General features: G+C 35.9%; 4 protein-coding genes and 1 pseudogene across 4 annotated transcripts; all 5 read left to right on the forward strand.

Annotated features, from left to right (window-relative positions):
• Window positions 1–1,680: 1,680 nt before the first annotated feature.
• Window positions 1,681–6,208, forward strand: LOC126080768 (olfactory receptor 10AG1-like). Its single transcript, XM_049891942.1, has 2 exons — window positions 1,681–1,712; window positions 5,264–6,208. The coding sequence occupies exon 2, from the start codon at window positions 5,264–5,266 to the stop codon at window positions 6,206–6,208; it is 945 nt and encodes a 314-aa protein (XP_049747899.1). The 5' UTR covers window positions 1,681–1,712.
• Window positions 6,209–18,471: 12,263 nt separating this feature from the next.
• LOC126080475 (olfactory receptor-like protein OLF1) lies at window positions 18,472–19,575 on the forward strand. The gene has a single exon (XM_049891688.1). It carries the CDS (start codon window positions 18,472–18,474, stop codon window positions 19,573–19,575), a length of 1,104 nt encoding a protein of 367 aa, XP_049747645.1.
• A 13,144-nt stretch (window positions 19,576–32,719) lies between these two features.
• LOC126080786 (olfactory receptor 10AG1-like) lies at window positions 32,720–33,670 on the forward strand. The gene has a single exon (XM_049891955.1). The coding sequence runs from the start codon at window positions 32,726–32,728 to the stop codon at window positions 33,668–33,670; it is 945 nt and encodes a 314-aa protein (XP_049747912.1). The 5' UTR covers window positions 32,720–32,725.
• Window positions 33,671–45,423: 11,753 nt separating this feature from the next.
• LOC126080476 (olfactory receptor 10AG1-like) lies at window positions 45,424–46,455 on the forward strand. Its single transcript, XM_049891689.1, has one exon. The coding sequence runs from the start codon at window positions 45,430–45,432 to the stop codon at window positions 46,453–46,455; it is 1,026 nt and encodes a 341-aa protein (XP_049747646.1). The 5' UTR covers window positions 45,424–45,429.
• Window positions 46,456–62,685: 16,230 nt separating this feature from the next.
• On the forward strand, window positions 62,686–63,622 carry LOC126080477 (olfactory receptor-like protein OLF1; annotated as a pseudogene).
• Window positions 63,623–72,089: the final 8,467 nt, after the last annotated feature.

Below are 72,089 nucleotides of genomic sequence, written 5' to 3' on the forward strand. Positions count from 1 at the left end.
CCCTTATCACACATGGCTGGGAAACATGACATATATGTTCACATAGGAGAGAAGTGATGTTTTCTTCCTCTTGTAATACAATCAGTAGCAGTAGAAGAATAAATAAAATGATGAGAAAAAGTGGCACATATACTAAGACTCAAACTATTGAGATGGCCAAGTAGAGCATTCAGATGCTTAGAAAATATGGGAAGTAAGATCATAGGACATTTTTTCTTTTATGGTAAGAAATTAGGATTATATTCATATAAAACTGATATGTGTTAAAATGCTTTTTGGATTTTAAAACATAATTTATACAAAGACATATCTTAAAATGAAGCAATAGACATTGTGCAAAGAAATATTGAGAACAGTATTAGAATTTAATTGGAAGCAGAAGATATAAATCTAAATACTAAACTAGAATCAGAAAATACACTAAATCAAAATCACGGAGATAATTGAACAAATTAATTAATTATTAACTAAATATTTCAGTCTATAATCAAGTTTGGGCCAGACAAAATAGGAAGAGAGAAAGTTTTACATTAGCATTATACCACTTTTCCCAATGCTTTTGATGCTTATGGGAGTCAACCTATAAAACATTACTGGGAACAAAGGAAAGTTATTAAAACTGTATTTTCCCATTTGTTGCTAAAAAGTTATAATTGCTACACTATAATTATCAGTGCTCTCATAGAGTGGTGGAAGAAAGTTTTCGTTATGTAGTATTTTTTTTTTTTAACTTTCTACCTTTCCAAAAAAAAAAAAAAATACTTGGAATACTAGTAAGTTGTAGGGGTTATTTTCAGATATATGGCTCCCAATAATTTTCTCCCAATCTATAGGTTGCCTCTTCACTTTGTTGGTAAAATCCTTACACAAAAATCACTTGGGTTTTTGTACATCAGCAACGAGCAATCTAAAAAGAAAATTAAGGAAACATTTATATTTGCAATGGTATTTAAAAGAATAAAATACCTCAGGATAAATTCAACCAAGGGAATAAAAGACGTGTATAGACTTGGATATCCATTAAAGAAGACCTAAAAAAAACGGAAGGATATCCTGTGCTCATGGATCGAAGACCTAATGTTGTTAAGATGTTAATACTACCCAATCTGTCCATTCAATAGAATTCTCAACAAAATTTCAACGCATAAGTTTTTGATTCATGTAGCAAACTCCTTGAGTGGCAGGCAAAATGGCTTAGTTCAATTAGAAAGTAACCTGGGAAAGGAGTTGTTCCCCAGGGCAGAGACAATTTCCTATTTAAAGAGGACTAGTTGTTCTGAAAGTAGAATATGTTTTAGAAGGTGGTCAACCTGTTCTAATAAAAGTGAATTATTCAACTGTTACAAAAACCTTATTTGTCGTTTTCTGACTTTGAACTCAATCACTAAAGGTAAGCATGAAATTTTCCTTAATCAAACAGGTAAGCATAAACTATTTCTGTCCAATATCAAATTTATTTTTATGTGTATCTTTGCCTTTTAAGCATCAGCAGAAAGCATTCAAGGTTATAAAACTGAAAAAAAAAATTTTTTTTCTTTTCTTTGACTTCAGACACTGCTCAGATAGTCATTTTACTTTTCTTATTTTCATGATTATAGGATGAAATGAGAATAAAATGAGAAGAGTTTGGTGATACAATGGGCCAGTCTATCAAAACTTACAGTCTTCATCATTATCCTAAGCACTAACATTTACTGATTGATTACTCTGTGGTAAGCATGGGTTTAAATATTTTACAAGTATTAAATCTACAGATCATATCTCAAATATATATATGTATAAAGAAAAAGATAGTGAATGGATATAATTGAAATGTGTTTGTGTCCTGCTATCTAAGGAATTATGTGTTTACTGAGAGTTAAGTTCTATGATAAATCTGAAAATACTAAAGGTATATTGTTTTCTTTTTATCATTAGAGACTTCTGCTAGAGGAAAAATTCCTCAAAATTGCATTCACCAATTTCTAACATTTATTTCCTATCTTCTATTTTTTAAATCCTGGTGACATACTGGTTAAGAACTATGGCTACAAAAGAAAAGATCAGCAGTTGGAATCCACCAGGCACTCCTTGGAAACCCTACGGAGCAGTATTGTCTGTCCTATAGGGTCACTATGAGTCAGAATTGACTCGATGGCAATGGGTTTGGTTTGTTTTTTATTTAATTTTAAACTTGTTCTTAATTTAACCTCTATGCAGGTATGTGTGTGTATATATATATATATATAGTACTCTGGTGAATATGTATATCTGGTGAATACGTATATATACCATGATGAAGTTTGCAAATCCCAGTGGTTAGGAGCTCCAGCTGCTATCCAAAAGTTAGGCAGTTTGAATTCACCAGACACTCCTTGGACACTGTATGGGGCAGTTCTATTCTGTTCAGTACGGTCACTTTGGGTCAGAATCGGCTCAATGGCAATGGGTTTAGGTTTGGTGATGATATTTCAGTTGATAACAAAATCTCTACCCCAAACAAAGTATGGAGATCACAAAAATAAAGTGTTTGAATAAAAGTAGAAATGCCAACATGTGTATCTAGTTATTTTCTTTCTGAGTTGTATAAATAATAGCTTCTAAAGATTTGCAAAAGCCAGATAGAATGTGAATGATTATATTTCTCACTTTGAAAGTGGCTTTACATTGAGAATCATTTTCGGTGTTCATAATACTTTTCTCCTTTTTGTAGAATAAAGATTTCAGTGGCTGTAGGAGATGTAGAACACTAGATTCCTGTTTCCAAGCTTAGCCGTTCTTTTCTTGTTATTTGTTTCTTCACGCCTTAATTCCAGGTTTCTTTTCAGGTGTACTGCGTGCTTGATCAGTGGCAATAATGCAGAGTGAGAACCTAAGATTGAGGAACAGTTTACGAAAAAATCAGACAAAATAATGAGGATACAGTTCCTGAGGGCAATGGTCAGATCAAGTGGGGTTGGGGGATGCATGGTGGTGACAAAAATTCAAAAAAATGTTTGATCATTTGGACTCTAGATTTAATAACAAAGGTGACTGAAACATGATTATAGTTTTGTATAACCGTGAAGTGAAAGAAAGTGTGGGCTGTGTAATCTAAAAAATTAAATCATATCATATTAGCATTATGTGTTAGACACTAGTTTCTGACCGTCCGGAAGATTCACAGGATCTTTAACATCCCCTACAATCCGATTTCTATTGGGAGAACTGTGTTAGATAATGATTGTGAAAATACCTTTAATGCTCTACTATTTAGTCTAGAATATTGTAGATGCTAAAATAAGCAGTTATTTGTTTTTCCTTTACTTAGTCACAGAAAATCCATAGAATGTCCAAATTTTCCTACTGTCCCAATTGTGTCTCCTGTAGGACATGATACAGGCCAACTCACAGCAACCCGATGGGACAGAATAGAACCGTCCCAGAGGGTTTCCAAGGGGTCTCAGGTGGATTCGAAATGCCAACCTCTTGTTAGCAGCCGTAGTTCTTATCCACTACGCCACCAGGGTTTTTAAGAACTTTAGTATGTAGACGTAACTGAGTCTCCCTTTTGTAAACGGTTAATCTCTATTGACAGGTCCCAGGGAGGTTCAGACAGTTAAGTGCTAGAATACTAGCAAATGGTTGGCAGTTTGAATTCACCCTGAGGTGCCTTGAAAGATAGGCCTGGAAATTTGCTCCCAAAAGGTCACAGGCTTAAAAATCCTGTGGAACAGTTATACTCTGAACACATGGGGTCGTCGTGAGTTAGAATGGACTCAACGCAACTAACCACTAAAAACAACCATCTGTATTTACTTGCAAATTAATTTATACATAATATGGAAGTTATCTAGCATTACTGAAAACAATGTGGTAATGTGCTGATTTTTTAAAAGTGAATAAAATGAGTATTATTCTTTAACACACACGAAGCAAAAAAAATTACATCCTTTAATCTAGTAATGGTGGGAGTCAGGTCACCTTTAGGTAGGAGGCCAAACTTAAACTTACTACCTAGAAATTATTCTAAAGACTCAATCAAGTTGATTCATTTATATAATCTAGCAAGTAAGTTATTAAATCAAGCTATACGACTGCTAACTGAAAGGTCAGCCGTTCGAACCCACTAACAGTCTGCTTCTGTATAAATTTCAGCCTTAGAAACCCTATGGGGCAGCTCTACTCTGTCCTATAGGGTCTCTAAGAGTTGGAATCAACCTGACGGCAATGAGTTTGGTTTTTTGGTTATACGGATATTAATAAATCATGTTTTGTTGAACAAAATACTAAGCATTGCATAGAAAAAAATATTGAATTCTATAAGAAATAAAGTAGGAATGGGGTAAGAAAAGTATATAATAAAAATTGGCAGTCACAGCTTAACACACTCATGTGTGTGCAACATGCACTGTGTGCAAGAGAGAAGACTGAATGGCACAATTGAGGTCAGCAGGAAGACAGCAAGTAGTAAGGATGGAATGATTTAGGAAAATATTATGGATGAGTTGTGGTTAATGTTTCCCTTATGTAGCAGGTGTATATAAATAAAGTGAGCATTCTAGTTAAAATTGCTTTCTTAAGCATAAATGCTAGGTGAACTTGTTTCTAACTTATGACTGACTACATAATGTGAATAAAAATGATGACTTCTGACTTCACAGACCTTACATTGAAATATAAACAGATATTTAAAGTTTAAATATCAGTTCATAACATTTGGTGTTAACTCATCATCACGTTTTATAATAAAATAGCCTCAATTTACAGTATGTTAAAGCAAAACAAGACTTTTGAGATCCCATAGGAAAATCACCATTTTCTATTAACTACATTTAAATGGTTCAATACTGTGATAGATGACTTACGGAGTATTTCTTTGGGTAATAACAATTAATTGTCAATTGATAACATTGGAAAGCAGAGTTGAGAGGGAAGCATGCCAATAAAAGAATGAAATAATAATTGCTATCCTTGAACATAATTTGAAATTTAGAGATTTTGAATGTTTATGTGAATAACAAAGTTTAAAATCACATATGCCATCAACAGAAACAAGGAAATGTAAGGAAACTCTTAGCAGGGAGAAAAAAAAAAAACACAAAGAAAATGCTTGTTGGGGATTTATTGAGCAATACTTTAAAAATACACTTGACCATCTTTTTAGAGTAACTGTCATTTACAGGATTTGTTCTTATAGGGAACTGGAAAAATTGTAAGACACACTATCCCCGGTTTGCAGGTGAGAGTACAAAAGCCAAGAAAAGCAAAGTAACTTGTATTTCTGATTTAATCTTTCCTACAGATGAAACACAAAGTGAAAAAAGCTGAAGGCAACGTGTCTACAGTGAAGCAATTTGTACTGCTGGGATTTTCTGATCTTTCAAATCTCCAAGAGTTTCTATTTGGAGTGTTCGCCATCATTTACATAATTATTATAATTGGAAATAGCCTCATAATAATACTAACCAGACTTGATCCCACATTACAGAAACCCATGTATTTTTTCCTGGCAAATTTTTCCTTATTGGAAATGTCTTATGTAACTGTCATTCTTCCCAGGATGCTAGTGAATCTTTGGACTCAGGATAGAAGCGTTTCTGTGCTGGGATGTGCCACCCAAATGTGCTTCTTTCTTATGCTGGCAGCCACTGAATGTTTCCTCCTGGCAGTGATGGCTTATGACCGCTATGTGGCCATTTGTAACCCTCTGCACTATCCTCTAGTCATGAACCAAAAGATGTGTGTCCAGCGAGCAGTCAGCTCCTGGATCATTGGCATCCCAGTCCAGATAGGGAAAACAGCTACAGTTTTCTCTCTGCATTTTTGTGATTCTAACAAAATTAACCACTTCTTCTGTGACGTCCCTCCTATTATCAAGTTGGCCTGTGGGGACACTTTAGTTCATGAGATGTCTGTCTATGCTGTAGCTATGTTTTTTGTTGTTCTTCCTTTTATGTTGATACTTGCCTCCTACAGTAAAATCATTTGCACCATTTTAAAGTTGCCAGCAGCCTCAGGACAGGCTAAAGCCTTCTCCACATGTTCTTCCCACCTGCTGGTTGTGGTTTTATTCTTTGGATCTGCTACCATCACCTATTTAAGACCCAAGTCCTATCATTCTGCAGGAGTGGACAAGCTGCTTTCACTTTTCTACACCATAGTGACTCCCATGTTTAATCCCATGATATATAGCCTTAGAAACAAGGACGTTATTGCTGCACTGAGAAAATTCTTTCTTAAAAAGTAGCATGATGAGTTAGCCAAAACAAAACCGAACCCAGTGCCGTCGAGTCGATTCTGACTCATAGCGACCACATAGGACAGAGTAGAACTGACCCATAGAGTTTCCAAGGAGTGCCTGGTGGATTCAAACTGCCGACCCTTTGGTTAGCAGTCGTAGCTCTTAACCACTACGCCACCAGAGTTTCCATGATGAGGTAGAGACAACCTAAATATCCATCAGTAGATGAATGTGGCGCATACGATATTATTCAGTCAGAAAGAGAAATAAAGTCCTGATACACACAACACGTGGATGAAACTTGAAAACTTTATGCTGAGTGAAATAAGTCAGTCGCCCAAGGACAAAGACTTCATGATCTCACCTATAAAATATGGAAATATATAGCAGCCAAAGGTTAGTAGTAATTAAGGAGGTGAGGAATAGGATAATTTTTGCCTAGGAGGCATTGAATTTATGTTAATGGTGGTGGAATAATTTGTAAAAGGGTAATGATAGCAGCTGCCCAACATGAAGAATGTATTTAATGTCACTGAATTATGAATGTAGAAATTGTTGAATTGACAAATTCTTTTGTGTTTATTTTACTACATTTTAAAGTAGTATGATGAGCTTAATTATTAATGTTTTAAGTGTGTGTCACACAGTTATGAAACATTTCAAGTCTCTACATTTCCCCATTGACAAGTCAATCACTTCAGCTTATGATGTACTTTGAGATACCTAGCTTCAAGTTTACTACGCTTGAGTATATACTTCTAAATTGGTCTAATTTCCCGTTCCATGTCTAAACAATAATCCTGTTGTATAAATAAAAGTGTGATCTGTTCCACACTTTCTTTATAAAAAATAAGAATAGAACTCAAGCTATTAAAATTTTTGGTTTAAATATTCTTGCAAGTATACAAGATTAGTTGCCTTAATGAATTAGTCATCTAAATTTTCATATCTGTATTTACCAACATCCTTTTATGATTCTACATCACAAGTACTGAACAATAAATTAATTAATTAAAAATAAAAACACTGTTGAGTCAATTTCTACTGGACAATAGTAAATCAAAAATGAGTGTTTATTGAGTGAGTGATTCAATGAGAGCATGGATAAATGTATACTATTTTAGAGCATCAATGAACATTGAGAGTATGTTTATTAAACCTACTATGTACCTATGTGGGACTGTTGTTGTTAGCTGCTGTACAGTTAGCCCCACTCATGGTGACCCCATAAAGAAAGGAAGGGAACTCTGCCTCTTCCTGTGCCATCTGCAGGAATGGTTGTGTGGGTCAGTCCATTCTGATCCATAGGGTTTGCATTAGCTGATTTTTCAGAAGTAGAGAGCCAAGCCTTTCTTTCTAGTCCATCTTAGTCTAGAGGCTCCGCTGAAACCTATTCAGCATCATAGTGACATTCAAGTCTACGCTGACAGATGACTGGTGGCTATGCTTGAGGTGCATTGGCCAAGAACTGAACCCAGCTCTCCTGCATGGAAGACAAGAATTCTAACACTGAACCACCAATGACCCCCTTGTAAAAAAAAGAATTAAATCATATTCCCAAAAGAAAGCTTACATACACTTAGTTCTCTCCCTAGTAACTTCCTGCCAGAGCACAGGATGTAAGAGAAAACTCCTACTCACCTCAGTTTAATTTGCAGGTATTTCTATGTCCTTTTTAGCAATTATGGCCTAATGCTCTGGCATATTTCATCTCTTTCACGACTGCACTCCAAACAGCAACTCCTAAACCACTTCAGATTTTAAAAGAAAAAAAAATCTATGAGATAAAAGGGGAAGAAAAAGCTGTAAATTATTTCTTGATTATCCAAAGTCCACACCATTGTGACTATATTAGTTTGGCTAATGTTCACAAGTTTTAGTCCTTTCTAACGTGTTTGAAATGATTAAACCTTTCAGCTGGCTTTATCAAGAAAAGTGACCATCTATCAACAGAGCCATTAATGCCCATCCTGCCAAATCCAGGTACTCAAGCCAACAATTCTCATGAAGGGATTATTTAGTGCATCTGTCCCTAAGAACTTCTACTAGCAGCTCTCTTGACATGGTGACATTCTGTAAATCAGTTATGATTGTACAAATATATACAAGGCAATTTTAGTTAATGTTTTATAGTTATATTTCTACATCATACAGCTGTTTACATCTTCTGTCATCTGACATGATGTCCTACAGTTATGCACTTATTTTTTTCTTTATGAGTAAAATGCAAGTATCAAACACCTTATATGTGTATACGAAACACCTCAGAGGATTTGGTTCCTTAGTTTGGAGGTATAGGCTCATGGTTTTATGGGATATCCTAATTACTTGGCCTAATAACATGTTTACTGTGTCTGTTCTACGTCACAGTTCATTGTGTAGTGCCTTGTGTCTTAAAGCTTGCAAGCAGCCACCCAACACACAGCAATTGGTCTTTATTTACTTGGAACAACAGGGGAAAAAGGAGAGTCGTGAATAGAGGGAGGGTATGGAACGTGTGGCTACTTGCCTCCATAAACAATTGCTTCCTTTGGCTTGAGACCAGAAGAACTACCTGATGCCTGGCTACCATTTCTGAACATTTTGACCAAAGATGCCATAGAGGAGTCCTGAACAAAATGGGGAAAATGTAGAATAGAATTTCAAATCCTCATGGACTCCAGACTATCTGGAGCCATGAAGGTTGGATGAACCCCTGAAACTATTACCCTGAAGATAACCTTTAAACCTTAAACCAATAATGTCCCCTGAAGTCATCTTGAGCCAGAACAATAGTTTAGCTTACTTGCTAAAAAGGTCTGTCTCGAGCATTATGCTCTTTTAAGAACTATCTATGTGGGATCAAATTGACACTAGCAACTCAAAGGTTAGATAAGAACCTTAGGGGGCAGTGAGATTATGTTGACGCGGGAGAAACAATTTAGAAAAGTAGGGTGAGAATGGTTGCACAAGTTGAAGAACGTAATCAATGTTACTAATTGTACATGTAGAAACTTATTGAATTGGTGTATGTTTTGCTGTGTATATTCTCAAAAACAATAAAAAATAAAATTTAGAAAAATGCCTATACCCTTCTCAATTAATATTTTATATGTTACAAGAATTTGATACATAGTCCATGATGATGATGATGATAGTGATGATAGGAATGATGATTATGGTATTGACTGTGGTGGTAACTTTTTTTTTTTTTTAATTGAGTAAAGGAGAATCACAATTTAAATGGGACTATGCTATCTCAGCAGTTCAGATAACTGATCTTTAATCTTTTTATTATTAATATCTCAAACAAGTAATCTTACTAATTTTTTTCATCTTATTCACAATTGGTAAAATGATAATAATAATAAGCTATCCTATTAACTCTGGGTTGTAATAAGTTTTCAAATATCTACTTAAGATGGAAAAGTATTTGGAAAAGTTCAAAGCACCACAAAATCGAGATGTTAGCTGTATTTAGATGAAATTATTGGTGGAATCAGTAGCTTTATTGTACTCAGATCTTATGAAGGTAGTTATTCCAGTGGTATTTTTGAGGAAATGAACACCACACAATTTCTATTACCTGGAAAAGAAAACTTACTTGATTAAACATTGGGATTGTTTTCCTTTCACAAATGTACTATGTTTAGTTTTTCTAAAACTTATGGCTCATATTCTTGTCCAATGAACCAGTACTATGGAAGAGAGTTAAATATTTCTTAATATTCAAAGACTCAATTAACCTTTATAATTTTGTAAACTCAAGGTCAATTAACAAGTGTAAGATTATGGATTCCATTATACTTTTGCAAAATACCTTCAGACCTTTGCAATTTTTCCTTCTATGTCTCTACTTCTTGTCATCCCAACCTACTAATTTTCAGGGAATTAGCCTCTAGTAACTCTCTGGACACAATTATTTATCTGCTATTCATTATCAACTAATATAATTGAGACTGACTGAAAAGAAACTGATGACATAGTTTATGAACCTAGGCATCTGACTAGAGAGTCTAAGTTTTTTGTTTTTTTGGCCACCCAATATGTGAGAAACCTAATATATGATTTGGTGGACCTTTTTCTGGAGATTCAGGTTCTCTCATTATAATAGGGGATTTAATATATCCATCTACTGAAATATGCACTTAATAAAGAAGAAAACATACATATACTCCTGCCTATATCCAATATGGATGATCATTCACACCTGCGTGCACACACACACACATACACTCACACACACATGATTTCTTCTTCTATTGCCTTAATTATTGTTGTTATTGCTCTTCCTTGCTGTCGAGTCAGTTTGAACTCATAGCGACCATATGCACAACAGAACAAAACACTGCCCAATCCTGTGCCACCCTTACAATAGTTGTTAGGCTTGAGCTCACTGATGCAGCCACTGTGTCAATCCACCTCGTTGACTGTCTTCCTCTTTTCCGCTGACCCTGTAGTCTGCCAAGCATGATGTCCTTCTCCAGGGACTGACATCTCCCAAAAACATGTCCAAAGTATGTAAGACCCAGTATCGCCATCCTTGCTTCTTGGGAGCATTCTGGTTGCACTTCTTCCAAGACAGATTTGCTCGTTCTTCTGGCAGCCAATGGTATATTCAATATTCTTTGCCAACATCACAATGCAAAGCTGTCAATTCTTCTTCAGTCTTCTTATTCATTGTCCAGCTTTCACGTGTATATGATGCAATTGAAAATACCATGACTTCGGTCAGACGCACCTTAGTCTTCAAGGTGACATCTTTGCTTTTTAATGCTTTAAAGAGGTCCTTTGCAGCAGATTTACCCAATGAAATGCGTCATTTGATTTTTTCACTACTGCTTCCATAGGCTTTGATTGTGGATCCAAGTAAAAAGAAATCCTTAACAACTTCAATCTTTTCTCCATTTATTATGATGTTGCTCATTGGTCCAGTTGTGAGGATTTTTGTTTTCTTTATGTTGAGGTGTAATCCATACCGAAGGCTGTGGTCTTTGATCTTTATCAGTAAGTGCTTCAAGTCCTCTTCACTTTCAGCAGGCAAGGTTGTGTCATCTGCATAACGCAGGTTGTTAATGAGTCTTCCTCCAATCCTGATGCCCCGTTCTTCTTCATATAGTCCAGCTTCTCGGATTATTTGCTCAGCATACAGATTGAATACATATGGTGAAAGGATACAACACTGATGCACACCTTTTCTGACTTTAAACCAAGCAGTATCCCCTTGCTCTGTCTGAACAGCTGCCTCTTGATCTATGTAAAGATTCCTCATGAGCACAATTAAGTGTTCTGGAATTCCCATTCTTTGCAGTGTTATCCATAGTTTGTTATGATCCACACAGTCAAATGCCTTTGCATAATCAATAAAACACAGGTAAACATCCTTCTGGTATTCTCTGCTTTCAGCCAGGATCCATCTGACATCAGCAATGATATCCCTGGTTCCACGTCCTCTTCCGAAACCAGCCTGAATTTCTGGCAGTTTCCTGTCTGTATACTGCTGCAGCCGTTCTTGAATGATCTTCAGAAATATTTTGCTTGTGTGTGATATTAATGATATTGTTATATAATTTCCACACTCAGTTGGATCACCTTTCTTTGGAATAGGCAGAAATATGGATCTCTTCCAGTCAGTTATCCCGGAAGCTGTCTTCCATATTTCTTGGCATAGATGAGTGAGCTCCTCCAGCACTGCATCCATTTGTTGAAAGATCTCAGTTGGTATTTGGTCAATTCCTGGAGCTTTGTTTTTCACCAATGTCTTCAGAGCAGCTTAGACTTCTTTCTTTTGTACCTTCGGTCCCTGATCATATGCTACCTGTTGAAATGGTTGAACATCGACTAATTCTTTTTGGTATAATGACTGTGTGTTCCTTCCATCTTCTTTTGATGCTTACTGTGTTTTTTAATATTTTCCCCATAGAATCCTTCACTACTGCAACTCAAGGCTTGAAGTTTTTCCTGAATTCTTTTAGCTTGAGAAACGCTGAGCAAATGCTTTCTTTCACCAACATAAAATGGTGGCTATACACATGGACCTCACCAGATGGAACACACAGAAATCAAATTGACTACATCTGTGGAAAAAGATGATGAAAAGCTCAAAATCATCAGTCAGAACAAGGCCAGGGGCCGACTGTGGAACAGACCAACAATTACTTATATGTAAGTTCAAGCTGAAACTGAAGAAAATCAGAGCAAGTCCATGAGAGCCAAAATATGGCCTTGAGTATATCTCACCTGAATTTAGAGATCATCTCAAGAACAGATTTGATGTATTGAACACTAGTGACTGAAGACCAGACGAGTTGTGGAATGACATTAAGGACATCGTGCATGAAGATTGCAAGGGGTCATTGAAAAGACAGGAAAGAAAGAAAAGACCAAGATGGATGTCAGAGGAGACTGTGAAACTTGCTCACGAATGTCAAGCAGCTAAAACAAAAGGAAGAGTTGATGAAGTAAAAGGACTGAACAGAATATTTCAAAGGCAGCTCAAGAAGACAAAGTATTATAATGACATGTGTAAAGACCTGGAGATAGAAAACCAAAAGGGAAGAACACGCTCAGCGTTTCTCAAGCTGAAAGAACTAAGGAAAAAATTCAAGCCTCTAGTTCCAATAGTGAAGGGTTCTTTGGGAAAAATATTAAAAGATGCAGGAAGCATCAAAAGAAGATGGAAGGAATACACAGAGTGAATAAAAAAAATTGCCTTAATAAGGACCATTTATGTATTTATAATTTATTTATTAAAATTATAGTAAATTTGTTCACATTTCTTTACTCTATAATGCCATTACTTTCCTTCCACTACAATCTCATTATCCTTTGCCTTTGAAGTAAGCTTATACAAAATTCATATGGCTAAAATTTATATTTTGGAGTTAATGGGATTTTAATAGCATCCCTGTTTTCTGAGGCACCTCTGAGTGGATTTGAACTGTCTATCTTTTGGCTATTATTCGAGAAGTGAATCTTCTAGAACTTCTATATATACATGTACATGTACAAATAAAATATCATAGATACAGAGCAAAAATAGTATAATTATATGGGTTGTGTTGTTTCATTTTCTTGCTGGCTGTATATGAATCGCCATGTTTCTGAAATGGTAAAAGAGCTAGATATTTTCTGTTAGGGCAGGGTCTCTCACATTCCAAAAAGAGATGCTTCACAGACAAATGTGCCAATTCCGTAGCACTGTTAATAAAGTACCCAGGCAGTACAAACATGTAAGCGTTCAACTACTAGCCAAGAAGTTGGTGGTTTGAGCCCATCCAGCGGTGCCTCAGAAAACTTGTGTGGCAATCTGCTTCTGAAAAATCACAGCTTGAAAACTCTATGTGCAGTTCTATTCTGCACACATGGGGTCACCATGAGTCAGAATCTACTTGATGGCAATGTTTTTTTGTTTTTTGTATGTTCCTTTTTTGTTTTTCTTGAAAGTTCACTTTTATTTTGGTGTTGTACAAGTAAGTATTTTACATATCTCTATTCTCTGAAGAATTTTGCATAATTTGACATTGTTCCTTGCTAAAAATTTTATAATTCACCCGTGAAGTCCTTTGTGCCTGGTGGCTTTTTTTATTACAAAGTTTTGGAGTTTTTTTTTTTTTTTTTTCTGGATACAAGGTAATGTTAGTTGCCATTGAGTCAGTTCCGACTCATAGAGACAATGTGTACAACAATATAACACTGCCTGGTCCTGCACCATCCTCACAATTGTTGTTATATTTGAGCCCATTGCTGTCGCCACTGTGTCAATCCAACTCATTGAAGATCTTCTTTTTCACTGACCCTCTATTTTACCAAGCAAGATTGATGCCCTTTTCAGGGACTGGTCCCTCCTGATAACACGTCCAAAGTATTTGAGTCAAAGTCTCACCCTCCTTGAGCATTCTGGTTGTACTTCCAAGACAGATTTGTGTTGACCTTGGTCTGGGTTTTGTTGCAATGTTAATTAGAGTCATTTTAACTACTGGCTCCAAATATTTGTATTATTTACACATTGTAAAATGATAAGAATATTTTCTTCTATGATTCTTGCTCTAACAGTAACTAAATATCTTGTCAGTTTTTGATGCTTTTGAATAGATTTAAAATACATTTATACATTATTTTATTTGTTTCCCATAAGAGAGTTGGTCTAAATATTTTAACTGGCTATATACTCAAAAAAAGAGCCTCCCCTCTTAACAAATTTTTTGCTAGTTCCTGAAAATGTCATTTTTCTCTTGCTTTTACAGTTTCTCTGATCTTTATTTATCAGGAAATTATCATTAGCCTTTGCCAGTATGATACTTGTCAGAAACGTGATTTCAATATTAATTCAACTTTATTTTAAGTAATTAGCCAGAAAACCAATCCAACCTATTGGGGTATTGACATCAAGGGTAGGGAAATTCAGAAGTCAGGGCATTTTATTTGATGATGGTTTACTTGGATTTGAAGGACAAAGTATCATGTACATAGAGAGGTATGGTATCAGCCTACCAAAGTAATAAAATGTGGCTTACAAGAAAATAAGCAAATTTGAAAAAGGTGTTTACAGAGTGAGAAACAGAACATTGTCTAGCCTAACAAAAGACCTGGGTTGTACCGAAGATCTCTAAAAACACTGAAAGATTAGGGAATTTTTGATGAAGAAACTTGCTTACTAATTTTGTGTTTGGGTAATTTTCCCTGGTACCATCTAGTGTGTGAAAGATGTAAAACTCTACAGGTTCTGTGATAAAAAGAAACCATTTCGAAATCATTCAGCTAAGCAGCTTCATAGTGAAAGAGTAGTGACTGGGAAAGTCTAATTTTTTAAGGCTCAAGATGGATATTCTAGATATTTTGGAAATAGCAGGATATATTTTTTCTGGTGATTTCCTATGTCACATTAGTTGCAAACTCCAAGACAAAACCTTAATATAGACTCTTCTGACACCCCTTTTCAACCCAACCTCCTGATCTCTGATATTCAATCTGATGTTAAAACCCATTCCATAAGTTGCAAAATACAAATATTGTATTTTTCATTTTTAGAATGCTCATTTGATTCTTTTCAATGAATTCCAATTTGAATTCGATGAAAAAAATTATACTCTTTTTATTAATATCTAACATTTTATTATTTTATTTAATACAATGTTAGTTATTTTAAGGCTTTTGCTTCCCAAATTTAAAAGGCTTTCATCACATTTTTAAATATTTCAACTATTTTCAAAGAACCTCTTAAAGTAGGCCTTTCATAGAATTCTAAGTACCATTAAAAGTAATGCCAAAATTAGTAAGAATGAAAATTAGCGATTTAAACCAAGGGTAACAGTGTTTTTCTAAAGATTAATTATTATTATTTTAAAAGTGTTTTTCTAATAATTAATTATGCAACTAATTAAAAAAGAAATTAACACAATGTCAACACTCCTGCAAATTATTCCCTAGGTGTCCCTTTAAAATGAGCATATTTGGAACCCTTCAATTATTAGGTCCCCGATGCCATGAGAATATATTTAAAAGCCCTTGGATCTCTTGACGAAAGTATTCATCTAGGTTCTTTGAAAACAGTTCTTTCCTTGGTAAGTAACTTCTGTGATTATTAGACTGGTTTTTAGTGGTGCATAAATTAACTTTTGTGAATCTAAGAGAGAGAACCATTGATTTATGTCCCAAAAAGTAGGAAAGCACCTTTATCAGTCAGTACTGTACCCACACAGGTAATCCATCCTACATCACCCTTTCTGATATAGCTTCTCTGTAAATGTAAAGTATCATTTGTTTAAGTAAGCTTTTATATATGTATTACAGATAAGAGAACTGAAGCATGACTGGTTAGCTCATATTTTGAATTAATTTAAATTTATTTTCTATCATAAGATTGTGTTGCTATATCTTTGGAACAAAAATAGTGAATCATAGCATTTTGATTGGATCTTTTCATTGATTACTATTTGAAGCAAGGATCTCAGGGCTGCCGTCTTCTCCTACCAAGACACTTATGCCTCTTTACTTCCCTCTCACCTTTGTGTAATGGAATTTTTAGACCATTAGAAGGAATGATCAATGTGAAGTTTCAAGAAGTACATGCCCTGTTCGGTAAATATGTGAGCCATTTATTCCTTCCTTCAGCTTCCCTATGCCCTTCACCCTGTCTCATGGTGGCCACACTATTCAGACTCTAATCCCCTTCAAGGCTACTGTCATAGGCCTTGATTTTGGACACACCTGAATTTTAATTGCAGCTGCCAATGAAATGACCTAATATTATGCTAAGACTTAATCTTCTCATTCAAAATAAAAAATTAATAATGGCGATCTATCAACTAAAGAGTCTATGTATCACAATAAGGCTTTGGATTCAGATTCTTAGATTCCAATACTGTCTCTATTACATCCTAGCTCTCAAATTCCAAGTGCCTTAGTTCCTTATCTGTAAGCGCAAAATGATAATAATAGTATGTAGATCAAACATTTGTTGTTTTTGTTGAGACAATTAAATAAGATATATGTAAAGTGTTTAGAATAACACCTTGAAGGTAACAATCACTATATAAATGCTAGCCATTATTAATAATACCTTGGCATACAGCCCTAGCTATAAAATATGATTCAATGAGAGCAGTGTGGCTATTGAGACAAATTTTTGATATTTTCCTAACTGTGTCAGTCTCTCTAACTTACCTAGACAGGTAGGTAAGTAGGTAGGTAGGTAGGTGAGTAGATAAATGGATTGTTGGATGGTAGGTGGACAAGGAGATCTTTTTTTTGTTTGTTTGATCAATACAGCAACCCTGTGAGATATTTGTTACCATTCTTATATATAAATAAGATAATTTATATTAATTTGTCCAAGATCCCACAGTACTCTTGTAGTCAAGACAGAATTCCAACCATATTTTTTCTAAGTCTAAAGCAAAGATCTTATCTTTTCTAAATAGCCTAATTATGTTGAAAACAGGCAAACTAAGAGTAAGTTAGCTGCTGTCCTGCTGTAGTGCTGTTTCTCACTCACACTCTCAGATAGAACAACATGACCACACATTGAACAAGTAATTAACACTTCCGATTCTCTGTAGATTCTCTGTGCCTGTGCCATAGGGTGGTTTTAAGTACTGAAAGAGATAAAGTTGATAGCACCATCACTGACAGAGTTTTTATACATGTAATGAGCTAGTGACCCAAAAACATTTTTAATTCCCTACTAGGGTTCTCTGTGGCAACACTAACATAGCTCATTGGATGCTTTGCTCGTTTGTTTTTATATATTTTCAAGTCCATCCTTCAAGGTTAGCTTCAAATTTCTTACACTTCCAGGTTAAGTTCAAGTTTTTTCTACTGTTAGAAATATTCTGAAACCCCAGAAACAGTGATTGACAAAGTTCTCAAATATATATATATACCCTGAATTATAAAAGCATAAAAAGTACTAGCAACTAACTATATTTCAGTGAGAAGGCCATATAGAATGATTTTATTTAACTTGAAGTTAACATGTAACTTTTTTTTTTTTTTGGTCTATTTTACTCATTTAGTCAACTAATATTCATTCTGTCCTTGCTGGAAGCCAGGCATTGTGATAAATGGAAAAATACATATTTAAGTAATTTAATCAGCTTGGCCAATATCTTGATGGGATTTATTGAATTACCCTAAGTCCTTTGAAAAATATATTCACAGCTTGTAATTAGTGACATTTATTTTTATTTTACTAATATTACTTTTACTATATATTACTAAAAAATAAGAACAAAAAATTAGCTGGTGTATTTTTTATTATACCGTTCCATCCATTTTGTAGTGAGATATTTGATGCAGTGACTAAAATATATTGAGAGAAAAAGCAAATGGTGCCATAATTCTCCTCATTCCAAGGCATGTTCAACAAGTCACTTTTTGTTTAATAAATATTGATATTTCTTCTTTGCTTTATACCATCCTCAGTCCATTCATTAATCCATCTAATCTTGTATTGCAACTATAGTATTACATTTCAGGTACAAAAAGGTAAGCAAACTCCAACATGCCCTCTGCACCCATGAAGCCAACCGTCCAATGGAAGAAATCATCATTAAATCAAACAGATTAAATAAAACTTGCAATCATGAAATTTAATATCTACTAAATTCTGAAATATATCTGTCAAATTTTATATCTGAAGAAAACTTTGAACTTTGGTTTCTTTATTTGGTTATTTGTTGAAACAATAAAAAACTTATGATAATATCTGATTTTATTTCTTTTTCATTATTATGGTATTTTTGGATATTAGGATTCTCAAAACAAGGAAGAAAAAAAACACATATAATATGGATATGATAGAAGGAAACTACACCTTGGTGACTGAGTTTATTCTATTAGGGTTTCCAACTCACCCTGAGCTTCAGATTGCCCTATTCCTGCTGTTTCTGATGTCGTATGGTGTGATTCTAATGGAGAACATTGGCTTGATCATGTTAATCAGAATAGCTTCCCGTCTTCAAACCCCCACGTATTTTTTTATCAGTAACCTATCCTTTGTAGACCTTTGTTATTCCTCAGCCATTGTTCCAAAAATGCTGGCCAACTTCCTCTCAGAGAACAAATCCATTTCCTATTACGGCTGTGCCCTGCAGTTCTACTTTTTCTGTACTTTTGCAGATACAGAATCCTTTATCTGGGCTGCCATGGCCTATGATCGCTATGTCGCCATCTGTAACCCTTTGCTGTATACAGTTGTTATGTCCCGGGGCATCCGTGTATGGCTGATTGTCTTGTCCTATATTGGTGGCAACATGAGCTCCCTTGTTCATACATCCTTTGCCTTTATTCTGAAATACTGTGACAAAGATGTGATTAATCACTTCTTCTGTGACCTCCCTCCACTGCTTAAGCTCTCCTGCACAGACACCCCAGTTAATGAGTGGCTCCTCTCCACCTATGGCAGCTCCGTGGAAATCATCTGCTTCGTCATCATCGTTATCTCCTACTATTTCATTCTTCTCTCAGTCTTGAAGATCCGCTCTTCCAGTAGGAGGAAGAAAGCCTTCTCCACGTGTGCCTCTCACCTGACTTCTGTGGCCATTTATCAGGGGAGTCTACTGTTTATTTACTCAAGGCCCAGCTCCCTGTATTCTCCCAACACTGATAAAATCATCTTGGTGTTCTACACCACTGTCCTCCCAGTGCTAAATCCACTGATGTACAGTTTGAGAAACAAAGATGTAAAAGATGCAGCTAAGAAAGCTCTAAGATCAAAGGCAGATTCCTCCTCATGGGACATTAAGCTCTGGGACTCATCCAATTCCCCCATTACAAACTCTGATTGGGAAACTGCAATCATTTTACCAGTACACACACAACTCCTCACACAAGGGATTTTACCAAGCAGCCAAATGTGTTTTCTTTTATATGCAGTCAAAAGCATTTCATAACCCCAGTATATAAGACTACATTTAAAAGTGTCACAATTGCCACCAGATAAGTCAGACTAGTGTTTAAACATTTCTAGCTTGGGGTTTATGCTCAAACAGGTTGCATCAGGCTGTCTTAGCACATACAGTAAATACACTGTGTGTATACGTGTGTGGGGGGTGTCTCTATACAATATCCCATATACAAGGGTAGATTACTGGATAACAAAAGGAGCCAGATTGCTTTGGTTTACATGTCAACTGTGTGCCAAATTAATAAATAGCACCTTGAGCAAGCTACTTAATTTTCGTATGCCTGGGTTTCTTGTATGTGAATGGAGAGAATACAGGGACTACATTGTTGACTGTTGAATTACAAAGTGAATTCAGTGCTGTCAATAGTGCTTGAACCATTTTAGGCACTGAATAGATGTTAGCTATTGTGTGTATATTTTTATATAATATGCTTAATTTAATTAATAAAGGCATATCATACAATGAGATAGTGAGAGGCAGGACTGCTAGGAAAGCAGTAATGGAAATATCAAATCCTAGTTTGCTGAATAACAGTTCAGTTCCTTGCAGAGAACCTTCTGTGTCCAATCCACTCCAAAGTGCTTTGGGAATTTTTCTAAGTGGGAGTGGAAGAATATAGGTGGATTACTACATTTGTTTTTCCTTTTTTCCGTTACTCTTTTTCTACACCGAAGTATTACTGAAGGTGTAAACAATCCTCCTACAGCATCTCAGAAACCAAAGAAGCGCTAACACCTCACAGGGTCCTACCTGCATCCTCATGAGGAAGTCAACCCACAGAGCAGAGCAGAACACCCAGGAAAAGGGAGTTTGACAATGGAAATTGAACCACGTGCTCATTGGGAAATGTATTTCAGTAACTGATGTTTTTCTGTATATGAATATTGTTGCATAATAATACATTTTATAATCAGTGTTCTAGTAACATCAGCATTTAAAGGTATTTTTAAATCCATATACTCTTTGCTGTAAAAGCCCTCAAGGTGCAGCCAAAGTCAATTATCAATATTTCCCCAAATTATTAACATATACAAGCATCTTTTCAAGTTATTATTCCTGGCATAGCAGACCATAAAAAAAAAGAATTTTTTTTTTTTTTTTAGACCATACAAACATCCAATTCAAAGGGCCAAAACCAGTTCATTTTGACTCACTAATGCCTAGGATATTGATTTTTCTGATGATTTCCAATTTTCCTAGATTCATACTTCATACCTTCCACATTCCAATTATTAATGGATATTTGCAGCTGTTTCTTGTTATTTTGAATCATGCGACATCAGCAAATGAAGGTTCTAAAAGCTTGACTCCATCCACGTCATTAAGGTGCACTCTACTGTAAGGACGCAGCTCTTCCCCACTCGTCTTTTGAGTGCCTTCCAACCTAAGGAGCTCATCTTCTGACACTGTATTAGACAATATTTAACTGCTGTTTATAATATTTTTACTGGCAAACCCTTTTTCAGAAGAGGCCTGTCAGGTTTTTCTTCCTAGTTTGTCTTAGTCTGGAAGCTCAGCTGAAAACTTCTTGCCATGGATGACCCTGCTGGTATTCGAATACTGGTAGCATAGCTTCCAGCATCACAGCAACATGCAAGACACCACAGTATGACAAACTGACAGACGTGTGCAGGTTTTAGTAACATGGCTTATAGTAATTTGCTTACACCTATTCCATCTCTTTCATGACTGCTCTCGAAACAGAAACTCCTATACCATTTCAGATTTAAAAAGAAAAGATGGATGAGATAAAAAGAGGGGGAAAATGTTGGATGTCATTTCACAATTGCATGAAGTCCACAACATTTTGCATATTAGTATCCCTCTCCTTTTCCACTTTTAGCCCTTTCTAAAGGGCTTGAAATTAACCCTTTGAATTGACATTTTCAAGAAAATGACCATCTGTCAACCCCCCAATTCCAGATTCTCAAGTCAATAACTTACCTAAAGAGATTATTTAGTTCATTTCCCCCTAAAAACTTCTGTTGACAGTTGTTTTGGTAATTATGTCATTGTGCAGTTTTAGTTATGATCATACCCATGTGTTAGAAGCAATTTTAATTCCTCTTGTGTGTTTATATTTCTACATCGTAAAGCCATTTACTTCTTCTGTTGTCTGACATGATGTTCTAAATTCATACATTTACTTTTTTGTTTATGCAAGTAAATAAGTGTATATCTCTTCACAATTAATATTTTGTATGTTACAAGAATTTCATACATGTTTCATAATGATCATGATAGTGTTGATAAAGATGAATATTATGATAGTGATGGTGGTGGTGGTATTTTTCTTTTTGAAATTTAGCAAAGCAGGAATCACAATGTCATGGAACAGTGATGTCACAAAAGTTCAGGTAACTGATTTTTATTCTTCCCTTTACCAAAATCTTGAGCAAGTCAATTCACTACTTCTCCCATCACATTCACAGTTAGTACAAGGTAATAATGATAATATTTTGTAGTAACTCACAGGATTGTTATAGGTCTCAAATATCTACTTTAGATGGAAAAGCATTTAGAAAAATTTAAAACATCACAAAATTGAGATGTTGGCTTTATTTACATAGAGCTCATGATGAAATCACTGGCTTTCTTATATTTCATATTCCACTTCTCAGAGATAATCATTCCAATTTATTTATTTCTTTATTCATTTTTGAGGAGTGGAACATTCCACAATATTAATTATCTAAAGAAGAAAACCTATTGACTTAAAAAACATTGGAATCATTTTTCTTTGAAAAAATGTAATAAATTATTTTTTTTTCTCAAATGTGTTGCTCATACATTAGCCCACTGAACAGGCACTCTAAAAGACAGTTAAACCTGCCTTAATATTCCAAAAAGATAATAAAAAAATTTATATTATTTACTGAGGACCAATCAACAAGGACAGGAATATGAATTCTTTTACACTTTTACAGAATTTGTTCAGGGCTTTTCATGTTTTTTCTTCTTTTTCTCTGCTCCCTATCTTCCCCAGTGTGTTAATCCCCAGTGAGGTAATCTCTAGAACTTACTCTCTCGATGCAATTATTTATGCTATCTATTATCAGCTAACACAACTGAGGTTGACATGAAAAAAAAAAATCTGATGAAATACTTTATAACAATAGGCATCTGATTTTTCTTATTATTTGTTGACCTGTACATGAATGCCAGACAGAGCTCCATCAATTCCTGAAGCAATGACCAATTATGTGTTCTTATTATTTATTTATTTTTTATTGTTTTTTATATTACACCCACTTTCTGGGTGGTGACATTTACTAACCTCTGACCACCAAATATAAAAGGAATCTAATATATGATTTGATGGACCATTTGCTGAAAACCTAGACTGTCTCTTTTATAGTAGTAATGGTTTTAATTCATACAGCCTCAGGAACATTTAATAATAAAGAAAACATATGTGCATACCTATCTAAATCCATTTTGAATGATTGTATACGTGTGTGTGTGTGTGTATATATATATATATATATATTTAAAACCAAACCCATTGCCGTCAAGTCAATTCCGACTCATAGTGACCCTTTATGAGGGAGTAGAACTGCCCCATAGGGTTTCTGAGGAGCATATGGTGGATTCAAACTGCTTACCTTTTGGTTAGCTAGCTCTTAACCACTATGCCACCAGGGTTTCCATATATATATATTTATATATACATATGTATGTGTGTGTGTTTATATATACACTCACATTGTATGTATATGTACATTTGTGTGATTTTCTCTATATATGTGTGTATATATGATTGTCTATAGACATGTATAAATAAGTGTATATATATATATATATACATATACATATATATGTTTATACACACACAAACACACACAGGATTGTTTATTCTATCCCCTGCACTAGGACCATTTATGCTTCATTCTGTTAATAACAGTAACATCTTAGGCATAATGTGTTTCTAAAAAAACTACAAGTGGAAACTAAGCATGATTATCTGTAAGATTGCAGTAGTCATTAGATTGTACTAAAACTCATTTCAGCAAGGAGCTTTATGACTTAAGGGAAGTATGTGTTCTTGGAGAATATATCAAGGATTTTCACATTATGACTTTGAGTCACAAAATAGTATGTGGCCTATTTTCTCTGAACTACAATTTCTAGCACTCTCTACATGTTGTTTGTCTCATTTAAGATGCCATTATATGCCATGGAAGTAACAAAATTCTAGTAATGAGAATTAAAATTATCGTATGTTCAATTTTTTTTTACTCTCTCGCCATAAGTCTGTTTAGTCTCTGTTGTGATTTTCCCCCGCTACTGGAGTAAGCTTACAAAATTTTCAAAAGGCTGAAAATTATGTTTTGGAGTGGATGGCATTTTAATACTTGATAATTAGTAAAAATAATAGTAATAATTACATAATCATGAGAAGTATTTAGATCAGATATGTGGGACATTTTATTTCATTACTTGTATTCCAAGGATTTTTTTTAGAAAGTTCAAAACCAAAAAAAAAAAACTATGTAATGAAAATTTTCTTTCTTCACTCTATGAAAGCATTGATAGTATTAGTGTAGCAATTATAACTTTTTAGCAACAAAAGGGTAAATGCAGTTTTAATACATAATCCCTGTCCCCAGTAATGTTTGTAAGTTGACTCCATTAAGTATGAAAAGCATTAGGAAAAGTGCTATTAAAAAAAAGGACTTGAAAAACAGTACCTTTTCTAATATAATACTTTCCAACCTCCTATTATGTCTAATTAAAACATGATTACTGACTCAATCATTTAGTTAATAATTAATTCGTTTGTTCAACTATTTATTTGATTTTGATTTAGCATTTTTTGTAATTCTGTCTTAGCACTTAGATTTGTATCGTCTCTGCCCAATTATTTTCTAACTCTGTTCTCAATATTTCTTTGTGCGACATCTGTTGCGTTTTTTTAAGATATGTCTTTGTATGAATTATTTGTTTTAAAACCCAAAGAGCATTTTAACATCATATCAGTTTCATATAAACATAATGCTAACTTCTCACCATAAAAAAGATGGCCTATGATCTGACTTTCCATATTTTCTAAGCCTCGTAATGCTCTATCTGGCCATCTCAAGAGTTTGGGTCTTGATAATATGTGCCTCTTCCTCTTATTATTTCATTTCTTCTTGTAGTGTTACTGACTGTATTGCAAGAGGAAGAAGACATTATTTCTCTCCCATATGAACATATATGTCATGTTTCCCAGCAACGTGTGATAAGGGCCATTCTGTTTAACAGTGTTATTTGGCATATAACTGCTGAGTGAACGTTTAATACATATATATTATGGTGTTTTGTACTGCCTCAAAGGAAATACTTGAGTTTGTCTGTGTGTGTGTGTGTGTGTGTTTAGTGGAATAGTGTGATAGAAAGAACAGTGTCCCGCCAGAGGCGGCAGCATCCTAATCCTTGGGAACTGTGAATATGTTACTTAAATGGGACTTTGCAGATGTGATTAAAGTTATGAATCTGAATCTGGGGATGTAGAGATTAGCCTACATTACTCTAGGTGGGGCCGGTTCAATCACATGAGTCCTTAAAACAATAAGAGGAAGAAAGAAAAGTAGGTCAGAGAGATGCAATGACAGAAGAAGGAGCAGGAGAAAAGAGCCATGAGAAGGACTCAATTTGCTATGGTTGGATTTGAAGGCTGATGGGGCCACAAGCCAAGGTACTTGGTGACATCTAGAAGCTGAGAATGACCTTCAGCTGGTAGCCAGCAAGAAAATAGGGGCCTCAGTCCTACAGCATCAAAGAACTGAATTCTCCCAACATTCTAAAATGACCCTTCCCCCAAAGACTCCAGAAACAAAAGCAGCCCTAATAACACCTTAACTTTAGTTCTGTGAGGCCAGTGTTGGACTGCAGCCTACAGAGCTGTAAGATAATGAATTTGTGCAGTTTTAGGCCACTTGGTTTCTGGAACTTGGTTGTAACAGGCAAAGAAAACTAATAAAAGGATTCCCATAAAATGATGTGTGAGAAGTTGCAGACCAGCTCACAATACACCAGTCGAACCCATGACCTCTTCCGCTGTACAGGGCAAAGGTTTGAAATATTCAACTTCTCGGCCTCCCTTCCAGCAAAATATGGGTAGGGAAAAAAAAATATATATGGGTAGACAACTCAGGTCTTGCTACTGAGATGAATGTAAATGTTAGCAAGTGCTATGGCTTTTGTTTTCATTTTATTTCAATTTTGGAAGATTGAAACATTCATATCTAAGAATAGAAAAATAGGAAGGTGTGAGAGCTTTGCCTCTGATATAAGACATTTCAAAGCCCTGGACTAGTTAACCCATCTCCCCAGACATTGCTGTGAGAAATATATAAATAAGTTTTGTTTTATATGTGTGAATGCAATTCTGAAGGAGATAATATCAATAATACTAACATTCTACAATGTTTGGGGGTGGAAAATTTATCTTTAGTATGTTTTCCAAGTGGTGCAGAAGACCTTTTGTGATAAGAAGTGTGTTCTCAGCTTTGAAGTGTGGCGTCTGGGGTCTTAAATGATAACAAGCAGCCATCTAAGATGTATCAAAGAGTCTCAACCCACCTGGATCAAAGGAGAATGAAAAACACCAAGGTCACAAGGTAATTATGAGCCCAGGAGACAGAAGGGACTACATGAACTAGAGACTACATCATCCTTACACAAGAAGAACTAGATGGTGTCTGGGTATGACCGATGACTTCCCTGACAGGGACCACAACAGAGAACCCCTGAGGGAGCAGGAGAACAGTGGGATGCTCACCCCAAAATCTCATAAAAAGACCAGACTTAATGGTTTGACTAAGACTAGAAGAATCCCGGCAATCATGGTCCTCAAACCTTCTGTTGGCCCAGGACAGGAACCATTCCAGAAGGCAACCCTTCAGACATGGATTGGGCTGGACAATGGGTTGGAGAGAGATGCTGATGAGGAGTGAGCTACTTGCATCAGGTGGACACTTGAGACTATGTTGGCATCTCCTGTCTAAAGAGGAGATAGGAGGGTAGAGGGGGTTAGAAACTGGTAAAACGGTCAAGAAAGGTGAGAATGGAAGGAGGGAGTGGGCTGACTCATTAGGGGGAGAGTAAGTGGGAGTATGTAGTAAGGTGTGCATAAGTTTATATGTGAGAGACTGACTTGATTTGTAAACTTTCACTTAAATCACAATAAAAATGATTTAATAAAAAGTGTATTCTCAGAAATGCAGTTTTGGTACTTTAATGAACATAGTACGACTGAAAACTTAGAGTACTCTAAAAAATGATTTTCTGTGATATGCAAATATTGTATATGCTCTCATATGATGTATAAAATTTTGTGGCTATAGACAGCTTGAAATATTTCAGTCTGTTACAAGAATTTAATATACTTAAAGCAGCAATGGGGGCAGTAATAAGAAAAGTCTTAGAATGGTCCATTTCAACATTCTTTACATGCAACATTCAGTGACATTAATTTTTCTTATTATGTTATTCAACCGTCACCATAATCAATTTCCAAATATTTCCATTACCCTTAACAGAAGCTCTTTGTCCCCTAAGGAATAAACCCCCTTCTGCCCACCCCTGTAACCACTGATAAACATTTGTCTCTACACATTACTATTCTAAATATTTTACGTAAAAGGGATCATACAATATTTGTCCTTTTGTAACTGAGTTATTTCACTCAGCATAATGTTTTAAAGGTTCATCTGTGTTGTTGTTACATGTGTCAGGACTTCATTTCTCCTCACGGCTGAGTAATATTCCATTTTATAGACGAATCACATTCTTTTTCTACATCCATCTGCTTGCAGACATTTAGAACACTCTTGCTTTCATTTCTTTTGGGTATATTCTTAGAAGTGGAATTGCTGGATCGTATGGGCATCAGGATTGGAGGAAAACTCATTAACAACCTGCATTATGCAGATGACACAACCTTGCTTGCTGAAAGTGAAGAGGATTGAAACACTTACTAATGAAGATAAAAGGCCATAGCCTTCAGAACGGATTGTGCCTCAATGTAAAAAACAAAACAAAACAAAACAAAACAAAAATCCTCACAACTGGACCAATGAGCAACACCACAATAAATGGAAAAAAGATTGAAGTTGTCAAGGATTTCATTTTACTTGATCCACAATCAACATCCATGGAAGCAGTAGCCAAGAAATGAAAAGACACATTGCATTGGGTAAATCTGCTGCAAAGGACCTCTTCAAAGTGCTGAAGAGCAAAGATGTCACCTTGAACACTAAGGTGCGCCTGACCCAAGTCATGGTGTTTTCAATTGCATCATATGCATGTGAAAGCTGGGCAATGAATAAGGAAGACTGAAGAAGAATTGATGCCTTTGAATTGTGGTGTTAGCGAAGAATATTGAATATAACATGGACTGCCAAAAGAACGAACAAATCTGTCTTAGAAGAAGTACAGCCAGAATGCTCTTTAGAGGCAAGGATGGCGAAACTGCGTCTTACATACTTTGGACATGTTGTCAGGAGGGATCAGTCCCTGGAGAAGGACATTGTGCTTGGCGGAGTACAGGGTCAGCGGAAAAGAGGAAGACCCTCAACGAGGTGAATTGACACAGTGGCTACAACAATGAGCTCAAGGATAACAACGATTGTAAGGATGGCACAGGACTGGGTAGTGCTTTGTTCTGTTGTGCATACGGTCACTATGAGTCGGAACTGACTCGACGGCACCTAACAACAACAACAACATGGTAATTCTATGCATAACTTTTTGAGGTATACCCAACGTTTTTTCTCAGCAGCTGTACCATTTTACAATTCCACCAGCAATGGATAAGTGTTCTGATTCCTCCACGTCCTCACCAAAACCGGTTCATTTTCACTTTTTTAATCATAATCATCTTTGTGGGTCTAACGTAATACCTAACTGTAGTTTTAGTTTGCATTTGGCTACTAACTATTGATGTTGAGCATCTTTTCATATGCTTTTTGGCATTTGTATAGTCTTTGTGAAATATCTATTGAAGCCTTTTTCCTATTTTTTGATTGTGTTGTTTTTGTTAAGTTGTAGGGGTTATTTATATATTCTACATATTAAATCCTTATCAGATATATGGTTCCCAATAATTTTTCCCCAGTCTCTAGCTTGTCTCTTCACTTTGTTAGTACAGTCCTTACACAAAAATCACTTGGGTTTTTATACATCAGCAATAAGAAATCCAAAAAGGAAATTAAGGAAAGAATTTCATTTGCGATGGTATTTAAAAGAATAAAATATCTAGCAATAAATTTAAACAAGGAAGTAAAAGAATTGTAAACAGTAGACTCTAAAATGTTATGGATAGACATTAAAGAAGACCTAAATAAGTGGGAGGATATTCTGTGCTTATGAATAGAGGACCAAACGTTGTTAAGATGCTAACACTACCTATACGATCTGTAGATTCAAGAGAATTTTTAAAAAATGTTTAACAGATATGTTTTTAATTATTGTAGGAAACTTTTGAGTGGCAGTCAAAATGGCTTAGTTCAATTAGAAAATAACCAGGGAATGGAGTTGTTCCCCAGGGCAGAGACCTTCTCCTATTTAAAGAAGACTAGGTTTCCTAATGAGTTGGAATCAACTCAGATGGCAACAGGTTTAGTTTCGGGTTATTTGTGCTGAGAGTAGAATATCTTTTAGATGGTGGTTAACTGCTGTTCCAATAAAAGTGAATTATTTAACTGTTACAGAAAGCTTATTTGTCATTTTATCTCAATCTCTAAAGGTAAGCATGAAATTTTCCTTAATCAAACAGGTAAGCATGCACTATGTTTATCCAAAATCAGTTTATTTTCATGTGTATCTTTTTTTATATGCAACGGCAAAGAGCGTTCAATTTTAGAAAACAAAAAACAGTAATTTTTTTTCAATTTTGAACACTGTTCAGATAGTCATTGTACATTTCTTATTTTCATGATTATGGGATGAGATGAGAATAAAATGAGAATTCAGTAATATAATAAGCCTATATATCAAAACTTACTGGCTTCATCATTATCATCATCATCCTAAGTGCTAACATTTGTTGATTGCTGTATGTTAAGGATGGGTGTAAATATTTTACATGTATTGAATCTATGGATCATATGTCATAAAAACCAAACAATACATGTATAAAGAACAAGATTGTGAATGGACATAATTGATATGCATTTGTTTCCTACTGGTATCCAAAAAAGTATTTGTTTGTTAAGAATTAAGTTCCATGATTAATCTGAAAATACTAGGGATATGTTGGCATAGTTTTCTTTTTATCATTAGAGACTTCTTCTAGAGGAAAAAATACCTCTGAATTGCGTTCATCAATTTCTAACATTCATTTCCTATCTTCTATTTAATTTTAAACTTGCTGTTAACTCAAGCAATATATTAATATATGAGTGCTTGAACTAAGGAGGTTAGAACAGTTAAGCCCTGGGATACTAGCAAAGGATTGTGATGAGATTTTCTTTGATAACAAAATCTCTGCCCCAGAGTGTGGAGATCAGAAAAATAAACATAAAGTGTTTGAATAAAAATAGACATGCCGGCATGTGTATCTAGTTATTTTCTTTCTGAGTTATATAAACAGTAGTTTCTAGAGATTTGCGGAAGTCAGATAGAATGTGAATAATTATATTTCTTGCTTTAATACTGGCTTTACATTGAGAATCATTTTTGATTTTCATAACACCATTTCTCCTTTTCACAGAAAAAAAAAAAAACGGTCTCAGTAGCTGTAGGAGATGTAGAACACTAGATTCATGTTTGCAGCTTCAGGTATTTCTGTTTCTTGTTAACTGTTTCTTCCCAGCTTAGTTTTAGGTTTCTTTTCAAATGTATTGCCTTGCTTAGTCAGTGGGAATAAGGCAGAGAGGGAGTCTAAGACTGAGAGAAGAGTTTAGGAAAAGATCAGACAAAATAATGAGGGTACGGTTTCTGAGGACGATGGTCAGATCCAGTGTGGCTGCACGATGCACGGTGGTGAAAAACATTCAACAAACGGTTTTGATCATCTCCGGTGCCTTAGGCTCTAGATTGAATTATACAAGTGAATACCCCAGTGCCATCAACATGGTTATAGTTTTGTAGAATGGAGAAGTGAAAGTATGGATTGTGTAGTCTAAAGAATTCAAATCATATTAATATTTTGTGTTAGATGCTAGTTTCTGGCCATCCTATTTTTAACATTCCCTACAATCCAATTTTTATTGGGAGAACTGCATCAGATGATGATTGTGAAAATAACTTTAGTGCTTTACTATTTAGTCTAGAATATTGTAGATGCAACAGTAAGTGGTTATTTGATTTTCCTTTACTTAGTCACAGAAAATCCATAGAATGTCCAGGTTTTGCTACTGTCCCAAATGTGTCTCCTCTAGGACGTAATACATGCTTAACACCCTTAGTATGTAGTTGTAGTTGAGTCTCCTCTTTGCAATGAGTTAATCTCTGTTGACAGGTCCCAGGGAAGATGGAACAATTAAGTAGTATAATACAAGCCAAATGGTTGGCAGTTTGAGTTTACCTTGGTGTGCCTTGGAAGATAGGCCTGACGATCTGCTTCCAAAAGGTCACAACCTTAAAAACTGTATGGAGCAACTCTACCCTGACCACGTGGTGTTATCACGAGTTAGAATGGACTCAATGGCAACTAGTCACAAAAAGCAACCATCTGTATTTACTTTCATTTTAATTTACACGTAGAAGTTACCTAGCAATACTGAAAACAGTGAGGTAATATGCTAATTCTGTAAGTGTGAATAAAATGAGTATTATTCTTTAGCATACAGAAACCAAAAAAAAAAAAAATGCACGATTAGATCCTTTAATCTAGTAATGTTGGAAGGCAGGTCAGATATAAAGTAGGTGCCCATCCTTACTACCTGGAAATTATTATAAAGGCTCAATTCGATTCATTTATATAATCTATCAAATAAGTTATTAAAGAAGTTCTGTGGCTGCTAACTGAAATGTCAGCAGTTCATAGCCACTAGCAGCCTGCTTCTGTAAAGATTTCAGCCTTGGAAACCCCATGGGTCAGTTCTACTCTGTCCTATGGAGTCTCCATGAGTTGGAATCAACTCGACTGTGGCAGGTTTGGTTTTTTGGTTATATGGGTAATGGTAAATCATACTTTGTTGAGCAAATACTATGCATTGCATAGAAAAAAATATATTGAATTCAATAAGAAGCTTATAATGTAGAAAAAGGGGTAAGAAAAGTGCATAATAAAAATTGACAGTCACAGTTTAACACTCACGTGTGTGCAGCATACAGTGTGTGCAAGAAAGCTGACTGAAGGGCACAAATGAGGTTGGTAGAAAGACAGCATGTAGTGAGGGTGGGATGATTTAGGAAAAGATGAATGAGTTGTGGTTAATGTCCCTCTTATAGAACAGGTGTGTACGCAGAATAAAGAGGTGGGCATTCTCTTTCAAATTGCTTTTGCACAAATCCTAGGTGAATTTGTGCCTAACTTATGCCTGACTACAAAATGTGCTTACAAATATCACTTCTGACTTCACAGACTTTACACTGAAACATAAACACAGATTTTAAGATCAAATGCCAGCCCCTAACATTTGGTGATTAGCTCATCATCATATTTTATAACAAAACAGCCTTGATGAACAGTATGCTAAAGCAAAACATGACTTTTTGAGATACCACAGGAAAACCAACATTTTCTATTAACTACTATGATAGATGACTCTTAGAGAGTCTTTATTTGGGCAATGAAATTAATTCATAACTGATAATATTGGAAAACAGAGTAGAGAAGAAAGCATTCCAAGAAAAAAAAAATGGAATAATCATTATCATTGAACATAATTTCAAATTTTGAGATTTTGACTGTTTAGATGAAGAGCAAAATTCAAAATCACATATGCCACCAACAGGCACAAAGAAATATAAGGAAACCCTTAGCAGGGGAAAAGAAAAAAAAAAAGGAAACATTTCTTGCTGATTTATTGAGCAATAATTTAAAAATATACTTGACCATTCTTCTAGAGCACCTGTCATTTATAGGGTTCGTTCTTATATGGAATTGGAAAAATTGTAAGGCATGCAATCCCCAGTTTTCAAGTGAGAATGCAAAAGCCAAGTGAAATAACCTGTATTTCTGATTTAATCGTTCCTACAGATGAAACATGAAGTGAAAAAAGCCGAAGGCAATGTCTCTACAATGATGCAATTTGTACTGATGGGATTTTCTGACCTTTCAAATCTCCAAGGATTTCTCTTTGGAGTGTTCTCCATCATTTACATAATTGTTATAATTGGAAATAGCCTCATAATAATATTAACCAGTTTCGATCCTGCATTACAGAAACCCATGTATTTTTTCCTGGCAAATTTTTCCTTATTAGAAATTTCTTATGTAACTGTCACTCTCCCCAGGATGCTAGTGAATCTTTGGACACAGGACAGAAGCATTTCTCTGCTGGAATGTGCCACCCAAATGTGCTTCTTTCTTATTCTGGGGGCCACTGAATGTTTCCTCCTGGCAGTGATGGCTTATGACCGCTATGTGGCCATTTGTAACCCTCTCCACTATCCTCTAGTCATGAACCAAAAGATGTGTGTCCAGCTAGCAGTTGGCTCCTGGATCATTGGTATCCCAGTCCAGATAGGGCAAACAACTCAAGTTTTCTCTCTGCATTTTTGCAATTGTAACCAAATTAACCACTTCTTCTGTGACATCCCTCCCATTATCAAGCTGGCCTGTGGGGACACTTCTATTCATGAGATGTCTGCCTATGCAGGAACTTTATTGATTGTCGCTGTCCCTTTTATGTTGATACTTGCCTCCTACTGCAAAATCATTTGCACCATTTTAAAGTTGCCAGCAGCCTCAGGACAGGCTAAAGCCTTCTCCACATGTTCTTCCCACGTGCTGGTTGTGGTTTTATTCTTTGGATCTACTACCATCACCTATTTAAGACCCAAGTCCTATCATTCTGCAGGAATAGACAAGCTACTCTCTCTTTTCTACACTATAGTGACTCCACTGTTTAATCCCATGATATACAGCCTTAGAAACAAAGACGTTATTGCCTCACTGAGAAAATTCTTTCTTAAAAAGTAGCAGGATGAGGTAGAAACAACCTAAATCCCCATCAATATTGCTCAATCATAAAGAGAAGTAAAGTCTTGATACCACAATATGGATGAAATATGAAAATTTTATTCTTAGGAAAATAAGTCAGTCACACAAAAACAAATGTGTTGTTGTCTCACTTATAGGAAATATGCAAATATATAGAAACCAAATGTTAGTAGTAATTATGGGAGCAGGGAGAAAAGGAGAGTTTTTACCTAGGAAGCATTGAGTTTATGTTAATGGTGGTGGAATAATTTGCAAAAGGGTAATGATAACAGTTATACAAGAAGAAGAACGTATTTATTGTCACTCAATTATGCATGCAGAAATTGTTGAATTGGCAATGTTTTGGTGTTTATTTCAATCCATTTTTAAAGTACTATGATGAGCTTAATTATTAACATTTTAAGTGTGTGTCACACAGTTATGAAACATTTCAGGTCTCTACATTTCCCTGTTAATAGATCAGTCACTTTTAGCTTATGACGTACTGTGAGATACTTAGCCTGAAGTTTACTGTGCTTGAGTGTATACTTGAAAAACCGTTCCATATCTATGCAACAATCTTCTTGTATAAATAAAAGTGTGATCTGTTCCACACTATCTTTATAAAAACTAAGAGCAAAATTCAAGCTATTAATATATTTACATATTCTTGCAAGTTTACAAGCTTAGTTTCCTTAATTAATCAGTTGTCTGAATTTTCATACTTGTATTTTTTAGTATCCTTTTTTGCTTCTATTTCACAGATACTGGACGATAGGAAACAAAGCCATTGTGTTGTTCATGACTGGACAATAAACCAAAAAAACAATCCCGTTGCTGTTGAGTCGATTCCGACCCATAGTGACGCTACAGGACAGAGTAGAACTGCGCCATAGAGTTTCCAAAGAGCACCTGGGGTATTCGAACTGCCGACATTTTGGATAGCAGCTGTAGCACTTAAACACTACGCCACCAGGGTTTCCGAATTTAAAATAGTAAATAAAAAAATGAGTGTTTGTTGAGTCAGTAATTAAATGAGTAATTAAATAAGTTCATGGGTAAATGGATACTGCTATCTCCTACCTCAAACTTCTGTGTAAATCTAGAGATTTTAGTGCATCAGTGAACATTGAGAGCATTAATATTATTAATTATTAAATTATTAAACCTACTATGTACCTATGTGGGATTGTTGTTGTCAGCTGCTGTCCACTCAGCTCTGACTCATGGCGACCCCATACACAAAGGGGAAACACTGCTTGTTCCTTTGCCATCTGCATGATTAGTTGTGTGGGTCAGTCCATTCTGACCCACAGGGCTTTCATTAGCTGATTTTCAGAAGTAGAGAGCCAGGCCTTTCTTGCTAGCTCATCTTAATCTAGAAGCTCCACTGAAACCTGTTCAGCGTCATAGTAACATTCAAACCTACACTGACAGATGAGTGATGGGTGTGCTTGAGGTGCACTGGCCAAGAACTGAACCAAGGTCTCCTGCATCTTCTAACACTGAACCACCAATGCTCCCCATGTAGAGCGATTCAAATCATATCCACAAAAGAAAGCTTACATACACTTAGTTCTTCTCCCTAGTAACTTCCTGCCAGAGCACAGGCTGTAAGAGAAAACTCCTACTCACCTCAAACAGTTTAACCTGCAGACATTTCTACATTCTTTTTAGCAGCTATGGACTAATGCTCTGGTTTATTTCATCTCTTTCATGACTGCACTCCCAACAGCAACTCCTAAACCACTTCATATTTTAAAAGAAAAAAATCTATGAGATAAAAGTGGAGGAAAAAGTCAGGAGTTTTTTCTTGATTCCCCAAATTTCACACCATTGTGACTATATTAGTTTGGCTAATGTTTGCAAACTCTAATCCTTTCCAATGTATTTGAAATTATCAACCCTTTCAAGTAGCTTTATCAAAAAAAAAAAGTGTCCATCTGTCAACAGAGCCATTAATGCCCATCCTGCCAACTCCAGATCCTCAAATCAACAGTTCACATAAAGATATTATTCAGGGCATCTGTCCTTGAGAAATTCTATTAGCAGTTCTCTTGACAATTTTGACATTCTGTTAGTTATGATTGCACATATGTATACAAGGCAATTTAAGTTCCTGTTATATAGTTATAGTTCTACATCGTATAGTTATTTACATCTTCTACCATCTGACATGATGCCCTACAGTTATTCATTTATTCTTTTCTTTATGGAAATAAAAATGCACGTATCAAACACCTTATATGCATATAGAAAACACCTCAGAGGATTTGGTTCCTTGGCATGGAGGTATAGGCTCATGGCTTCATGGGCCATCCCAGTTAACTGGCCTAATAATGTGTTTAGTGTGCCTGTTCTATCTTGTAGTTCATTGTGTAGTGCCTTGGGTCTTAAAACCTTGCAAGCAGCCATCCCAGAAACAACAGTTGGTCTCTATTCACTTGGAACAACAAAGAAAAAAGAAGAGTCAAGAACAGAAGGAGGATATGGAACATGTGGTTACTAGCCTCCATGAACAACTGCCTCCTTTGGCATGAGCCCAGAAGGACCGCATGGTGCCTGGCTATCATTACCGAACATTTTGATCAAAGATTCCATAAAGGAATCCTGATCAAAAAGGGGAAAATGAAGAACAGAATTTCAAATTCTCATAGGCTCCAGACTTCCTGAAGCCATGAAGGTTGGGTGAACCCCGGAATTATTACATGGAGAAAATCTTTAAACATTAATCTAGAAATGTTCCCAGAAGTTATCTTGAAAAAAAAAAAAAAAAACTCAGAAAAGGAGAGTGAGAATCCTTGCACAATCAATGTCACTAAGTTGCACATGTAGAAGCTGATGAATTGGTTTATGTCTTGCTGTATATATTCTCAATGACAACAACAAAATAAATGAAATTTAGAAAAAATGCATGCAGCCCTTCTCATTTAATATTTTATATGTTACAAGACTTTGATACATAGTCCATGATGATGATGATGATAGGATTAATGAATACGGTTTCAATTGTGGTGATAATTTTTTTTTTAATTTAATAAAGGTGTATCACAGTGTCATGAGACAACACTATACCAGCATTTCAGATAACTGATTTTTAATCTTTTTATTACTAATATCTTGAAGAAGTCAGTTAACTAATTTTTTCATCACATTTACAATTAGTAAAATGACTATTATTATAACGTTTCCTGACTATATAATTCACTGACTAGTTCATGATTGCAGTAAGGTCTCTATACATTTCTTGAAGCAAAACCTGTAATTTACTTGCATTTATCATGTCTTTTTTTCCCCTGCTTTTTTTTATTGTTCCGCCTTTCTTGAGGATGTCATTTACTGACCTCTGGCCACATAGTGGAGCCTGGTGACCCAGTGGTTAAGAGCTCAACTGCTAACCAAAATGTCAGCAGTTTGAATCTACCAGCTGCTCCTTGGAAACCCTATGGGCAATTCTACTCTGTCCGATAGGGTTGCTCTGAGCCAGAATCAACTTGACAACAGTGAGTCCGGTTTTGCTTTTTTTGGCCACATATGAGGAATCTATGATTTGGTGGATCTTTTTCTGAAGATTCAGGTTCTCCCAACAGAATGTGTCTCTAAAAAAAATCATGTGGAAACCAAGTATGATTATCATAAGATTGTAGTAGTCATTAGATTGTACTAAAACTCATTTCACCAAAGAGTTTTACGAGTTAAGGGATGTGTCCTTGGAGCATATATCAAAGATTTTCAAATTGTGACTTTCCATCATAAAATAGTATGTAACCTATTTTCTCTGAACTACAATTTCCAGCACCCTCTACATGTTGTTTGTCTCATTTAAGATGCCATTATCTGCCAGGGAAGTAATAAATTCTAGCAATGAGGATTAAAGTCGTCATGAATATATTCAATTTTTTTTTTACTCTCGTGCCATTACTCTCTTTAGTCTCTGGTATGATTTTCCCCTGCTATTGGTGTAAGCTTACAAAATTTTCAAAAGGCTGAAAAATAAGTTTTGGAGTAGATGGAATTTTAATACTTGATAATTAGTATAAATAAATTATTGAAAAGTATTTAGATCAGATATGTAGGACATTTTATTTCATTACTAGTAATACAAAGATTTTTTAAGACAGTTCAAAACCAAAAACAACTATGTAATGAAAATTTCCTTTCTTCACTCAATGAAAGCACTGATAGTGTAACAATTGCAACTTTTTAGCAGCAAATGGGAAAATGCAGTTTTAATACATTTTTCAGTGTTCCCAATAATGTTTGTAGTTTGACTCCCCCAAGTATCAAAAGCTTTAGGAAAAGTGCTATAGTACTTGAAAAACAATGTTTTCTCTAGTATAATACTTTCTGGCTTCCTATTATATCTAACAAAAGTATGATTACTGACTCAATCATTTAGTTAATAATTAATTCATTTGTTTAACTATTTATTTGATTTTGATCTAGCATTTTTTGTAATTCTGTCTTAGCACTTAGATTTATATCATGTACACCCACTTTCTAATTCTGTTCTCAATATTTTTTTTGTACGACATCTATTGATTCTTTTTAAGATATGTCTTTGTATAAATTATTTGGTTTAAAATCCAAAAAGAATTTTAACATCATGTCAGTTTTATATAAACATAATGCTAGTTTCTCACCATTAAAACATGTCCTATAATTTTACTTCTCATATTTTCTAAGCCTCTGAATGCTCTTCTTGGCCATCTCAAGAGTTTGGACCACTTCCTCTTGTCAGTTTATTTATTCTGGTACTGCTACTGACTGTATTGCAAGAGAAAGTAGACATTACTTCTCTCCTGTATGAACATATATGTCATGTGTCCCAGCCATGTGTGATCAGGGCCATTCATTTAGCAATGGTATTTGGTATATAACTGCTGATTGAACATTTGATACATATATATTATGATGCTTTGTGCTGCCTCAAAGGTAATCCTTTTTTTTTTTGGTGTGTGTGTGTGTGTGTTTATTGGAATATTGTGATAGACAGAATAGTGGCCACCCAGAGATAGCCACATCCTAAACCCTAGGAACTGTGAATATGCTCCTTAAAAGGGACTTTGCAGATATGATTATAGTTATGAGTCTGAGGATGGAGAGATTAGCCTAGGTTATCCTGGGATGCTCAATCCAATCACATGAGTTCTTAAAAGAATAGGAGGAAGAAAGACGAGTATCTCAGAGAGCTACAATGACAGAAGAAGGGGCAGGAGAAAGGAGCCATGAGAAGGACTCAATTTGCTATTGCTGGATTTGAAGGCTGATGGGGCCATAAGCCTAGGAACTTGGTGACATCTAGAAGCTGAGAATGACCTTCAGATGACAGCCAGCAAGAAAGTAGTGGCCTTAGTCCTACAATGTCAAGGAAATGCATTCTCCCAACAATCTAAAATGACCCTTCCCTCAGAGCCTCCAGGGACAAAGGCAGTCCTGATAATAACTTAACTTTAGTTCTGTGAGTCCAGTGTTGGACTGTGGCCTACAGAGCTGTAAGATAATGAATCTGTGCAGTTGGAAGCCATTCAGTATATGGCAATTTGTAACAACAGTCAAAGTGAACTAACACCTAAAAAAAAAAAAAAAACCCAGTGCCGTTGAGTCGATTCCGACTAATACATGGATTCACATAAAATGATGCATGAGAAGTTGCAGACTAGCTCACAATACACCAATCTAATCCATGACCACTTCCACAGTAGAGGGAAAAGTTTTGAAATATTCAACTTCCTAGTGTCCCTTCCAGCTACGTATGGGTAGACGACTCAGGTCTTGCTACTGAGATGAACTTAAATGTCAGCAAGTGCTGTGTATTTTGTTTTCACTTTATTTCATTTTTGGAAGGTTGAAGCATTCATATCTAAGAATAGAAAAAAAGGAAGATGTAAGAAGCTTGTTACTGATATAATACTTTTCAAAGCCCTGGACTAGCTAACTCATCCCCCCAGACATTTTGCTGTGTGAAATATATAAATAAGTTTTCTTTTATATATCTGAATGTAATTCTGAAAGAGATAATATCGACAATATTAATGTTCTACAATATTTGGGGGCAGGCAGCTTCTCTTTAGTATGTTTTCCAAGTGATGCAGAAGACCTTTTGTGATAAGAAGTGTGTACTCAGGAAGGCAGGTTTTGGTACTTGAATGAACATGGTATGACTGAACACATCAAGGGTTCAAAAGATGATTTTCTGTGATAGGCAAATATTTAACATTCTGTCATATGATGTATAAACTTTTGTGGATATAGACAGCTTGAAATATCTCAGTCCTTTAAAAGAATTTAATAAACTTAAAGCAGCAATGGGGGCAGCAATAAGAAAGGTCTTAGAATGGTCCATTTCAACATTCTTCACAGGCAACATTCAGTGACATTGATTTTGTTAATTACGTTATTCAACAATCACCATAAACGATTTCCAGATATTTCCATCACCCTTAACAGAAGCTCTTTGGCCCCTAAGGAATAACCCTCTGCTTTTCCCTCCCTCTGCCCATCCATGTAACCACTAATAAACATTGGCCTCTACACATGACTATTCTAAATATTTTACGTAAGTGGGGTCATACAATATATGTCCTTTTGTGACTGACTTTTTTCACTCAGCATAATATTTTAAAAGGTTCATCTGTATTGTAACATGTATCAGGATTTCCTTTCTTTTTATGGCTGAGTAATATTCCACTTTATAGATGAATCACATTCTTTTTATATATCCATCTGCTTATGGACCTTTAGGCTGTTTCCGTCTTTTGGCTATTAAGAATATAGCTGCAAAAAATATTGGTGTATAAGATTCTGTTAACACTCTTGCTTTCAATCCTTTTGGGTATGTACTTAGAAGTGGAATTGCTATATCATATGGTAATTCTATGCATAACTTTTTGAGGAAGCATCCAACATTTGTTCTCAGCAGCTGTACCATTTTACAATTCCACCAGCAGTGGGTAAGTGTTTTGATTCCTCCACATCCTCGCCAAAACCTGTTGATCTCCACTTTTTCATCCATAGCCATCTTTGTGGGCCTAAAGTCAGATCTAACTGTAATTTCAGTTTGCATTTGGGTATTAACTGATGATGTTGAGCATTTTTTTCATGTTTGTTGGTCATTTTTATCACATTTGTTAAATATCTATTGAAGCCCTTTTTGTATTTTTTGATTGAGTTGTTTTTGTTAAGTTGTAGGGGTTATTTATATATTCTACATATTAAACCTTTATCAGATACATGGTTCTAAATAATTTTTCCCCAGTCTGTAGCTTGTCTCTTCACTTTGTTAATACAGTCCTTACACAAAAATCACTTGGCTTTTTATACATCAGCAAGAAGAATTCCAAAAAGGAAATTAAGGAAACAATCCCATTTGCAGTGGTATTTAAAGAATAAAATATATAGCAATAAATTTAAACAAAGGAGCAAAAGACTTGTACACTGTAGACTATAAAATGTTATGGACAGACATTAAAGAAGACCTAAATAAGTGGAAGGATTTTCTGTGCTTATGGATCGAAGACCTCATGTTGTTAAGATGTTGATACTACCTGAACGATCTATAGATTCAAGAGAATTCTCAAAAATTTTAACAGACATGTTTTTTATTATTGTAGCAAACTCTTTGAGTGGCAGCCACAATGGCTTAGTTCAATTAGAAAGTAACCTGGGAATGAAGTTGTTCCCTGGACAGAGACCTTCACCTATTTAAAGAGGACTAAGTTCGTTATGAGTTTGAATTGACTCAATGGCATCGGGTTTAGTTTTGGGTTATTTGTTCTGAGAGTAGAGCATCTTTTAGATGGTGGTTAACTGCTGTTCCAACAAAAGTGAATTATTTAACTGTTACAAAAAGCTTATTTGTCATTTTATCACAATCATTAAAGGTAAGCACAAAATTTTCCTTAATCAACAGGTAAGCATGAACTATATCTGTCCAATACCAAATTTATTTTCACGTCTATCTTTATTTTATAAGCATTCATTTTTAGAAAACAAAGAAGTAATTTTTTTTCAATTTGAACACTTTTCAGATAGTCATAGTACATTTCTTATTTTCATGATTATGAGATAAAATGAGAATTCAGTAATATAATGGGCCCATATATCAAAACTTACTGTCTTCATCAATATCATCATCATCCTAAGTGCTAACATTTGTTGACTGATTACTATATGTTAAGGATGGGTATAAATATTTTACATGTATTAAATCTATGGATCATATCTCATAAAAACCTAATAATGTATGTATAAAGAACAAGACAGTGAATGGACATAATTGAAATATATTTGTTTTCTACTGGTATCTAAGAAATTATTTGTTTGTTAAGAGTTAGGTTCTATGATAAAGCTGAAAATACTAGGGATATGGTGGTATAGTTTTCTTTTTATCATTAGAGTCTTCTACTAGAGGAAAAATTCCTCTGAATTGCACTCATCAATTTCTAACATTCATTTCCTATCTTCTGTTTAATTTTAAACTTGCTGTTAATTCAAGCAATATATTAATATATTATTACTTGAACCAGGGAGGGTAGATCAATTAAGCCCTGGGATACTAGCGGAGAGGTTGTGATGATGTTTCAACTGATAACAAAATCTCTGCCCCAAACAGAGTGTGGAGACCAGAAAAATAAACATAAAGTGTTTGAGCAAAAATAGACATGCCAGCATGTCTATCTAGTTATTTTCTTTCTGAGTTGTATAAAGAGTAGTTTCTAATGATTCGTGGAAGTCAGATGGAATTTGAATAATTATAATATTTATTACTTTAATACTGGCTTTACACTGAGAATCGTTTTTGATGTTTATAACACTGTTTCTCCTTTTTATACAAAAAAATTGAGAAAAAAAAGGTTTTAGTTGGTCTAGGAGACACAAAACACTAGATTCCTGTTTGCAAGTTTAGCTGTTTCCTTTTCTTGTTCTTTCTTCACACTTTAATTTCAGGTTTCTTTTCAGATGTCCTGCTCTGCTTGATCAGTGGGAATAATGCAGAGAGGGAGTCTAAGAGAGAAGAGTTATGAAAAGATCAGACAAAAAGTAATGAGGGTACAGTTTCTGAGGACGATGATCAGATCAAGTGTGGCTGCAGGATACATGGTGGTGACAAAAAGTCGACAAACAGTTGTGACCATTTTCCATGCATTAGGCTCTAGATGGAATTACAGAGGTGGATAAAACATCGCTATAGTTTTATAGAATAGTGAAGTTAAAGTATGGGTTGTACAGTCTAAAGAATTAAAATCATATTTTATTAATATGTGTTAGACGCCAGTTTAAGACCATCTTAAAGACTCCTTACACGAACGTTGACATTCCCTACAATCTAATTTTTATTGAGAGACCTGTGTCAGATAATGATGTGGAAATAACTTTAGAGCTTTGCTATTTAGTCTAGAATACTGTAGATGCTAGAGTAAGTGGTTGTTTTTCCTTTACTTAGTCACCGAAAATCCCTAGAATGTCCAAATTTGGCTACTGTCCCAATTGTGTCTCCTCTAAGACATGATACATGCTTAACACCCTTAGTAAGCAGTTAAAGGTGAGTCTCCTCTTTGCAAGGAGTTAATCACTATTGATGGATACCAGGGAGGTTGGACCAGTTAAGGGCTAGAATATCAATCAAATGTTTGGCACTTTGAATTTACCCTGATGTGCCTTGGAAGATAGGCCTGGTGATCTGTTTCCAAAAGGTCATAGCCTAAAAAACTCTATAGATCAGTCCTACTTTGACCACATGTGGTCGTCAGGAGTTAAAATGAACTCGAAGGCAACTAACCACCAAAAAATAACCATTTGTATTTACTTTCAAATTAATTTACACATATTATAGAAGTTTTCAAGCAATACTGAAAACAATGTGGCAATGTGCTAATATTTTAAGAGTGAATAAGATGAGTATTATTTAACACACTCACAAAGCAAAAAAAAAAAACATTATTCTAGTAATGGTGGGAGTCAGGTCACAGGTAGTAGCTCATTCTTACTACTTGGAAATTATTCTACAGATTCAATCAATTCGATTCATTTATATAATCCATCAAATAAGTTATTAAATCAAGTTACATGACTGCTAACCAAAGGATTGGCAGTTGGAACCCATTAGCAGTCTGCTTCTGTAAACTTTTCGCCTTTGAAACCCTATAGGTCAGTTCTACTCCATCCTGTAGGGTTGCTAAGAGCTGGAATCAGCTCGAAGCCAAAGGGTTTGGTTTTCTTGTGATATGGATATTAATGAATCATGTTTTGTTGAATAAAATGCTATGCATTGCATAGAAAAATGTATTGAATTCTCTAAGAAGCTTATAATGTAGGATGAAGGGTAAGAAAAGTATGTAATATAAATTGACAGTGACAGTCTAACACTCACGTGTGCAGCTTGCAGTGCCTGCGAGAGAGACGACTGAACGGCACAAACGAGGTCGGCAGGAAGACAGCAAGTACTGAACATGGGATGATTCGGGAAAATATGGATCATTTGTAGTTAATGTTACTCTTAAAGAAAGGGTATGTGTGAAGAATAAAGAAGCGGACATTCTATTTAAAATTGCTTTCTTGAGCATAAAAGCTGGATGAACTCGTCTCTAACTTATGCCTGACTACAAAATGTAAATAAAAATGATGACTTCTGACTTCACAGACCTTACACTGAAATACAAGCACAGATTTAAAGTTTAAATGTCAGCCCGTAATATTTGGTGGTTAACTCATCATCATGTTTTATAATAAAATAGCCTCAATTTATAGTATGTTAAAGGAAAAGGCGACTTCTGAGATATCATGGGAAAATCACCATTTTCTAATAACTACATTTAAATGGTTCAAAAATAGGATAGATGACTTACAGAGTATTTATTCCCACAATGAATTTAATTTTCAATTGATAGTATTGAGAAACAGAATTGAGAGGAAAGCATGCCAACTAAAAAAATGGAATAATTGCTATCACTGAAAACAATTCCAGATATTGAGATTTTTGAGTGTTTAGATGAATAGCAAACTTTATTTTTTATTTTATTTATTTTTTAATAGTTTTTATTGTGCTTTAAGTGAAAGTTTACAAATCAAGTCAGTCTCTCACAAAAACTTATATACACCTTGCTACATACTCCCAATTACTCTTCCCTTAATGAGACAGCCCACTCCCTCCCTCCACTCTCTCTTTTCCTGTCCATTTCATCAGCTTTTAACCTCCTCTACCCTCTCATCTCCCCTCCAGGTAGGACATACCAACGTAGCCTCAAGTGTCCACCTGATCCAAGAAGCTCACTCCTCACCATCATCCCTCTCCAACCCATCGTCCAGTCCAATCCATGTCTGAAGAGTTGGTTTTGGGAATGGTTCCTGTCCTGGGCCAACAGAGGGTCTGGGGGTCATGACCACCGGGGTCCTTCTAGTCTCAGTCAGACCATTAAGCCTGGTCTTTTTATGAGAATTTGGGGTCTGCATCCCACTGCTCTCCTGCTCCCTTAGAGGTTAGGTGAACAGCAAACTTTAAAATCATGTATGTGAACAACAGAAACAAGGAAATACAAGAAAACGCTTAGCAGAAAAAAAAAAATTGTTTCCTATGGATCTATCCAGGCAATAATTTAAGAACAAACTGGACCATTGTTTTAGAGCAACTGTCATTTATAGGAATTGTTCTCATAGAGAATTGGAAAAATTGTAAGACATACCACCCACAGTTGGCAAGTGAGAGTACGAAGCCAAGAAAAGTGAAGTAACTTGTACTTCTGATTTTATCATTCCAACAGATGAAATGTGAAGTGAAAAAAGCTGAAGGCAATGTCTCTACAGTGATGCAATTCGTACTGTTGAGATTTTCTGACCTTTCAAATCTCCAAGGGTTTCTATCTGGAGTGTTCTCCATCATTTACATAATTGTTATAATTGGAAATAGCCTCATAATAATATTAACCAGTCTCGATCCTGCATTACGGAAACCCATGTATTTTTTCCTGGCAAATTTTTCCTTATTAGAAATTTCTTATGTAACTGTCACTCTCCCCAGGATGCTAGTGAATCTTTGGACACAGGACGGAAGCATTTCTCTGCTGGAATGTGCCACCCAAATGTGCTTCTTTCTTATTCTGGGGGCCAGTGAATGTTTCCTCCTGGCAGTGATGGCTTATGACCGCTATGTGGCCGTTTGTAACCCTCTCCACTATCCTCTAGTCATGAACCAAAAGATGTGTGTCCAGCTAGCAGTTGGCTCCTGGGTCATTGGCATCCCGGTCCAGATAGGGCAAACAGCTACAGTTTTCTCTCTGCATTTTTGCAATTGTAACCAAATTAACCACTTCTTCTGTGACATCCCTCCCATTATCAAGCTGGCCTGTGGGGACACTTCTGTTCATGAGATGTCTGTCTATGCAGGAACTATGTTGTTTGCTGCTATTCCTTATATGTTGATACTTGCCTTCTACAGCAAAATCATTTCCACCATTCTAAAGTTGCCAGCAGCCTCAGGACAGGCTAAAGCCTTCTCCACATGTTCTTCCCACCTGCTGGTTGTGGTTTTATTCTTTGCATTGGCTACCGTCACCTATTTAAGACCCAAATCCTATCATTCTGCAGGAACGGACAAACTGCTATCTCTTTTCTACATTATACTGACTCCTATGTTTAATCCCATGATATACAGCCTTAGAAATAAGGATGTCATTGCCGCACTGAGAAAATTATTGCTTAAAAAAAGTACGATAGGTAGAAACAACCTAAGTGTCCATCAGCAGATGCATGTGTTACATTTAATATTGCTCGATCCTAAAGAGAAATAAAGTCCTTATACACAGCACAACGTAGATGAAACTTGAAAACTTTATGCTGAATGAAATAAATTAGTTGCACAAAGACAAATATTTTATGACCTCACTTATGGGAGTGAGGAGAAAAGGAGAATTTTTACCTAGGAGGCATTGCGTTTATGATAATGGCAGTGGAATAATTTGTAATAATGGCTGTACAACATGAATATATTTAATGTCACTCAATTATGCATGTAGAATTTGTTGAATCGGCAAATCTTCTGTTGTGTTTATTTCACTATATTTTGAGAGAAGTATGATGAGCTTAGTTATTAACATTTTAAGTGTGTGTCACACAGTTATGAAATATCTCAAATCTCTACATTTCTGTGCTGACAAGTCAATCACTTCCAGCTTAGGAGATGCTTTGAGATACCTAGCTTAGTTTACTATGCTTAAGTGTATACTGGAAAAACTGATCTAACTTCACTGTTCCATATCTATACAATAATCCTGTTGTATAAATAAAAGCGTGATCTCTTCCACACTTTCTTTATAAAATCGAAGAACAAAATTCAAGCTATTAAAATTTTTAGTTTAAATATTCTTGCAAGTATACAAGATTAGTTGCCTTAATTAATTAGTTGTCTAAATTTTCATAGTTGTATTTGCTAGAATTCTTTTCTGATTCTATATCAGAGATATTGGACAATAGAAAAAAAATCAATGTATTGTTTCTGGCTGGACAGTAGTAAATGAAAAATGTGTGTTTGTTGAGTAATTAACTGAGTGCATGGACAAATGGATACTGCTGCCTTCTACTTCAAACTTTTGGGTAAATCTATAGATTTTAGAGCATCAATAAGCATTGAGAGCATATTTATTAAACCTACTATGCACCCATGTGGGACTGTTGTTGTTACCTGCTGTCCAGGCAGCCTGACTCATGGCGACCCCATACACAATGGACGGAAATACTGCCTGTTCGTATCCCATCTGCATGATCGGTTGTGTGGGTCAGTCCATTCTGATCCATAGGGTTTTCATTAGCTGATTTTTCAGAAGTAGATAGCCAGGCCTTTCTTTCTCATCCATCTTAGTCTAGAAGCACCACTGAACCCTGCTCAGCATCGTAGTAACATTCAAACCTACCCTGACAGATGAGTGATGGCTCTGGTGGAGGTGCACTGGCCAAGAAATGAACCCAAGTCTCCTGCGTGGAAGACAAGAATTCTAACACCAAACCACCAATGACCACCATGTAGAGTGATTCAAATCATATTTGCAAAAAGAAAGCTTACATACACTTAATTCTCACCCATGTAACTTTCTGCCAGAGCACACCATGTAACAGAAGACCCCTACTCATATCAACCAGTTAAATTTCCAGATATTTCTATGTTCTTTTTAGCAGTTATGGCCTAATGCTCTGGTTTATTACATCCCTTTCATCACTGCACTCCAAACAGCAACTCCTGTAGCACTTCAGATTAAAAGCTTGCAAGCTGCCCTCCTAGGCAAAACAGTTAGTCTCTATTCACTTGGGACATCAGAGAAAACAGAAGAGTCAAGAATAGAAGGAGGATATGGAATGTGTGGCTACTTACTTCCATGAACAACTGCCTCCTTTGGCATGAGCCCAGGAGAACTGCATGGTATCTGGCTAACATCACTGAATATTTTGATCAAAGATTCCATAGAGGAATCCTGATCAAAAGTGGGAAAATGCAGAACAGAGTTTCAAATTCTCATGGACTCCAGACTTCCTGGAGCCACTAATGTTGGATAAATTCCTGAAAATATTACTCTGAGATAAACTTTAAACCTTAAAGCAAACATGTTCCCTGAAGTCATCTTAATATGGAATATAGTTTAACTTAAGTACTAAAAAAGGTCTGCCTTGAGCATTTGGCTATTTTAAGAACTGCTCAAATGGGATCAAATTGATACCAGCAACTTGAAAGTTTAGATAAGAATTTTCGGGGGTAGTAAGTTTATGTTAATGAGGGGGGAATAACTCAGAAAAGGAGGGTGAATATAATCAGTCACTAAACTGGACATTTTGAAACTGTTGAATAGGAGTATGTTTTGCTGTGTATATACTCAAAAAACAATAACAAAATAAATAAAATTTAGAAAAAGTGCATGCATCACTTTTCATTTAATATTTTATATGATACAAGAATTGTATACATAGTCCATGATGATGATGATGGTAGTGATGACAGAAATGATGATTATGGTGACAGTTTTGGTGGTGATTTTTTAAAATTTAATAAAGGTATATCACAATGTTATGAGACAATGCTATCCCAGTAGTTCAGATAACTGATTTTTAACACTTTTATTACTAATATCTTAAACAAATCATTTAAGTATTTTTTTCATCACATTTACAATAAGTAAAGTGACAATTATTATAAACTTTCCTGATTATATAATTCACTGACTAGCTCATGATTGCCTGTGAGATCGCTGTACATAATTTCTTGAAGAAAAAACCTATAATTTACTCTCCATACATTATTTCTTGAAGAAAAATCTATAATTTACTTTCATTTGTCATATCTTTTTTCCCCTGAATTTTATATTGTTCCAGCTTTCTGGATGGTGTCATTTACAGACCTTTCACCACACAGTGGAGCCCTGGTGACCCAGTGGTTAAGAGCTTGGCTGCTAACCAAAACATCAGCAGTTTGAATCCACCAGTCACACCTTGGAAACCCTATGTGGCAGTCCTACTCTGTCATATACGATCACTATGAGTTGGAATCAACTTGATAGCAATGGCTCTGGTTTTGGTTTTTGGGGGGCCACATATGAGGAATCTAATATATAATTTGTTGGACCCTTTTTTTGAGTATTCAGGTTCTCTCTTTCATTGTAAAGGCAGATTTAATATATTCATCCTCAGAAATATATGTTTAATAAAGAAGAAAACGTGTGCATTCCTGCCTATATCCAAACTGGATGATTGTTGATACACACAAACGCACACACCCACCCACCCATCCACAGGATTGCTTCTTGCATTGCCTTGACAAAGACCATTTATGCATTGCCTTTTATACACCATTTATATATTAAAATTTTGGTAAACTTGTTCACATCTTGTTACTGTATAGTGCCATTACTCTCCTTCCTCTATTGTCATTTTTTTCTGCCATTGGTGTAAAATTATGTAAGATTCATATGCCTAAGATTTATCTTTTGGAGTTAATGGGATTTTAACTTCCAAGGCACCTCTGGGTGGGTTTGAATTGCCTACCTTTAGGCTAGCATTGGAGCACTGAACATCCAAGAACTCATATATATACACTTATACATACAAATAAAATAATATAATAAACAAAAATTAAAAATAATATAATTATGTGAGTTTTGTTGTCATTTTTTCTTGCAATCTATATATGAATTAACATGTTTCTGAAATGTTAAAAGTGCTAGATTTTTTCAGGTAGGTCAGAGTCTCTTACATTCCTAGAAGAGGTGGCTTCACAGACATATGTGCAAATTCTGTAGCAATATTCATACATTAAAAAGTCCTCGGGTAGTGCAAACATTTAAGAGTTCAACTACTAGCCAAAAGGTTGGTGGTTTGAACCTACCCAGAGATGCCACAGAAGATTTGACTGGTGATCAGCTTCTGAAAGGTCACAGTCTTGAAAACTCTATGTGCAGTTCTATTTGGCACACATGAGGTTGCCATGAGTCAGAATCTACTTGATGGTAATGGGTTTGATTTTTCTGTATGTTTCTTTTTTGATGTTGTTGAAAGTCCTTCTCAAGTTCCCTTTGAGGGTTATTTTGTCCTTCTACAACAAGTAAGTATTCTATATGTCTCTATTCTCTGAACAATTTTGTATAATTTCATATAGTTTCTTCCTAAAATATTTGTAATTCACTGGTGAAGTCCTTTGTGACCCGAGGTTTTTTTTTTTATAGTTTTCATTATGCTTTAAGTGAAAGTTTACAAATCAACTCAGTATCTCACACAAAAACCCGTATACACCTTGCTACACACTCCCCATTACTCTCCCCCTAATGAGACAGCCTGCTCTCTCGTTCCACTCTCTCTTTTCGTGTCCTTTTCACCAGCTTCTAACCCCGTCCACCCTCTCATCTCCCCTCCTGGCAGGAAATGCCAACATAGTCTCAAGTGTCCACCTGATCCAAGAAGCTCACTCCTCACCAGCATCCCTCTCCACCCCATTGTCCAGTCCAATCCATGTCTGAAAAGTTGGCTTCGGGAATGTTTCCTGTCCTGGGCCAACAGGTCTAGTGCCAATGACTACCGGGGTTCTTCCAGTCTCAGTCAGACCGTTAAGTCTAGTCTTAAGAGAATTTGGGATCTGCAACCCACTGCTCTCCTGTTTCCTCAGGGGTTCTCTGTTGTGTTCCCTGTCAGGGCCCTCATCGGTTTTAGCCGGGCACCATCTAGTTCTTCTGGTCTCAGGACGATGTAGTCGCTGGTTCATGTGGCCTTTTCTGTCTCTTGGGCTCGTAATCACCTTGTGTCCTTGGTGTTCTTCATTCTCCTTCAATCCAGGTGGGTTGAGACTAATTGATGCATCTTACATGGCTGCTTGCTAGTGTTTAAGACCCCAGACGCCACTCTTCAAAGTGGGATGCAGAATGTTTTCTTAATAGATTTTATTATGCCAATTGACTTAGATGTCCCCTGAAACCATGGTTCCCAGACCCCTGCCCCTGCTATGCTGGCCTTCAAAGCATTCAGTTTATTAAGGAAACTTCTTTGCTTATGGTTTAGTCCAATTGTGCTGATCTCCCCTGTACTGCGTGCTGTCTTTCCCTTCACCTAAAGTAGTTCTTATTTCTATCTAATTAGTGAATACCTCTCTCCCACCCTCCCTCCCTCCCCCCTCTTGTAACCACAAAAGAATATTTTCTTCTCAGTTTAAACTATTTCTCAAGTTCTTATAATAGTGGTCTTATACAATATTTGTCCTTTTGCAACTAATTTCACTCAGCAAAATGCCTTCCAGGTTCCTCGACGTTATGAAAATTTTCACAGATTCCTCACTGTTCTTTATCCATTCATCTGTTGATGGACACCTTGGTTGCTTCCCTCTTTTTGCTATTGTAAACAGTGCTGCAATAAACATGGGTGTGCATATATCTGTTCGTGTAAAGGGTCTTATTTCTCTGGGATATATTCCAAGGAGTGGGATTGCTGGATCCTATGGTAGTTCTATTTCTAGCTTTTTAAGGAAGCGCCAAATAGATTTCCAAAGTGGTTGTACCATTTGACATTCCCACCAGCAGTGTAAAGTGTCCCAATCTCTCCGCAACCTCTCCAACATTTATTATTTTGTGTTTTTTGGATTAATGCCAGCCTTGTTGGAGTGAGATGAAATCTCATTGAAGTTTTGATCTGCATTTCTCTAATGGCTAATGATTGTGAACATTTCCTCATATATCTGTTAGCTACCTGAATGTCTTCTTTAGTGAAGTGTGTATTCATATCTTTTGTCCATTTTTTAATTGGCTTATTTGTCTTTTTGCACTTGAGTTTTTGCAGTATTATGTAGATTTTAGAGATCAGGCCCTGATCAGAAATGTCATAGCTAAAAACTTTTTCCCAGTCTGTAGGTAGTCTTTTTACTCTTTTGGTGAAGTCTTTGGATGAGCGTAGGTGTTTGATTTTTAGGAGCTAACAGTTATCTAGTTTTTCTTCTATGTTGTTTATAATCTTTTTATACTGTTTATGCCATGTAGTAGGGCTCCTAACTTTGTCCCTATTTTTTCTTCCATGATCTTTATCGTTTTAGATTTTATATTTAGGTCTTTGATCCATTTTGAGTTAGTTTTAGTGCATGGCATGAGGAATGGGCCTTGTTTCATTTTTTTGCAGATGGATATCCAGTTATGCCAGCACCTTTTGTTAAAAAGACTGTCTTTTCCCCATTTAACTGTTTTGGGGCCTTTGTCAAATATCAACTGCTCCTATGTAGATGGATTTATGTCTGTATTCTCAATTCTGTTCCATTGGTCCATGTATCTGTTGTAGTACCAGTACCAGGCTGTTTTGAGTACTGTGGCGGTATAATAGGTTCTAAAATCAAGTAAAGTAAGGCCTCTCACTTTGTTCTTCTTTTTCAGTAATGCCTTATCTATGCGGGGCTTCGTTCCCTTACATATGAAATTGGTGATTTGTTTCTCCATCTCATTAAAGAATGTTGTTGAGATTTGAATCAGAATTGCATTAAATGTATAGATCACTTTTGGTAGAATAGACATTTTTATAAAGTTAAGTCTTCCTATCCACGAGCAAGGTATGTTCTTCCACTTATGTAAGTCTCTTTTGGTTTCTTGCGGAAGTGCACTGTAGTTTTCTTTGTATAAGTCTTTTAAATCTCTGGTAAGATTTATTCCTGAGTATTTTAACTTCTTGGGGGCTACTGTAAATGGCATTGATTTGATAATTTCCTTTTCGATGTTCTTTTTGTTGGTGTAGAGGAATCCAACTGATTTTTGTATGTTTATCTTGTATCCTGATACTCTGCTGAACTCTTCTATTAGTTTCAGTGTTTTTCTTGAGGATTCCTTAGGGTTTTCTGTGTATAAGATCATGTCATCTACAAATAGATACTTTGACTTCTTCCTTGGCAATCTGGATACTCTTTATTTCTTTATCTATCCTAATTGCTATGGCTAGGACTTCCAGCACAATGTTGAATAAGAGTGGTGATAAAGGGCATCCTTGTCTGGTTCCCGATCTCAATGGAAATATTTTCAGGCTCTCTCCATTTAGTGTGATGTTGGCTGTTGCCTTTGTATAAATGCCCTTTATTATGTTGAGTAATTTTCCTTCTATTCCTATTTTGCTGAGTTTTTAACATGAATGAGTGTTGAACTTTGTCAAATGCCTTTTCTGCATCAATTCATAAAACCATGTGATTCTTGTCTTTTGCTTTATTTATGTGGTGGATTACATTAATTGTTTTTCTAATGTTGAACCATTCCTGCATACCAGGTATGAATCCCACTTGGTCATGGTGAATTATTTTTTTGATATGTTGTTGAATTCTATTGGCTAGAATTTTGTTGAGGATTTTTGCACCTACATTCATGGGAGATATAGGTCTATAATTTTCTTTTCTTGTGGTGTCTTTACCTGGTTTTGGTATTAGGGATATGGTGGCTTCATAGAATGAATTTGGTAGTATTCCGTCCTTTTCTATGCTCTGAAATACCTTTAGTAATAGTAGTGTTAACTCTTCTCTGAAAGTTTGGTAGAACTCTGCAGTGAAGCCATCCAGACCAGGGCTTTTTTTGTTGGGAGTTTTTGATTACCTTTTCAATCTCTTCTTTTGTTATGGGTCTATTTAGTTGTTCTACCTGTGTTTGTGTTAGTTTAGGTAGGTAGTGTGTTCCTAGGAATTCATCCATTTTTTCCAGGTTTTCAAATTCGTTTGAGTATAGTTTTTCGTAGTAATTTGATATGATTCTTTTAATTTCAGTTCTGTCTGTTGTAATATCACCCATCTCATTTCTTATTCAGTTTATTTCCTTCCTCTCCTGTTTTTCTTTTGTCAGTTTGGCCAATGTTTTATCAAAATTTTGTTGATTTTTTCAAAAAAACAGCTTTTGGTCTTGTTAATTCTTTCAATTGTTTTTGTTTTCTATTTTATGTAGTTCAGCTCTAATTTTTATTATTTGTTTTCTTCTGGTGCCTGTGGGTTCCGTTTGTTGCTCTCTTTCTATTTGTTCAAGTTGTAGGGATAGTTCTTTGATTTTGGCCCTATCTTCCTTTTAGATATGTACATTTATTGATCTATTTGGCCTCTGAGCACAACTTTTGTTGTGTCCCAAAGGTTCTGATAGGAAGTGTTTTCATTCTCGTTGGATACTACGAATTTCTTTATTCCATCCTTAATGTCTTCTATAATCCAGTCTTTTTTGAGCAGGGCGTTGTTCAGTTTCCAAGTGTTTGATTTCTTTTCCCTGCTTTTCCTATTATTGATTTTCACTTTTATGGCCTTATGGTCCGAGAAGATGTTTTGTAATATTTCAGTGTTTTGAATTCTGCTAAGGCTTGCTTTATGACCTAATATGTGGTCTATTCTAGAGAGTGTTCCATGTGAACGAGAAAGAAAGTATACTTGGTTGCTGTTGGGTGGAGTGTTCTGTATATGTCTACGAGGTCAAGTTGGTTGATTGTGGCATTTAGATCTTCTGTGTCTTTATTGAGCTTCTTTCTGGATGTCCTGTCCTTCACCAAATTGGTGTGTTGAAGTCTCCTACTATTATTGTGGAGCTCTCTATCTCACTTTTCAATGCTGATAGAGTTCGTTTTATGTATCTTGCAGCCCTGTCATTGGGTGCATAAATATTTAATATGGTTATATCTTCTTGGTGTATTGTCCCTTTAATCATTATATAGTGCCCTTCCTTATCCTTTCTGATGGATTTAACTTTAAAGTCTATTTTGTCAGAAATTAATATTGCCACTCCAGCTCTTTTTCGATTTTTGTTTGCTTGATATATTTTTTTCATCGTTTGAGTTTTAGTTTGTTTGGGTCTCTAAGTCTAAGGTGTGTCTCTTGTAGGCAGCCTATAGATGGATCTTGATTTTTAATGCATTCTGCCACTCTCTGTCTCTTTATTGGTGCATTTAGTCCTTTTACATTCAGGGTAATTACAGATAGGTATGAGTTTAGTGCTATCATTTTGATGTCTTTTTTTGTGTGCTAACAGCTTCTTTTTCCCACTTGATTTTATGTGCTGAGTAGATTTTCTTTATATATTGCCCTTTCCTCATATTTGTTGTTGTGGATACTGTTTCTGCTGAGTCTGTATTTTATTTTGATGAATAGGGTAGTTTGTCTCCTTTATAGTTACCTTATTATTTACCCTAATTTTTCTAAATTTATACCCAAATTTATTTCTTTGTATCTCCGTATCTTTCTCTCCATATGGAAGGTGTATGATTACATTTCTTTGTCCCTCTTTATTATTTAATGTTGTCTTCTTTTATATAATAACATTGCAGTTACCCTGTGTTGGGCTTTTTTTTTTTTCCTTTGGATTTCCCCATCTGGGTTGACTTCTGGTTGCTCTGCCCAGTGTTCTACTCTTGGGTTGATACCTGATATTATTGATTTTCTAACCAAAGAACTCTCTTTAGTATTTCTTATAGTTTTGGTTTGGTTTTTATGAATTCCCTCAACTTGTGTTTATCTGAAAATATCTTAATTTCACCTTCATATTTAAGAAACAGGTTTGATGGATATATGATTCTCGGCAGGCAATTTTTTTCCTTCAATTTTTTAAATATGTCATCCCATTGCCTTCTTGCTTGCATGGTTTCTGCTGAGTAGTCTGAGCTTATTCTTATTGGCTCTCCCTTATAGGTGACTTTTCTTTTATGCCTCGCTGCTCTTATAATTGTCTCCTTATCTTTGGTTTTGGTAAGCTTGATTACAATATGTCTTGGTGACTTTCTTTTAAGATATACCATATGTGGAGTTTGATGAGCATCTTGGGTAGATATCTTCTCAGCTTTCACAATATCAGGGAAGTTTTCTGCCAACAAATCCTCAACAATTTTCTCCGTATTTTCTGTTATCCCTCCCTGTTCTGGTACTCCAGTCACTTGTAGGTTCTTTCTCTTGATAGAGTCCTACACGATTCTTAAGGTTTCTTCATTTTTTTTAATTCTTTTATCTGATTTTTCGTCAAATATATTAGTGCCAATGATTTATCTTCGACTTCACAAATTCTAGCTTCTACTTGCTCAATTCTGCTCCTCTGACTTTCTATTAAGTTATCTAATTCTGTAATTTTATTGTTAAACTTCTGAATTTCTGATTGCTGTCTGTCTATGGATTTTCCAGCTTATTAAACTTTTCATTATGTTCCTGAATAATCTTTCTGAGCTCTTCAGTTGCTTTATCTGTGTGTTCCTTGGCTTGTTCTGAGTATTGCTTCATTTCCTTCTTGATGTCTTGTAGGGTTCTGTATATTAAACTTTTGTATTCTGCATCTGGTAATTTCAGGAATGTACTTTCATCTAAAAGTTCCCTGGATTTTTTGTTTTGAGAGCCTGTGGAGGTGATCATGGCCTGTTTCTTTATGTGACTGGATATTGACTCTTTTCTCCAAACCATCTATAAGTTATTGTATGTTTATGCTTGCTTACTGTGTCATAGCTGCTTGCTTTGTTTTGTTTTGGTATACCCCTTTGCATGGCTTGAGTGAGCTAATTTGATTATTTTTGCCTTTGGAGCTCTGGTATCCTGTCCCCTGCTGGCTAGAGCTGTTATCAGGTATATCAGTCTAGGAGTCCATTCAGTTTTCTTGTATGAATTCAACTCAGGTTTCCAGGTAGCTGATCATCAAGTGTGTGGTACAGGCTCTGTCCTACAGTCTTAGAGGGGCAGGGGTGATTGGTGTATATACCCGTATCTGATTGGAGCAGGGGTCACTCTCAGAACAAGGCAGGGGGCTGAGAACTGACCCCCAAGTGCCTCTGAGGAAAACACGTCTCTGTTCCCTAGAGCGTGCTGGTAGGTGGGCTCTGCAAAGGAACCATGGGAACCCAAAGATTTTGTTGTAAAGGACTGGGAGGTACCAGTTATCCCTGGGCCCCTGTCGCGTGAGGCTGGGTGACCCAAGTGGAGCCACCAGTCCTTAGGTCCCTGTTGCATGTAGGTGAGAACCTTGTTTAATAGGCAAAGCAATGTCAAATATCAAAAACCCACCTCTCCACTGCACCGCTGAAATGGTTGGAGTTTGCCAACAAGGGCCTATTCTCCCAAAATAGGCCCACACAGGTCCATGCAGAAGGGAAAGGTGCTCAAGGTCCACAGACAGTTTTTGCCTGGACAGGAGCCGCTTCTGTCCTGAGCTCCCCCAGTTAATGGAGTTAGGAAATTATCTTTTCCCCCCAGTTGCAAATTTTTTCCTTCCCCAAGGCTAGGAGGATGGCTCCAGGTACTCACCAGGGTCTATCTCAGGCCTAGGGATTCAGCCACGGAAACTGGGTTGGGGGTGGGGGGGGCACAGTACGCCAGTACTTAGCTTTTGCAGAGAGCTCCCTTCTGCTCAGGTTCCGGAGGTGTGAGTGGGCTGTGTGACTGGCTGCTTCTCCCTGAGGAAACTGTAGTCAAAAGCTAGGACCAGCCCGCCACCCGTGCTGCCCCTGCTGCAGCCGCTCCAGGAATGGCACCTGAGGGCTCCCTGTGATTCAGGTCCAGCAGCTCCTCTCTGCTTCTGAACTGTCTCTTCTTCCCCCTGCCCCTCAGTTCATTGTCTAAGCTTGCCTTTGATGCTCAGGGCTCCCAGCTTATCACAAATATACTCGTTTCATTTGTTTTTTAGGGTCTTTGTTGTAAAGAGGGCTCGACAGAAGCATCTGTCTATTCCACCATCTTGGCTCCACCTCAAGGTTTTTTTTTTTTGTCACAAAGTTTTGCAGGTATTTTTTTCTGGATACAAGATAATGCTGTTAGGTGCCATTGAGTCAGCTCTGACTCATATCGACATTATGTACAACAAAATAACACTGCCCCATCCTGCACCATCCTCACAATCGTTATGTTTGAGCCCATTGTTGTAGCCACTGTGTCAATCCAACTCGTTGAGGGTATTCTTTATTGCTGACCCTCTATTTTACCAAGCACGGTGTCCTTCTCCAGTGACTGGTCCCTCTCTATACCATGTCAAAAGTATGAGAATCAAAGTCTCACCATCATTGCTTCTAAGGAGCTTTCTAGCTGTACTTCCAAGATAGATTTGTAGCTGAGCTGGGTCTGGGTTTTTTTGCAATGTTCATTAGATTCATTTTAACTTATGGCTCAAATATTTGTATTATTTACACATTGCAAAGTGATGAGTATATTTTCTTCTTGATCCTTGCTCTAATGATAACTAAATAACTTGTCAGTTCACTTATGTTTTTGAGTGGATTTAAAGTAACTTTCTGCATTATTTTATTATTTTCCAGTAAGGGAGTTGGTCTAAATATCTTAACCAGCTATAAACCCAAAAAGAGAACCTCTCCTCTTTCAAAATTTTTTGCTAATTCCTAGAAATGTCATTTTTTCTCTTACTTTCACAGTTTCTCCAGTATTTATTTTTTGGAAAATTACCATTAGCCTTTCCTAGTTTGATACTTGTCAAAAACTTGAGTTCAATATTAATTCAATTTTATATTAATTAATTAGAAAACCAATTCAACCTATTGAGGTATTGACACCAAGGGAAGGGAAATTCAGAGGTCAGGACTTTTTCTTTGATGATGGTTTACCTGGATTTGAAGGATAGCGTATCATGTGCATACAGACATGTGATATCAACTATCAAAGTAACAGAAGAGTGGCTTAAAAGAAAATAAGCAAATTTGAAAAAAGATATTTACAGAGTGAGAAGCAGAGCATTGTCTAGCCTCATGAAAGATCTGGGTTGTACCAAAGGTCTCTAAGAACACTGATTGATTAGGGAATTTTTGATTATTTAAAGAGACTTGCTTACTAATTTTGTGTTTGGATAATTTTCCCTGGTACCATCTAGTGTGTGAAAGATGTAAAACTCTGTAGGTTCTGTGATAAAAAGAAAGCATTTTGAAATTATTCAGCTAAGCATCTTCTAACTAAGTGAAAGAGTATTACTCAGGAAATTCTGATTTTTAAGGTTCAAGATGGATATTCTAGATATTTTGGTAATAGCAACATACATTTTTCCTGATGATTTCCTATATCATGTTAGTTGCAAACTCCAAGACAAATCCATAACATAGACTCTTCTGACACTACTTGTCCACCCAACCTCCTGATCCTTAGTATTCAAAGTGATGTTAAAATCCATTCAATAAGTTGTCAAATATGAGTATTTTATTTTTCCAATTTTAGAATGTTGATTCAATTCTTTTTATGAATTCTAATTTGAATTGGATGAAAAAATTTTCCACTATTTTAATTAATAGTTAACATTTTATCATTTTATTTAATAAAATATTAGTTATTTTTAAGTTTTTCTTGCCAAATTTAAATTAAAATCATCACATTTTTTAATATTTGAACTATTTTCAAACAACCTCTTAAAGTAGGTCTTTTGTAGAATTCTAGGTATCATTAAAAATAATTTCAAAATTAGTAAGAATTAAAATTAGCTATTCAAATTGATGCTAACAGTGGTTAGTTAATAATTAATTATGCAACTAATTAAAAAAATAAAACCTAACACAATGTCAGGAATCCTGCTAATTATTCCCTAGGTTTCCCTTTAAAATGAGCATGTTTGGAACCCTTCAATTGTTAGGTCCCCAATGCCATGAGAATGTATTTAAAAGCCCTTGGATCTATTGACAAAAGTATTCATCCAGGTTCTTGGAAAACAGTTCTTTCCTTGGTAAATAACTTCTGTGGCTACTAGACTGGTTTTAATGGTGCGTAAATTGACTTTCATGGACCTAAGAGAAAGAACCAGTGATTTATGTTCAAAAATGTGGAAAAGCACCTTTATCAGTCAGTACTGTACCCACAAGGTAATGCGTCGTACGTTACCTTTTCTGATACAACTTCTTTGTAAATGTAAAACATCATTTGTTTAAGAAAACTTTTACATATGTATTACAGATAAGAGAATTGAAGCATGACTGGTTCCCTGATATTTTGAATTAATTTAAATTTATTATCTATCCTAAGATTGTGTTGCTATACATTCAGGGAAAAAAAAAAAGTGAATCCTAGTATATTGATTGCATCTTTTTGTTAATTTCTGTTTAAAACAAGAATCTCAGGACTGCTGTCTTCTCCTACCACTATCCTTATTCCTCTTTACTTCCCTCTCACCTTTGTGTAAATAAATTTTTTTTAGACTATTAGAAGGAATGATCAATGTGAAGTTCCCAGAAGTACATGCTCTGTTCAGTAAATATGTAAGCTACTTATTCCTTCCTTCAGCTTCCCTACGTCCCGCATCCTGTCTCATGGTGACCACATTATTCATAATCCAATCACCCTCAAGGTTACTGTCACAGGCCTTGACTTTGGAAACATACAAATTTTAATTTGCAGCTGCCAACTGCAAGACCTTATATTATGCTAAGTTTAAGTTTCTCATCCAAAATTTAAAAAAAAAAAAAAGAAGAATGACTATCTACCAACTAAAGAGCCTATCTATGTATCATAAGGCTTTGGACTCAGGCTCTTAGATTCCAATGCTGTCTCTATTATACCCTAGCTCTCAAATCCCAAGTGTCTTAGTTCCCTTATTTGTAAGAGAAAAATGATAATAATAGTATGTAGATCAAACCTTGGTTATTTTTGTTGTGACAATTGAATAAGATATATGTAGTCTTTAGAATATCACCTTGAAGCTAACAATCACTATATAAATGCTAGCCATTATTAATAAAACCTTGGCTTACAGCTCTAGTTATAAATATGATTAAGTGAGAGCAGTGTGGCTGTTGAGACAAGTTTTTGATGTTTTCCTAACTGTGTCAGTCTCTCTAAAAAGTAACTACATGGATGGATAGACAGATAGGTAAGTATGTAGGTAGGTAAGTAGATAAATGGATGGTTGGATGGTAGGTGGACAGGGAGATCATTTTTTTTTATTTGATCAGTACTGCAACCCTGTGAGATATTTGCTATCATTCATACATACAAATAATATAATTTATATTAATTTGTCCAAGATCCCACAGTACTCTTGTAGTCAAGATAGAATTCCAACCATATTTTTTCTAAGTCTAAAGCAGAGGTCTTATCTTTTCTAAATAACCTAATTATGTTGAAAACAGGCAAACTAAGAGTAAGTTAGCTGCTGTCCTGCTGTAGTGCTGTTTCTCACTCACACTCTCAGATAGAACAACATGACCACACATTGAACAAGTAATTAACCCTTCTGATTCTCAGTAGATTCTCTGTGCGTGTGCCATAGGGTGGTTTTAAGTACTGAAAGAGATAAAGTTGATAGCACCATCACTGACAGAGTTTTTATACATGTAATGAGCTAGTGACCCAAAATCATTTTTAATTCCCTTCTTGGGATCTCTGTGGCAACACTAACATAGCTCATTGGATGCTTTGCTCATTTGTTTTCATATATTTTTCAAGTCCATCCTTCAAGGTTAGCTTCAAATTTCTTACAGTTCCAGGTTAAGTTAAAATTCTTTCTACTGTTAGAAGTATTATGAAACCCCAGGAAAAGTGATTGACAGATTTCTCAGTATAAATACTCTGAATTATAAAAACATAAAAAGTAATAGCAGCTAAATATATTTTAGTGAGAAGGCCATATAGAATGATTTTATTTCAATTGAAGTCAACTTAAAACTTTCTGTGTGTGTGTGTCTACTTACTTATTTAAACCAAAAACAAAAACAAACCCAGTGCCATCGAGTCGACTCCAACTCATAGCAACCATATAGGAGAGAGTAGAACTGCCCCATAGAGTTTCCAAGGAGCACCTGGTGGATTCGAACTGCTGACCCTTTCATTAGCAGCTGCTGCACTTAACCAACTACACCAGCAGGGTTTCTACTTACTTATTTAGTCAACTAATACTCATTCTGTGCTCAGTGGAAGCTGGGCATTGTGATTGATGAAAAGATATATATTTAACAAATTTAATCAGCTTGGATATGGGATTTATAGAATTACCCTAACTTCTTTTAAAAATATACTCTTGGTAGGTAATTAGTGACATTGGTTTTATTTCACTAATATTACATTACTTTGTATTAATAAGAAGTAAGTACAAAAAACAATTAGCTGGTGTATGTTTTATTATACTACTCTATCCATTGACTATAATTTCTTGAGAGAAAAAGCAGATGCCTCCATAATTCTCCTCATTCTAAGGCATGTTCTACAAGTCGTTTTCTGTTTAATAAATACTGATATTTCTTCTTTCCTTTATACCATCCTCAGTCCATTCATTAATCCATCTAATCTTGTATTACAACTATAGTGTTACATTTCAGATACAAAAAGGTAAGCAAACTCCAACATGCCCTCTGTACTATGGAGCCAACTGTCCATTGGAAGAAATAGTAATTAATGAAAGAAATTAAATAAAACTTGTAATAATGGAATTTAACAGCTATTAAATTCTGAAATATATCTCTCAAATTTTGTATTTGAAGAGAAGTTTCTTTGGTTTCTTTATTTGACTGATGGTTTGTTGAACAATCAAACTAATTTATGATTATGTCTAATTTTATTTCTCTTTCATTATTATAATGTTTGAGGATATTAGGATTCTCAAAAGAGGAAAAAGAATAATAATATGGAACTGATAGTCACCTTGGTGACTGAATTTGTTCTATTAGGGTTGCCAACACGCCGTGAACTGCAGATTGTCCTATTCCTGGTGTTTCTGATGTTGTATGGTGTGATTCTAATGGGGAACATTGGCTTGATAATGTTAATCAGAATAGATTCCCGTCTTCAGACCTCCATGTATTTTTTTTCTCAGTAACCTATCCTTTGTAGACCTTTGTTATTCCTCAGTCATTGTTCCCAAAATGCTGGTCAACTTCCTCTCAGAGAACAAATCCATTTCCTATTACGGCTGTGCCCTGCAGTTCTACTTTTTCTGTACTTTTGCAGATACAGAATCCTTTATCTGGGCTGCCATGGCCTATGATCGCTATGTCGCCATCTGTAACCCTTTGCTGTATACAGTTGTGATGTCCCGGGGCATCCGTGTATGGCTGATTGTCTTGTCCTATATTGGTGGCAACATGAGCTCCCTTGTTCATACATCCTTTGCCTTTATTCTGAAATACTGTGACAAAGATGTGATTAATCACTTCTTCTGTGACCTCCCTCCACTGCTTAAGCTCTCCTGCACAGACACCCCAGTTAATGAGTGGCTCCTCTCCACCTATGGCAGCTCCGTGGAAATCATCTGCTTCGTCATCATCGTTATCTCCTACTATTTCATTCTTCTCTCAGTCTTGAAGATCCGCTCTTCCAGTAGGAGGAAGAAAGCCTTCTCCACGTGTGCCTCTCACCTGACTTCTGTGGCCATTTATCAGGGGAGTCTACTGTTTATTTACTCAAGGCCCAGCTCCCTGTATTCTCCCAACACTGATAAAATCATCTCGGTGTTCTACACCATTGTCATCCCAGTGCTAAATCCACTGATGTACAGTTTGAGAAACAAAGATGTAAAAGATGCAGCTAAGAAAGCTCTAAGATCAAAGACAGATTCCTCATGAGACGGTAAGTTCCGGGGACTCGCCCAATTCCCCCATTATAAACTCTGATTGCGAACCTGCAATGACTTTACCAGCACACACACAACTTCTCACACAAGGGATTTTACCAAGCAGCCAAATGTGTTTTCTTTTAAAGGCAGTCAAAAGCATTTCATAACCCCAGTATATAAGACTACATTTAAAAGTGTCACAATTGCGACCAGAAAAGTCAGACTAGTGTTTAAATGTTTCTAGCTTGGGTTTCATGCTAGAATAGGTTGCATCAGCCTGCCTTAACACATACAGTAAATACATTGTTTGTGTGTGTGTGTATGTCTGTGTGTGGCTCTAAAAAACCATAATATCTCATATACAATGGTAGTTTACTGGATGACAGAAGGAGCCAGATTGCTTTGGTTTATATGTCAACTCTGTGACTGACTAATAAATAGCACCTTGAGCAAGCTACTTAATTTATGTATGCCTTGGTTTCCTCATATGAGAAATGGGGAGAATACAGTAACCACGTCATTGGTTGCTGAATGATAAAGTGCATTCGTGCTGAGAGTAGCACTTGAACCATTTTAGGCGCTGAACAAATGTTAGTTATTTTGTGTATATGTTTCTATAATATGCTCACCTTCATTAATAAAGGCATATCATGCAAAGAGATAGTGAGAGGCAGGACTGCTAGGAAAGCAGTAACAGAAAAATCAAATCCCAATTTGCTGAATAGCAGTTCAGTTCGTTGCAGAGAACCTTCTGTGCCCAATCCACTCCAAAGTGCTTTGGGAATTTTTCTAAGTGGCAGTGGAAGAATATAGGTTAATTACAACACAAAACATTTCTTTTTCCTTTTTTCTGTTACCTTTTTCTACAGCAAAGTATTACCGAAGGTGTAAACCATCCTCCTACAGCATCTCAGAAACAGAAGAAGCGCTGATGCCTCACAGGGTCCTGCCTGCATCCTCATGAGGAAGTCAACCCACAGACGAGAGCAGAAAACCCAGGAAAAGTGAGTTTGACAATGGAAATTGAACCATGTGCTCGTTGGGAAATGTATTTCAGTAATTGATGTTTTTCTTTATGATTATTATTGCATAATAATGAATTTCATAATCCATGTTCTAGAAATGTCAGCATTGAGAGGTATGTTTAAATCCATGTACTCTTTGTTGTAAAAACCTGCAAGATGTAGCCAAAGTCAATTATCAGTTGTCGATTTCTGTCCATTATCAATTTTCCCTGGAGGTTTTCTTGAGATTTCTGACAAACAGTGGTTCTCCTGAGCACTTCTGTTGCTTAATTTGGAAAAGATCACACTCACATCCAGCTATAAAGACAATCACATTGTTTAATATTAGATTAAGTTTCAGATTTACTTAGCCAAGGTTATACAGGATCATGCCAGCCACGGAGAGCAAGATTAGATATATCTCAACACAGCTTTTCATTGCTCCAAATTATTAACATACACAAGCATGTGATAACATTTGTATTGGAAAGCATAAAGCTGCATATAAAAATCTCATTTTTGTTATACTACGGTCTTTTCCTACTCAAGAATTACACCACCAAAGATTACATTTCTTATGGGAAAATATAAATGTTTTCAGAGAAGGGATTGACCAAAAATAGAGGGTGTCAGTATTTTTTCATTGTGTTCAAGTACAAGCACTTACATAGATGAAACCGTGACTCTGGATATGAGGTGACTATCATCTTTTTAGCTTCCTACATGGCTTATGCTACTTTTTCTACCTAAACCCAAACCATACCAGTTGCTGTCAATTCTGACTCATGGCAACATCATGTGTTTCAGAGTAGAACTTCACTACACAGAATTTTCAATGGTTGTGGCCTTTTGGAAGTAGATTTCCAGGTCTGTTTTCCGAGGTACCTGGGTTGACTCAAGCCTCCAAGCTTTCAGTTAGCAGCAGAGCGTGTTAATCTTTTGTACCACCCAGGGATGCCATGGTGAAGAAAGCAGAATTTAACACTATTATTGATACAAATACAAATATGCATAGCAGCAAATATTTGTAATAGCCCAAAGTTGTAAACAACCCAAGTATCCATTCAGTGATGAATGGGTAAACAAAATATAGTATACAATGGGATACTATTCAGCCATGAGAAAGGATGGAGTATTGATACATATTACAATACGAACATTGAAAATAATATGCTAGAGAAAGAAGTCCAGCACAAACTGTCACATATTACATGATTCTACTGTTTTGGCTGTTATGAAATGTCCAGAATAGACAAATGCATAGATTCACAAAATAGGTTAGTGGTTTCCAGGATCTGGGGGTAGTGGTGAAAGTACAATGTCAATGGGTACAGGCTGCTTTTTGGGACGATGAAAGATGCTATGGACTTAGATAGCTGTAGTGGTTGTACAAGCTTGTGGACATGCTAAATAACACTAAAACATACAATTTAAAGGGATGAATTTTATAGTGTGTGAAACATAAAAAAGAAAACAAAAATTGCCGTTGAAGAGTAATAACATTTCTAAATCAGTAAATGAATGAGAGTTCTGTAGAAATGGAAGAAACAGAAACAACAATAGAAAAGAGTTGGGAATGATGACGTAGAGAATCTATTAAGTTTCAATGGATTTCTGTTGACTGGAGAGAAGGAGGTATAGATTCAGGGTAGCTGAAAATCATAACATAAAAATAAGTTTCAGTCACCTTCCTAACATTAATTTGATGACAGGAGTAAAAAATTAGAGCTCATGCTTTGCTAAATTCTTTTAAGTATTCACAGGGTGTTATGGATTGAATCTTGTCTCCCAGAAATGTGTGTCTACTTGACTAGACTATGACTCCCAAGATTGTGTGGTTGTCTATCATTTTTTGATCAGATGTGATTATCCTAGGGGTCGTAAATCCTACCTCTATGATGTTAATGAGGTGGGATAGGTGGCAGTTATGCTAATGAGGCAGGACTCAATTTATAAGATTAGGCTGTATTTTGAGTCAATCTCTTTTGAAATATGAAAGGGAGAATTGAGGAAAGAGGAGAGGAACCTCATACCACCAAGAAAGAAGAGCCAGGAACAGAGCATGTCCTTTGGAGCCGGGGTCCCTGCACTGAGAAACTTCTGGAACAGAAGATTGATGACATCACTTTCCCCTAGAGCTGACAGAGATAAAGCCTTCCCTGGGAGCTGGTGCCCTGACTTGGGACTTCCAGCCTCCTAGACTGTGAAAGAATAAATATCTGTTTGATAAAGAAATTCACTTGTGGTATTTTCGTTAAAGCAGCACTAGATAACTAAGACACAAGGGAAAATACAGGACTAGAAATCAAAGTAATCATGTTTGCACAACACAGAACATGAGAGCAGGAGCCTCAGAGATTTAAGTCCCACATGTTACTGAGTAAGATAAAATGCCATCTGCCTATTGCTCATCCAGAGGAAAGACGAGAAAGATCTGCTCATCTCAGGTGGGTTTCTGAGTCTCCAAATTTAAATAACATAGAAAGACAAAACTAACATTTTTAGGAAAAAAAATGTGAAAGATTTGGAAATAAATCATTTGATTACTGCGCTCCTTGGAAGCTCTATGGGGCAGTTCTACTCTGTCCTATAGTGTCACTATAAGTCGGAATCAACTCGAAGCCAGTGGGTTTGTTTGGTTTTTTGGTTTTATTTGGTTTATTTATTTTTTTTACAATAGCCAAAAATCAATATATCCTTCCCAGAACTGGGAAATCTGACTGACCAAATTGCTATCTCTGCTATTCCACAGTTTTTATATAATTATTTTATTTTAATCTAACTTCATAAGAAAACTATGGACTCCTTTCATCATTGTGCTAGTGTGTACATGAGTTGAAAATAGTTTTATTTAAAAAGTATTTCAACTATCACTTTACAAATGCCAACATGTCCAAATGCAATTCCCTGTGAACCATATGACATAGTTACTTAAGTGTACAAAGACTGGACGATCATCCACATTTCAATCCTTATGTATCAACAGTGAGAAACGCACACACATGAATACACGTTACACACATATAAATACACATATGCATAAGAACAAAGTGTATATATTTCAGAAATTTTATTAGCCTTCTACTCACATCCATTTGTAATGAAACAGTTAATTTAAAATCCAAAGAGATGCAAAGTATGTGTTCTGTTCTGTTGTTTCCATTTATTTTTGCACTTCTGTTTGAATGTCAAGACTTGTAATTTTGTACCTGAGCTCTCTACAAATCATCAGAACATTGTGGCAAAACAGGGATACAGTTCCAGAGAAAACTTTAATAAATGCATTTCATGTCTCACCAAATAGTAAGTTGATGTAGACCAAGATTAGTAACAATGATTTTCATTATTATCAAGTCAGTGGTATGCTCACTGATTATGGATCTAAAATGCAAGCTTTTAAGCCAATCATGATTCCTGAGGAAACCCTAGTGGCGTAGTGGTTTTGTGCTACGGCTGCTAACCAAAAGGTCAGCAGTTCGAATCTGCCAGGTGCTCCTTGGAAACTCTATGGGGCGGTTCTACTCTGTCCTCTAGGGTCGCTATGAGTCGGAATCGACTCGACGGCACTGAGTTTGGTTTGGTTTTGGTTTATGATTCCCGAGGAACACATTAATTGTGATCATTTTTTTGACACTGTGAATATATGCAAGCAAACCAGGTGCTTAGTCCTGTGTCTTCCAGGTTTGTCTCTCTAACATTGGTGTTTTTTCCATATTGTTTTATTTTTTCACAAGCCAATAAATGCACTCTTGACAGGCATTATTCTGAAAATGGGTCGAGATTTCAATTCATACAACTTCACTTCCAGAGACAAGGAAGTAAAGCCCCCCCCCGCCCCAAATTAAGGAAGAAATAGGAAGTCACATGCCTCATGAAACCTGGAGGTTTAGATCAAAGTTTCTTGACTTCCTATCTGGCATATATATATTTTTTGTTATTGTCAAAAAAAAAAAAATGCCTCTTTAGAGAGTAACACACCTCAATACGGTGAGGATAAAAAAGATGTTTTACAGGAACAAATCTATTTCTGCTTTATAGATAATGTTTCGTGGATGCCCAGAAGTGTTAAATACAGATCTACCATTTTCTGGATCGTTTTATCAACAGTTTAAAATAAAAACAAAGGACAGTAGAAAGGGAAAATTGTCCCTCCTTGAGTGAATTTTTTTATCTTTGAATTACTAATAGGAAGAGATCAAAGCGACCCTCTTTATCACGTTTCTAGTTATTTATGTCATTAACCTCCTGGCAGAGAAACTATTGAAACTGTCAAGATTTCATTTTACTTGGATCCATATTTAACACCCATAGAAGCAGATTACAAGAAATAAAACAATTTATTGCACTGGGAAAATCTGCTCAAAAGAGCTCTTTAAAGTATTAGTAAGCAAAGATGTCACCTTGGGGACTAAGTTGCACCTGACCTGGGGCATGGTGTATTGAATTGCCTCTCAGGCATGTGAAAGCTGGCTGATGAATAAGAAAGACTGAAGAAGATTTGGTGCCTTTGAATTATGGTGTTGGAGAAGAATATTGAATATACTATGGATTGTCAGAGGAACATACAAATCTGTCTTGGAATAAGTACAGCCAGAATGTTCCTTAGAAGTGAAAATGGTAAGACTTTCTCTCCCTTACTTTGGGCATGTTATCAGGAGACACTAGTCTCTGGGGAAGGACATTGTGCTTGATGAAGTAGAGGGTCAATGAAAAGGAGGGAGACACTTGACGAGATGGATTGACACAGTGGCTACAATAAAGGGCTGAAAAATTGCAACAATTTTAAGGATGTCATATGACTAGGCAGTGTTTCCTTCTGTTGTATATAGGGTCCGTATGAGTCAGAGCTGATTCAAAGACACCTAACAACAACAACCTTCTGTCAAATCTTGGAATGATTGTTTTAATTAGAATGGACACCCAGCTTCAAACGCCAATGTACTTTTTCCTCAGCCACCTCTCCTTCTGTGACCCTCCGCTACTCCACAGCAATTGAGCCCAAGATGCTGGTGGACATATTAGCCAAAGACAAATCAATTTCCTTCTATGGCTGTGCTCTGCAATTCTTCATCTTCAGTATCTTTGGAGATTCTGAGTGTCTCCTGCTGGTGGCTCTAACCTTTGATCAGTACAAGGCCATAAGCAACCCCTTGCTCTATACAGTAAACATGTCCAGTAGTGTGTGCTCCATGCTTTTGTTTGGGGTTTACCTGGTAGGCATGGTGGATGCTTTGATACATACCACATTAAATTTCCATTTATTTTTCTGTGAGTCAGATGAAATTAATCATTTCTTCTGTGATTTGCCTCTACTTCTCCTCATTTCCTATTCTGATATTCAGGTCAACAAGCTGATATTATTCACTGTTTTTGCTTCATTGAACTGAATACTGTTTCTGGTGTTCTTGTCTCTTATGGTTGCATTATCTTCTCGGCCTTAAAGATCCACTTTTCTGAGGGAAGGTTCAAAGCTTTCTCCATCTGTACCTCTCACTTAACTACTGTTGCAATTTTCCAGGATACTATGCTCTTTATGTATTTCTGGCCAAGTTCTGCCTACTCTCCAGATGGCAATTCCTTAAAAAGCTAGAAATAGAGATACCATATGATCCAGCAATCCCATGCCTAGGAATCAACCCTAGAGGAATAAGAGCTGTCACATGGATAGATATGTGCACACCCATGTTCGTTGCAGCACTATTCACAATACCAAAAAAATGGAAACAACCTAAATGACCACCAACAAATGAATGAATAAGCAAATTATGTTATACACATATAATGTAACACTACACAGCAATAAAGAACAATGATGAATCCATGAAATATCATACAACATGAATGAATCTGGAGGAAATTATACTGAGTGAAATAAGTCAGTCTCAAAGGACAAATATTGTATGAGAACACTCTTATTAGAACTCAAGAAAAGGTTTGCACACAGAAATAAACATTTTTTGATGGATACAAGAGTGAGGAGAAAGGGAGAAGGGATATCACTAACTAGATCGTAGACAAGTGTCAACTTCAGTGAAGGGAAAGACAACACACAATTGTAGGGAAAGTCAGCACAACTGGACCAAAGCAAAAACACAGAAGTTTCTTTGACACATCCAAACACTCTGAGGGACTGAGTACCTGAGTCTGGGTTCTGGGGATCATAATCTTAGGGAATGTCTAGGTCAATTGCCATAACAGAGTTCATAAAGAAAATTTTCTGCATTCCACTTTGGAGAATGGCATCTGGGGTCTTAAAATCTTGCAAGTGACCTTCTAAGATACAACTATTAGTCCCATCTTGTCTGGAGCAAAGGAGAACGAGGAATACCAAAGACACAAAGAAAATATTAGCCCAAAGGACTAAAGGACCACATGAACTAGAGACTCCACCAGCCTGAGCCCAGAAGAACTAGATAGTGTCCGGTTACCATCATACAGTGCTCTGAAAGGGATCACAACAAAGAATCCCGTACAGAATGGGAGAAAAATGTAGAATAGAATCCAAATTAAAAAAAAAAAAAAAAAAAAGACCAGACTTACTTGTCTGACAGAGACTGAAGAAACTTCCAAGACTATGGTCTCTAGGTACTCTGATAACTCAGAACAGAAACCCGAATTCTACTACTTTTCAGTCAAAAATTAGACAGGCCTATAAAACAAAAATAACACTCATGAGGAACATGCTTCTTAGTTCAATCAAATATACAAGACCAAATGTCCAAAAGCAAGATGAGCTGGCAGGAAGGGACAGGAACTTGTTAATGGCCACAGGAAACCCAGGGTAAGGATGAGTATGCTGTCACATTGTGGGGATTGCAACCAATGTCACAAAACAATGTGTATAAATTTTTAAATGAGAGATTAACTTGAGCTGTAAACTTTCATCTAAGGCACAATAAAATTAAAAATACATTTTTTGGTAAAATGTATATATTTCAAAGCATATGCCAGGTAAACAGGTTTTTCGTGTACAATTCGGTGACACTTATTGCATTAATTATATTGAGGAATCGTCACCAGTATCTGTTGCAAAAAGTAATTTTTTAAAATAAACAGCAGTCACCTATTCAATGTTTATTGCAGCACTTTTCACAACAGTCAAAAGGAGGAAACAACTGAAATGTTTGTCAACAAATTAATGGATAAACAAGTTGTGATATATACACGCAATGGATTACTACTCAGCCATAAAGAGAAATGAAGTCCTGATGCAAGCCACAATATGGATGAACCTTGTAAACCTCATGATGGGTGAAGTCAGTCAGTCTCAAAATTACAAATGCTGTATGAACTCATTTATAAGAAAGACACAGGTATATGGAAACCAAGGAGCCCTGGTGGCGCAGTAGTTAAGAGTTTACCAATTGAGATATTTCAACAAACAGCTACAGCGCTTGTGATGTTCAGTCCCCTATGTCAAGAAATTTAGAAGTCAGCTACCTGGACAAATGACTGGAACATATTCATATTTAT

The sequence above is a fragment of the Elephas maximus genome, chromosome 7 (genome assembly GCF_024166365.1).
Source record: "Elephas maximus indicus isolate mEleMax1 chromosome 7, mEleMax1 primary haplotype, whole genome shotgun sequence".
In the NCBI taxonomy this organism is placed as follows: domain Eukaryota; kingdom Metazoa; phylum Chordata; class Mammalia; order Proboscidea; family Elephantidae; genus Elephas; species Elephas maximus.

Excerpts from the sequence above, each read along its gene's own strand:
- LOC126080475 (XM_049891688.1), top strand. The coding sequence starts at position 18,472 with ATGGATATGATAGAAGGAAACTACACCTTGGTGACTGAGTTTATTCTA.
- LOC126080786 (XM_049891955.1), top strand. The coding sequence starts at position 32,726 with ATGAAACATGAAGTGAAAAAAGCCGAAGGCAATGTCTCTACAATGATG.
- LOC126080476 (XM_049891689.1), top strand. The coding sequence starts at position 45,430 with ATGAAATGTGAAGTGAAAAAAGCTGAAGGCAATGTCTCTACAGTGATG.
- LOC126080768 (XM_049891942.1), top strand. The coding sequence starts at position 5,264 with ATGAAACACAAAGTGAAAAAAGCTGAAGGCAACGTGTCTACAGTGAAG.